The sequence below is a fragment of the Papaver somniferum genome, chromosome 7 (genome assembly GCF_003573695.1).
Source record: "Papaver somniferum cultivar HN1 chromosome 7, ASM357369v1, whole genome shotgun sequence".
NCBI classification, from domain to species: domain Eukaryota; kingdom Viridiplantae; phylum Streptophyta; class Magnoliopsida; order Ranunculales; family Papaveraceae; genus Papaver; species Papaver somniferum.
Genome location: NC_039364.1, coordinates 260,371,901 through 260,443,753, shown reverse-complemented (window position 1 = coordinate 260,443,753; position 71,853 = coordinate 260,371,901). Strand labels below are relative to the sequence as shown.

At 37.3% G+C, this 71,853-nt stretch overlaps 6 protein-coding genes across 7 annotated transcripts; 4 read left to right on the top strand and 2 right to left on the bottom strand.

The window, feature by feature from the left end:
- Positions 1 to 23,771: 23,771 nt before the first annotated feature.
- On the top strand, positions 23,772 to 25,984 carry LOC113296464. The gene is made up of 3 exons (XM_026544773.1): positions 23,772 to 24,618; positions 24,771 to 25,219; positions 25,658 to 25,984. Exons 1-3 carry the CDS (start codon positions 23,772 to 23,774, stop codon positions 25,982 to 25,984), a joined length of 1,623 nt encoding a protein of 540 aa, XP_026400558.1.
- Positions 25,985 to 27,391: 1,407 nt separating this feature from the next.
- On the top strand, positions 27,392 to 30,022 carry LOC113293707 (putative F-box protein At1g32420). 2 transcript variants are annotated; one of them, XM_026542260.1, is made up of 3 exons: positions 27,392 to 27,709; positions 27,936 to 28,762; positions 29,804 to 30,022. In XM_026542260.1, the coding sequence occupies exon 2, from the start codon at positions 27,946 to 27,948 to the stop codon at positions 28,735 to 28,737; it is 792 nt and encodes a 263-aa protein (XP_026398045.1). In that variant the 5' UTR covers positions 27,392 to 27,709; positions 27,936 to 27,945; the 3' UTR covers positions 28,738 to 28,762; positions 29,804 to 30,022. The 2 variants fall into 2 exon arrangements, with proteins under 2 accessions (XP_026398045.1, XP_026398044.1); XM_026542259.1 differs by having other exon boundaries at positions 27,392 to 28,762.
- A 1,123-nt stretch (positions 30,023 to 31,145) lies between these two features.
- Positions 31,146 to 35,585, top strand: LOC113300252 (isopentenyl phosphate kinase-like). Its single transcript, XM_026549463.1, has 11 exons — positions 31,146 to 31,567; positions 33,272 to 33,369; positions 33,580 to 33,622; positions 33,805 to 33,866; positions 33,953 to 34,009; positions 34,113 to 34,148; positions 34,239 to 34,316; positions 34,530 to 34,596; positions 34,773 to 34,829; positions 34,970 to 35,073; positions 35,147 to 35,585. The coding sequence occupies exons 1-11, from the start codon at positions 31,246 to 31,248 to the stop codon at positions 35,258 to 35,260; spliced, it is 1,038 nt and encodes a 345-aa protein (XP_026405248.1). The 5' UTR covers positions 31,146 to 31,245; the 3' UTR covers positions 35,261 to 35,585.
- A 15,237-nt stretch (positions 35,586 to 50,822) lies between these two features.
- On the top strand, positions 50,823 to 53,792 carry LOC113293706 (cytochrome P450 87A3-like). Its single transcript, XM_026542258.1, has 9 exons — positions 50,823 to 51,371; positions 51,470 to 51,797; positions 51,955 to 52,104; positions 52,223 to 52,480; positions 52,629 to 52,718; positions 52,825 to 52,903; positions 53,002 to 53,108; positions 53,246 to 53,373; positions 53,465 to 53,792. Exons 1-9 carry the CDS (start codon positions 51,139 to 51,141, stop codon positions 53,577 to 53,579), a joined length of 1,488 nt encoding a protein of 495 aa, XP_026398043.1. The 5' UTR covers positions 50,823 to 51,138; the 3' UTR covers positions 53,580 to 53,792.
- Positions 53,793 to 57,902: 4,110 nt separating this feature from the next.
- Positions 57,903 to 58,427, bottom strand: LOC113296463. The gene has a single exon (XM_026544772.1). The coding sequence runs from the start codon at positions 58,425 to 58,427 to the stop codon at positions 57,903 to 57,905; it is 525 nt and encodes a 174-aa protein (XP_026400557.1).
- A 945-nt stretch (positions 58,428 to 59,372) lies between these two features.
- On the bottom strand, positions 59,373 to 60,194 carry LOC113296462. The gene is made up of 3 exons (XM_026544771.1): positions 60,025 to 60,194; positions 59,836 to 59,968; positions 59,373 to 59,687 (listed from the first exon to the last, which is right to left on the bottom strand). Exons 1-3 carry the CDS (start codon positions 60,192 to 60,194, stop codon positions 59,373 to 59,375), a joined length of 618 nt encoding a protein of 205 aa, XP_026400556.1.
- Positions 60,195 to 71,853: the final 11,659 nt, after the last annotated feature.

Here is a 71,853-nt window from a genome sequence, read left to right as displayed (position 1 = left end):
GGAGCTCGAGATGAACTGGGATGGTCGGGGAAGATGGTGGCAGGGTAGAGCAGGTGGTGGTGGTTCTGGAAATGGTCGGGTGGAGAAGATGAGATCGATGTTTTGGGAAGAAGGGAGTGTTTGGGTGGTAGTATAGGGTTTGGTGCTAGGGTGTGAAGCGGGAGCATCTGGTTCGATGTTTGGCGAGCTGAGCCGCTGGATATGGAGATGGTAGGTAGGTCGGACGGCTAAGAGAGAAGAAGTTTGTAGCGACCGTTGGATGTGGAACACAACGAAGTCAACGGTGCTAGATTAGGTTAGGTGCTGTAGTGTTGGGCGGAATCATCGGGATTTGATGCACAATGATGAGGTGACCGTTGGATGACAAGATGGATCCAATCTGACGGCTCTCATGGAAATGGGTATGGATAAAGGAAATGGATTTGGGTAAGGGTTTTGGGCCTTGGGTATGCCAAGCCCATATCTTCTTTAAGAACAATTCTTCCTTCTTGAGCCCATTCCTAGCTTTTTGGTCTTGTGCGCAACATTCTTCGCGGCTTCCTTGCGTAATTCCTCCCGGCTTTTCACTACTTTTCTGCTCTTTTTGCTCCGCACTTCATCCAGATTTTATTTGTTACCTAAAAATGCAAAATTAAGTAAGAAAAATATTTATTCTTGAAAACAATGAAAATACAGAATATGGGATAAAATGTAGAATTAATGCACAAAAGATGAGTTAAATGCCAACAAAATATATATAAATATGCACTATTTAGCACTCATCAAATACCCCCAAACCTGAATTTTACTTGTCCTCAAGTAAAACAAACTAAGGAAATCCTACCTATACCACTGTCGCTGGTCTCTCGAATGCATTTAGCGTATGCACTAAGCCTTTTAAACCACTAAGTGTCCCTAGTGGACGAGTTGAAGTCTCGTGAAGGTTTACCAGAGGTGTGCCTACAAAACCTAAGGACAAAATATAAGCTCATATTCCATCAAACGTGACATGTGCAAAACAGTTAAGCTCACAGCAAAATGGAGATGTCAATCTAGCTATCGAAGGCACAATCCTAGCACTGATAACAAAAAAAGACATGTGATAAGAGTGTAAAGTGTATCTACACATGTGTAAAGAAAGATCTGAAGTTATGACTACTAATCACCAAGAGATAGTTTCTCAGGCTAAGAACTGAGGTCGAAATCTAGCTAGCTGTCCGGACTTTACGAGAATTGTGAATGAGTTGGAGGTATTTCACAATTACTCGCGTTGTACATCAATGGCATACACCCTTCCTTGCTTATTACAATGAAACAACAAAAGATGACTATTTACATGACTCTTATTTACATTGACTATTCTCTTTTATTTTTGGAACAAGAGATGATGGAATTGATAAATACTTGAATTTTTTTTTTTTATTTTTCTGATTTTTTTTCTCTTTTTTTTTTCTGAAATATACATCGTTTTTTTTTTTTTTTTTTTTGAACAAGGAAACACTTTTGATACATATACAAAAGGAAACAAAAGATTACATGACACTTTGCAAGAGGTAGCCCTTTTTGATGCACCCAGTTAAATTCGATGGTTGTCTTTCTTAATGTAACCTCCACCTTCTATCCCAACCAACCAAAGAACAAGCTAGTCAAGTTTCGTTCAGTATTCTAAAGTGATTGGCAATCGTAACTTCCTATCCAACACCTTGAAGATCGAGGCCATACATGTATTGGTAGATCGTGCGCGTGCAAATTTCTTATCACTATGTGAATTGTGCTAGAATCAGGGTGCCTAAATATCTAGACTAAGACTCCTAATAAAAATACATATTTGCACAAGAGTCAACATTTCAAGGTAAATGAGCTCCATTTTTATGATTTTTCATTTTTTTTTTTAATTAATTTTTTTTTTTTTTTTTTTTTTGAATTTTGAATTTTTCAGTTTTTTCAAAAAGAAGAAGGAGTTCGTTTTCAATTATAGCATATTATCACGGTATCTACTCTATACCCCCAAACCTAAACTAAACATTGTCCTCAATGTTTCAAAATATGGAAAGAATTAAAATGTAACATATGGAAAGGGACATGCTGAGTAGAGTAAAAGGAGAGAGAATACCCGATTTCGGCGAAAGCAGAATTAAAACTCCGTTATTCAGGGCAAAAATCCAACATATTTCAGCCGAGATCATATTGGATTAGCAAAATATATACAAAAGGAACAAAAGGTTTTTTTAAAATTTATCTACTTGATTATATACAAAAAATTCACCATATACCAAAAGTCTAAAGAGTTGAGGATCAACCCAAAAGAAAAAGTGTAGCGGTTTCAACAGCTTCACACATATATAACAGGAAAGAAACGCGAGTGAAACTGCGAAACAAAATGAGCTACCCCCAAACCTGGGTTTTACAGAAGATATAGTTTTGAAAACAAAATCGTGCAGTTTTGGGGGTTCATCATGTACAAGGTCTAGCTCGAAATGAACTGTGCTAGGGACGGGCAAACATGCTAATTCCAACTGTGGTTCCTCAAATGTATTATACTTAGAAGCAAAATAGTCCAAGAGGACTTGGGAAGCACACAGTTCCAAACCTAGGTTGGGAATTTTCAGAAAAATTGGTTTTACAATATTGGTACAAACCAAATCTAGGTTGGGTGGAAGGCCAATAGATTGTGACTCATGTAGGAGAATAGGTGCGTCATTATTAATCAAATCAAAATCTCCTAAGTCATCCACACATGTCACATCATGCTCACAATCATCAATCAAATTGGCAAGATCACAATCAGAATTATTAACATCATCAACAGATTTATTCTCGTGTATCGGCACATCAGGAGAAACATCACATGGAATACTAGAAGAAATATCATGCATTAAGGTCGGGGCAGAGAAGCCTAATGTATTTGAACCCAAAGGTTCCATAACATTTTCAGTATAGACATGTTCTTCTAACATAACATCATAATCATCATCATCATCATGATAGGGATTTTGCAATCTAGGATAATTTTCAATCCTAAGGTCGGAGCTATTACAAGAATAAAACTCTAATTCATGGGGGTGACTCATATCATGTGGTGTTGTTCCTGTTTCCCTAACGGATTCCCATTGATGGGTTTTCTCTGCAATCTCGGCTAAAAAATTCCATGCATCATCCACAGATTTATCAATAAACTCACCATTACACATAGACTCAACCATGGTTCGAGATTTAAAGTCTAGTCCCTCATAGAGGATGACGACAAGTCTCCACTTCTCAATTCCATGGTGCGGACATTCACTCAACAAATCATTAAAACGTTCAAAATAGTGAAAAACAGTTTCCTCATCCAATTGGACAAAACAATTGATACTTTGACGAATAGCGATGGTCCTATGATGTGGAAAGAATTTTTTGAAAAATAGATCTGTGAGTTGGTCCCAAGTGTTGATTGATTGTGGTCTCAAACCGTAAAACCATGTTTTGGCCCTTTCCTTTAAAGAAAATGTAAACAAACGCAATTTCAGAGAGTCTTCGGACATATGATCAGGTTGCATAGTCCGAAAAATTTGTTCAAACTCTCTTACATGAGTATAGGGGTTCTCAGAATCGAACCCTCGAAATATAGGAAGTATTTGTATCATGTTTGCATTTATTTTAAAAGGGTTATTGGTTTGAGGTAATACAATACATGATAATGGAATTTGTATTGATGGATACATGTATTCATGGAGAGCACGAGGTTGGTCCATTTTGAAATGACACTAAGCCCACTATTTGGTTTTAATGGGTTTGGATTTTTGGGAAAAATTTGGTTTTGGTGGGAGACATTTGAAAATTTGGTTTAAAATGGGAGTAAAATAAAAAATTTTGGTTTAAGATGGGAGCAAGTAAAAATTTGGTTTTAAAATTGGAAGCAAAAGAAAATTTTAGATTTTTTTTTTTTTTTTTTTTTTTTTTTTTTAAAAGAAAATAAAATTAATAAAATTTGGTTTTTTGAAATGGGAGCAAGCCCACTGTTGGTCCTCTAATGGAATGAAGGCTGCGGCCTACGAAAATCCAAGTTTTAATTTTGAAAGTTTAATTTGGCCCAGTTGGTTAAGGCCCGACGTTTGTTTTAAAACTTTGGTTTCGAGGTCCACTCTTGAGTGGCAGCAAGTCCACAATCAGTTATAAGCTCAGCTGGGTTTAAACCCAGAGTCCAAAATACAAGTCCAATGGAAGAATTTAAACAAGCCCACACAAAATAAATACAAGCCCACAAATTAAACAAACAAGCCCAAAAATAAATTATTACAAACCCACAATAGGAAAATAAAAAGCCCAAAAAAATTGGGTTAATTATTACAAGCCCACAATTAAAGAAATTTGGAAGCCCACAGGTTGGGTTCTCTCAATGAATGGGTTTAGGCTTACCTTTTTAGCACAGCCCAGCTGCTCTGATATTGTTGCAAAAACCCAGTTGGGTTTTGGTTCTTTTCCTTGGTGGCGTCCCAGCAGAGGAAAAACAGGTTCAGAACAGCAGGTCCAACAGCAAATGAAGTGAAGCAGATGCAGATGCAAATGCTATGCAATGAAATGCAAAAATAGCTAAGAAAAACACAGATAAAACACAGCACCAATCCCCGGCAGCGGCGCCAAAACTTGGTGGGCCCGGAGATATGTATAAAATTAAGCGCAATAAAAACGGGGGCCTACAGTAATACCGCAAGTGCACGGTCGTCAGTTATAGCTCGTGCAAGTACGGGTCGATCCACAGAGATCGGGTGTGTTTTGTAGTGTTCTAACTATTTTGGGTTCTAGTTGCTATTGGGCTATGAAGCCTTTTGGCTTAAATTGGGCTTTGAGTACTAATGGGTTTGATAACAATAAAATGAACTGAGCTTGGGCTCAGTTAGTCTTTGAAGTGTAAATGGGCTTTGGCCTTAAACTTAGGCTTGGGCTCAGTGGGATTGAGCTAACAGTGGACTGTGGTCTTTTGATTAGACCTGGGCTTTGGTTTGTAAAGGGCCAATGGTTAAAAACCCAGGCTTTGGACTTATGGGCTTCTGAGGCTTTTGGGCTCAATGCAGCAGCAGCAGCAGGGGAAGGAAAAGGCAACAGGAGAGTTGCAGGGCAGATGGGTTGCAGCAGCAGCTGCACAAGCAGTGCACAGCAGCTCAAGGCCAAGAAGACAGCAGCAACAGCAAGGGAAGCAACAGCAGCAGCAATACTGCACAGTAGCTGCTCAAGCAGTGCAAGTAGTAGCAGCAGGGGAAGAAAACAATGCAATGCAGCAGTGCAATGCAGCAAGGCAGTGGCCAAAGCACTGAGTAGCAGCAATCAGCAGGGGAAGCACAACAGTGGCCAATGGCCAAAGATGGAAGCAAAACAGAAAACAAAAGAACAGCAAAAACAGCAAAGATTAAACAGACTAAAAACTAAACAGCAAAAGAAAGATGACAATACAAGTGAACCAAGGCCTAAGCCAAGGGCAGGGATGTGGAGAAGCTAACAGAGCAAAGCTAAGGCATTCTTCTAGAGTGGGAAGAGAACTAGCTTGCTCATTGTCACTAGTGAGCACTAGTTTCTCCCCACTACTCAATCAAATCAGTGCAACCTAAGCATACAAAAGGAATGGCAAGATAATCAGCTTGCTATGAGCACTGATTTATTCCATTACACAATCAGTTCAATGCTTCAAAGCTCTAACCTAGCATTCCATCACTTCTTGACAATGAATTAAAAACAACAGTTGAGCTAAACATGGCACTAACATGATTCATTACCCTAAACAGTATACTAACAGACATTTAAACAACAAATATAAACATTAACAGTGATTCATTTGTAACTGAAATTGAACATTAAAATTAAACTAAACCCTAAAGATTTAAACCTAACCCAAATTGGGTGGTTACTTGGCTAGTCCAAGAACGAGTTTTAACAGTGATACCCAACCCTTAATTTATACCCAAACAATAAAATTAGGGTTTCCCCCAAATCCCAAAAATTAGGGTTTTGTAAATTAATAAAAATTAACCTACACACTGACCAAAATAGCTTCAACCCATACTTGTACGATGCTTTCTCTGCTTTCCATGTCGCTCCAAGTGAAACCCTAGCTCGAGATTTCTTATCAACTCCATACCTAGGATGCAGAGATATGAGTTTGATAAGAACTCTAGGCTAGGGGGAAAGGACTGATGGGTATGGGTTTCTGTGGTGTTGGGAGGTGATGGGAAGGAGCTCGAGACGAACTGGGATGGTCGGGGAAGATGGTGGCAGGGTAGAGAAGGTGGTGGTGGTTCTGGAAATGGTCGGGTGGAGAAGATGAGATCGATGTTTTGGGAAGAAGGGAGTGTTTGGGTGGTAGTATAGGGTTTGGTGCTAGGGTGTGAAGCGGGAGCATCTGGTTCGATGTTTGGCGAGCTGAGCCGCTGGATATGGAGATGGTAGGTAGGTCGGACGGCTAAGAGAGAAGAAGTTTGTAGCGACCGTTGGATGTGGAACACAACGAAGTCAACGGTGCTAGATTAGGTTAGGTGCTGTAGTGTTGGGCGGAATCATCGGGATTTGATGCACAATGATGAGGTGACCGTTGGATGACAAGATGGATCCAATCTGACGGCTCTCATGGAAATGGGTATGGATAAAGGAAATGGATTTGGGTAAGGGTTTTGGGCCTTGGGTATGCCAAGCCCATATCTTCTTTAAGAACAATTCTTCCTTCTTGAGCCCATTCCTAGCTTTTTGGTCTTGTGCGCAACATTCTTCGCGGCTTCCTTGCGTAATTCCTCCCGGCTTTTCACTACTTTTCTGCTCTTTTTGCTCCGCACTTCATCCAGATTTTATTTGTTACCTAAAAATGCAAAATTAAGTAAGAAAAATATTTATTCTTGAAAACAATGAAAATACAGAATATGGGATAAAATGTAGAATTAATGCACAAAAGATGAGTTAAATGCCAACAAAAATATATATAAATATGCACTATTTAGCACTCATCACTAGACAGTCAGACTCAATCTAGATAAAAGTATCTCAAGGAGTTAATATCTCTCTCTTGTTTTTGATATTACTCAAGCTAATATAAATCACCGAGTCCTAATCAAACACAAGGAATACTTGGACGGTACCAAAGACCAATGTCCAAGGATCAATCAATATCAATCAACAACCAAAGGTCGGATTTCCAATTAATGATCACAAACGCACAACCTGTATTATTTCAATTATAAAGATAAACAATATAATGCGGAAAATGAAATAAAACAGACACCAGAAATTTTGTTAACGAGGAAACCGCAAATGCAGAAAAACCTCGGGACCTAGTCCAGATTGAATATACACTGTATTAAGCCGCTACAGACACTAGCCTACTCCAAGATAACTTCGGACTGGACTATAGTTGAACCCCAATCAGTCTCCCACCGATCCAAGGTACAGTTGTACTCCCTACGCCTCTGCTCCCAGCAGGACACTGTGTACTTGATTCCCTTAGCTGATCTCACCCACAACTAAGAGTTGCTGCAACCCAAAATCGCAGACTTGATAATAAACAAATCTGTCTCACAAAGAAAAGTCTATCAAAGGATAAATCTGTCTCCCACAGAAGAACCCTAGGTTTTTGTTCCGTCTTATGATATGAAATCAAGGTGAACATGAACCAATTGATAATACGGTCTTATATTTCCGAAGAATAGCCTAGATTAATCAATCACCTCACAACAGTCTTACTTGTATAAACAAGAGGACGTCGAGGAATTACAAACAGTGAGACGAAGATGTTTGTGACTTCTTTATCTTGCCATCGGAGAACTCTCACGATCTTAAGCCAATCAATAAGACTGTTCTCGTACGATAGAAGATGTAATATCAGATCATACAACTACGATAAAAGTAGTATCGGTATGGCTTCACAATCCCAATGAAGTCTTTAAGTCGTTAATCTGGTTTTAGAGAAGAAAACCAAAGGTTAGAGGAGAATCGACTCTAGCGAGCGCACTAGTAGCACACAGACGTGTGGGGATTAGTTTTGCCCAATGCTAGATGTCTCCTTTATATAGTCTTCAAATCAGGGTTTTTCCTTAGGTACAAAACAATCAATATTCACCGTTAGATGAAACCTGATTTAGATTCAAGCTAATATTTCTCAACCGCTAGATCGAAAACTTAGCTTGTCACACACACTTGAGATATACGTTATTGGGTTTGTGAAAACCGTTCCCAAACGTGTACGTGTATGTTGGTTCAACATAGTAACCCAAAAGGTTAACCATATGAGCATTTCATATTAACCTTGTTCTTCTTCACCATAACTAGTTCAATTGACTCAAATGAACTAGTTAGAGAGTTGTTCAAATGCTATGAGATCTTATGTAACCACACAAGACACAATTGAAACAAAGATGATTCGATTCGAATCGGCTCATGAACTTTATAGCCACGGTTTGCATACTGCATTCCTTAGTAATTTAAGTTTCATGTTCAGAGAACATCTTTAGATCATAACCCACTCAAGTTCGCAAACAAGTTCGCGGACTTAAGGCAATCGTCAGAGTTTTCCAAACTCAGCAGAAAATCTCGACAAAGAGACTTCGTCAGTTCGCGGACTGAACACGCAAACGAGTTTTTGGAAATCCCAGCAGAAATTCTCGGTAAGAGAACTTCCATCAGCTCGCGGACTTGGCAAAGCCAATTCCTCAGGTTTCTCTCAATCAACAAAGTTCGCAAACTTCGGATTAAGGAATAGGACTTATGCACATATGTGTTACCACACAATGCTTATATCCATCATTGGTTATATAGACCTAAACTCTCATTCCAACTATTGAAACATTCTTAGAGGACGTTATATAGTTGTTACACTATTTCTCGTCAAAGCGATTTTCAAAGTGATTGAAACATTATGACTTTCGTCACTAGGTGAAGATAAACCTGATCAAAGCGAAACGCTTTACCAACACATGATTTCGAGATATAGATAGGCGAGATATACTTGGCTCGAAATATCAAATGTGTATGATCCAGTTTATATAGCATACGAATTTTGTCTCATAAGAAGTAGGAGATAGAATAGATAGACTTTTGAGTGATAGATAAGTTCAAGTCTCCACATACCTTTTTGTTGATGAAGTTTCACGGTTCCTTGAGTAGATCTTCATCGTTGTATGATGAATCGCCATGAAGTCCTTGAGCTCAACTACAATTTTCTATCCTAGTCCGAGACTTAGCTATGTAGACTAGAAATCAAGACTCATAGTTTTGGTCACTAACATTGACAAACATGCTTGATATAGCAACGCATGCGAGGTCGACCGATCTATGCTTTAACAATCTCCCCCTTTGTCAATTTTAGTGACAAAACTATTAATACATATGGAATACAAAAAACATAAACTTTAGTGGCTCCTATTCCATAGTCTAATCTTTAACGTTCCCTGAAATCTTCTTCCTTCCAAGTACTCCAATGATCCCAAAGGTTGTAAGTTTGGCATCACCATTGTTAAAGATCCGTAGTTATAACAATGAGAGAAATCGATATTCTCGATCATCATTATACAGTGACATAGTATTATTATGTAACATCAAAGTCCAGTTGCATCACGAGTTTATCAATAATACCACGGTGATATGTATCACTCCCCCTTAGTCAATATTCCATCTCACATTAAAACCACTCCCCCTTACACAATGATCCGAAAACCATATATATATGTAGTAGAACTACACATTAATTCTCCCCCTTTTTGTCAATAAAATTGGCAAAGGTACAAGAACGGGATCCTAATGAAATTTCCGAGATGAGACGTTTCATAGACTAAAAGAAAAAATACATACCAACTTAATTTATATGCAATCATAAAGCCGAAGCTAAATGCATTCATCAAGGAGTTTTAAGATACAAAATAACCCCTATAAAATTCCACAGCCGCACACCCCGCAAGATATTACCATTAAACACAAGTTCAAAAGAACTCTCCCCCATTTGATGTCATTCCCGAAAGAACAACAAGAGCGACCTTAATTTCGAAAGAAAAGAAGGATTTTTAATTGGACACCAAAAACCATAGGAATGATTTTCTATATCCAAAACTCAATCAAATTAATCACAAGTAAACCCATGATTAATTTAATTGGAATACACAACTAAATCAAACCACGAAAGTGATCAATTTAATTGATTGTGGTCAACATAAGTAAACTTACGGAGCTACGACTAAGGTAATCACACGGAGATGACTAACTTAATCGTTCACATGCTCAACATAAGGAAAACCTTACGGAATATACGACTACATTAACCAATAGAACATGATTAGTATAGCCGTTCATATACTCAACACAGGGACTTGTGGAATATATGAATACTCAACTAGACTAATTACAAGAGAACCTATGATTAATCTAATTAAAAAACACAACCAAACTAATCACAGAAGTAATCAATTTAATTGTCAATTGTTTTGCTCGAAAAAAGAAAACTTTCGGAGCAAATAACTAAATAACTAATCAAGATGATTAATTTTAGTTCAAAGATGCTCGACATAAAGTACCTTACGGAACAACCAACAAACTTAATCACAAAATAATCAACTTAGTTGTATCGTGCTCGACATAAGACTCATTACGGAGCCTCACAGTAATACATAAGATATGGATCAGTGATGATCATTACTGTAGAATACATACAAGGATCTATTATATTTTTCCATCACTATTTGCATAATGACATAATAGACTTTATCCTTGTCATACAAAATATTTTATCCTATTTTCCATCAAATAAATGACTACATAGACATAACTTTTGTATTTGTCAAAAGTCCATTCGTCCTTTCATCAATACGAATACCAATTTATGAACGACTTTTGTTTTGACAACATATGGGACCTTCAAGTTCACGGATGCAAAAAATACATACCCTATAAACAATTGCAATATCACAAAATCATAAAGATTAATACTGTAATAACATCATCCTCTAAATATTTTTAGAATTCAAAACCAATAAACCTAAAAAATAACATAAGAAGATGAAAACAAAAATAGCTATGTGTACTCACAATCTTCGCTATTCAAAACACTAGTTATTCTTCCAACTAATCCAAAAAGAAGACATACTAGGCAACAAACTAGAACCAAGATCAGACGAAAAACTAAATCCTGTCTGCAACCAGGGATTGAACATGAATGAGTTCCTCAGTTGCCTTTCTTAGATCGTCTTTTAGGTAGTCAAGGTTCCTCGTTGCAATACTGAGTTGTTCTCGTACGACCTTAAATTCTCCAAGAAGATTTCCTACCAGTTGTGAAGAAATCTGAACTGGTAGTTTATCTTTGTTTTCATGATCAAGAGCATGAAAGCACGAGATATTAATATGACATACCTCAACATCATCAAACTTGTTGCTTCCCTCCATTGTGCACCAAAAAGACTTTTAGAGAATCTTTTTGCACTTCTGGAACACATTATATATAAGGAATTCCATCAAACCCTAGGAAACATGACGTTCGTGAGGGTTGGTGCATGTACTAGAGAATCGGGCCTAAGATAGACCAAAGAAGCCCAAAAAGTAAAAAAGAAATAGATGTTGAGGAGCAAACGGAATAATGTAACATCGAATGCAGTACTATCCTGACAGCTTTCTCAAGATGAAAATCCTGAGAATCATGAGCATCCCTTTTTAACTAATCATAAATAAAAAGAGATGCAACATGAACATGTCAGGGGGTAATAAGATGAGCATCTTGCTCAATCATTATTTACTTCTCCTTTTTTCTTTTCATCGGTATTTATCAAACTACCTGGTATAGTTGAAGAAGCATTATCAAGAGAAGATTTAGAAGTACCTGTGTTAACATCATTCCATGTTTTCTTGATATTCCGTCTTAGTTTGTTTATACAGATCTTCAGATCAGACACCCTATTATTGACGTGTAGAAAATCTGAATTTGAAGTATTGGATCCATAGTCCTTTTTGAGAAGATTAGAACTTAACTCATATTTCTTCCTCCCGTTTCTTTTTCTCTTTTCAGACTGATTTACAAGATCCGTCACACTTTTGCCATTCTTTCTTCTCCCATTGTAGGTATCCTTCGAAAAGACATGATTAGAAACAACCTTATCACACTTTAACCCTTGATAACAAGAATCCTTAATTCTACCAATCTGTGATACAGGTTTAACAACTTCCTTAGACATCCATTTAAGAACGTTATGAAGTTTTTCATTCCTTTTCCGAAGACGACACCTTTGCTCAGAGTATCCTTTGTTTCCACAGAAATAGAAGTAAAAGGACTTACATTCAATGGTTCTCTTATAAGCAGATTTTGTCTGAGTAGAATCCTTGTTCTTGTAGGCTGACACAGGTTTTTCACATGAAGAATTATTAACGGCTCTAACAAAGTTAATCTTACCAGTGCTTGGAGCGTCTATTCCTTTATAGCCCAGACCACGTGTATCACGATGTTCTTTACATGCTCCAATCATAGATGATAGCTTTGTAGATATAGAATTGAATCTCTTCAGATTTTCCTCCAGTGATTTTATCTTCTTAAGAGCAGCAACAAGTTCAGTTTCCAAGGATTTTTCTTTGGCAAGAAACTAATGTTCTTTGTCATCAAAACACTTACGTTGAGATTCATATCTTGCTTCAGATTTTGCAAGCTTATCTTTCATTATGGAAAGATTTCGAAGGAGATTATCACATTCAGTTCTTTTTAGAAGAACATCTTCCTTGTGATCTTCAACAGTGGACTGTAAGAGTTTATATCTGCCATCTTATCCTTTAAAGAGTTTCCTCAACTTTCTGTTTTCTAGACAGAAAGGACCCATGTATTTTCTCAAACATGTTGTTGACCTCTTTTCTTTCAGGGAACGATCAAACATCATGATATATTGAGAGACTTCCTCATCAACGCTCTGTCCTTCTTCTGAATCACTGTCATCTGAAAGTTCATCCAACTGCTCATCAAGCGATTTTTCCCAGTTGAGTGCAGCTTCAGTTGAAGGACTTGGGTTGGACTTATTCTCAGTAGTTTTCGATTTTTGAATCCCAATCGAGTGACCCTGAACTGGTATTGCGTTTCTTGAGATAGCGGTTTGGTCCATAGAGTCAGATCGCTACAAACACAGACTTGTGAGGCCTTTAATGTGTCTGCATGCTCTGATACCAAATGAAAAAGCGGGGATCTAACAACACCACCCAATATTTCGCTTATCAATCGGTATGGACTAACTCCGAAATACTTTGCTAGAGAATCAACTAGACAGTCAGACTCAATCTAGATAAAAGTATCTCAAGGAGTTAATATCTCTCTCTTGTTTTTGATATTACTCAAGCTAATAAAAATCAGCGAGTCCTAATCAAGCACAAGGAATACTTGGACGGTACCAAATACCAATGTCCAAGGATCAATCAATATCAATCAACAACCAAAGGTAGGATTTCCAATTGATGATCACAAACGCACAACCTGTATTATTTCAATTATAAAGATAAACAATATAATGCGGAAAACGAAATAACACATACACCATAAATTTTGTTAACGAGGAAACCGCAAATGTAGAAAACCCCGGGGACCTAGTCCAGATTGAATACACACTGTATTAAGCCGCTACAGACACTAGCCTACTCCAAGCTAACTTCGGACTGGAATATAGTTGAACCCCAATCAGTCTCCCACTAATTCAAGGTATAGTTGTACTCCCTACGCCTCTGATACCAGTAGGACATTGCGCACTTGATTCCCTTAGCTGATCTCACCCACAACTAAGAGTTGCTGCAACCCAAAATCGCAGACTTGATAATAAACAAATCTGTCTCACACAGAAAAGTCTATCAAAGGATATCTATCTCCCACAGAAGACTCTAGGTTTTTGTTTCGCTTATGATATGAAATCAAGGTCAATATGAACCAATTGATAATCCGGTCTTATTTTCTTGAAGAACATCCTAGATTAATCAATCACCTCACAACAGTCTTACTTGTATAAACAAGAGGACGTCGAGGAATCACAAACAATGAGACTAAGATGTTTGTGACTTCTTTATCTTTCCTATTGGATAACTCTCACGATCTCAAGCCAATCAATAAGATTGTACTCGTACGATAGAAGATGCAAGATCAGATCAGACAACTACGATAAAAGTAGTATCGGTCTGGCTTCACAATCCCAATGAAGTATTTAAGTCGTTAACATGGTTTTAGATAAGAAAACCAAAGGTTAGAGGAGAATCGACTCTAGCGAGCGCACTAGTAGCACACAGACGTGTGGGTATTAGTTTTGCCTAATACTAGATGTCTCCTTTATATAGTCTTCAAATCAGGGTTTTGCCTTAGGTACAAAGCAATCAATATTCACCGTTAGATGAAAACCTGATTTAGATTCAAGCTAATATTTCTCAACCGTTAGATCGAAAACTTAGCTTGTCACACACACTTGAGATATGCGGTTACTGGGTTTGTGAAAACCGTGCCCAAACGTGTACGTGTATGTTGGTTCAACATAGTAACCCAAAAGGTTAGCCATATAAGCATTTCATATTAACCTTCTTCACCATAACTAGTTCAATTGACTCAAATGAACTAGTTAGAGAGTTGTTCAATTGCTATGAAATCTTATGTAACTACACAAGACACAACTGAAACAAAGATGATTCGATTCGTTTTGAATCGGCTCATGAAATTTATAGCCACGGTTTGCATACTGCATTCTTTAGTAATTTAAGTTTCATGTTCAGAGCACATCTTTAGATCATAACCCACTCAAGTTCACAAACAAGTTCGCGTACTTAAGGCAACAGGCAGAGTTTTCCAAACTCAGCAGAAAATCTCGGCAAAGAGACTTCTGCCAGTTCGCGGACTGAACACGCAAACGAGTTTTTGGAAATACCAGCAGAAATTCTCGGTAATAGAACTTCCGTCAGTTCGCGGACTGAGTTCGGAAACTGAATTCGCGGACTTGGAAAAGCAAATTTCTCCGGTTTCTCTCAATCAACAAAGTTCGCAAACTTCGGATTAAGGAATAGGACTTATGCACATATGTGTTACCACACAATGCTTATATCCATCGTTGCTTATATAGACCTAAACTCTCATTCCAACCATTGAAACATTCTTAGAGGACGTTATATAGTTGTTACACTATTTCTCGTCAAAGCGATTTTCAAAGTGATTGAAACATTATGACTTTCGTCACTAGGTGAAGATAAACCAGATCAAAGCGACGCTTTACCAACACATGATTTCGAGATATAGATAGGCGAAATATACTTGGCTCGAAATTTCAAATGTGTATGATCCAGTTTATATAGCGTACGACTTTTGTCTCATAAGAAGTAGGAGATAGAATAGATAGACTTTTGAGTGATAGATAAGTTCAAGTCTCCACATACCTTTTTGTTGATGAAGTTCCACAGTTCTTTGAGTAGATCTTCGTCGTTGTATGATGAATCTCCATGAAGTCCTTGAGCTCAACTACACTTTTCTATCCTAGTCGGAGACTTAGCTATGTAGACTAGAAATCAAGACTCATAGTTTTGATCAGTAACATTGACAAACACGCTTGATATAGCAACGCATGCAAGGTCGACCGAGCTATGCTCTAACACTTATAACCACTAATAGGGACGCTAGTATGGATGGATCTGCATCTTTTAGATTGTCTATGTTAGAGCATTGCTCGGTTGAACCCACCAAGCGTTGGAATGTCATTGGTTGTCATATTTTAGTATCAAAACTCAATTAGTGTCGCTTGATTAAAATTACTAGAGTTAACTTCGTTTAGGTTAGACTAGAAAGTCTAGGAATGTTTAGACATACAAGTATTACTCTGAAGAACATAAAGGCGCATCGACTACAACGAAGACATCATTATTCCACTTGAGGTTAGTGATATTGACTTGCTTTGTTTCCATTTATAACGTTTCTTTTAAGTTGTTTAAGATCGATAACATGGCATGCGAGGTTATATATATGATACTCTAGTATTATACTTGGTCATATTAGTATGATCAATGTGTCAAGGAAGTATATGAATTACGAAGTATAACATTTATATTTTGAACTTCGTAAAATGCGACATCGACATAATCTATGTAACTTGTTACTTGATTGTGTATTAGATACAAGTGTGATTTCATCCCAGGAAACCATGTTTTATTACATTGGTTTAAAGGAAGTACATATACGAACTTGCTTCATAATGGAAAAGAAATCAATAGGTATTTTGGTCCGGTTTTCTATAAAGGTCTTTTGGATGACTAATTTAAACCTATATTGGGAATTTTGGTAGAACCGATCCTGGCTATTGTTGGGAATCATGGTAGAACTGATCCCTACCTATATTGGGAGTCTTGGTAGTAACGATCCTAGCTATTTTTGAGAGTCATGGTGGAACCGATACCTATCTATATTTAGAGACTTGGTAAAACCGATCTTAACCTATATTAGGAGTCATGGTAGAACCGGTCCCAAGAGAAAAACCGATTTTCAATATTCACATATCACTTTAAGGTTTTATGTGAGTTTGGAATTAGGGTTTGCTAGATAGGAAAGTTCCATATGCCGACATAATGTGAATTTGTACATAATTCTTATCATTGATTGTTCAAAGATATTCCTTAATACTCAAGGTGATCTCAAACCGAAATATTGGAGAATCTTTTAGTTAAGGTTTTCGAATTATATGTTTTTGATTTTACAACAATCAAAACATATCTCTAGAAAAGAATATATTAGTTAAGTGCTAAACTAATATTAGATATTTTTTAAAGAGAGATTTCAGAATTACAAGTTGGATATTAGTTGGAAATACGAAAATATAAATTAGGTACTTTATTGCATATCTTGAGAATCTTTCAATTTTGGAATTTCCTTGTTGTCCAAACAACATTGGTTTATAAATAATGAAGTTTGTTTTTCTGACAAACTATCTTTAGCCAGGCGAACTTCATTGCTTCCGATGGAGACGACTGCTAGTATTACTTGTAATACTATACCAGAGAGTAAAGTATCCTAATTAGGCGAAATCTCTTATGTCCGCTGATTTAAAGCCTTCTTTGGGATCAATAAGCTCGAGTGTACCGTTGATGGGAAACTAGACAAGAGCATTATTATTTAGTTTCCGTTTATTGATTTGATTGACTAACGTTTGTTGAAACTTTGATTACACCTTGTGTGATTATTTTTGAGATCCTTCTCTTCTGACATAAGGTCACCAAAAGTAGAACAAAGTATCGACGGGATCTCCAGAACTGTTTTTTCATCTGAAGACAACTTGTGATCATCCATTGTTAACAGACTCCGTTTTGTGTCGTGATCATCATAAGTGGAATCAAGTTTTTGTATACAGTTACAAATTGAAGACAAGAAGATTTTTCTAATTGGTTTCGCATCTTGTGATATTATTTTAGGTACACATCTTGATTGGCAGGGATCCGACTAAGATCTAATTTATCTTTGGTAGATTTGATCAAGTAGTCGTATAGATCAACAACTATCATTTGGTGGTATTCTTCAATATCTGAATCTGATAGTTGTGAATCTGGATCTGATTATTTCGAATCTTGATTGGTCTTACCCGACAAATGAGTTCACCTGTTTAAACGGAAGAGCTTTTGTCAAAACTCAAGATATCTTTATTCTTAAAGATTGATAAAGTGGTTACCAAACAACTTTATTCCTTTACTATTTGGAATACGATCAAGGAGTTGAGTGCTTAAGACTTTACATGGGTAAAGTAACTTAAGGTAGTGATTTCTATCTTGGGATTCGCGTGCGTTGGCCAGATAGTTGTAGGCGCAGGGATACTGAGGGAACTAAGTAACTAGGGGTAGATTACTTGGTCTCAACTATACGAAGTTGGCTTTGTTCATTGTTTATCGGCTTAATTTTGAGAGTATTCAAAACTTGATCAGGTGCTGGGGTTTTTCTGCATTTGCGGTTTCCTCGTTAACAAAATTGTTGTGTTTGTGTGATTTTACTTTTCCCGCATTAAAAGTTATTTAATTGTAAAAGCATCTTATTACTCGTATACAGAAAAATATTGTGGTGTACTTGGATACCCTCGTCATTTCATTCTAGAACTTTTTTTAATATGAAACAAATTCTTAGAGATTGAAACTACATGCATTTTAGTAAAATTAATACTGAAATCAGTAAGGCTAAACTGCGGGGGTGCAACAAACTAGACCTAGGGGAAGCAAGGTTTTGTTAGGGGTAGTAGGAAAGCAATATTAGGATTGGAGGAAAAAATTGGCTTGAAAATTCAGGCTTGGAAGCCCATTGGGCAAGGGTAGCAAGTGCACAACGGATCCAAAAATCAGACTAAGGGGAAGCAAAGTTTTGTTAGAAAAATTCAGGCTTGGAATCCCATTGGGAAAGGGTAGCAAGTGCACAACGGATCCAAAAATCAGACTAAGGGGAAGCAAAGTTTTGTTAGATGTAGTAGGAAAGCAATATTAGGCTTGGAGGAAAAACATTGGCTTGAAAATTTAGGCTTGGAAGCCCACTGGGCAGGGTTAGCAAGTCACACCCTTGCTCTATATTGGATCCTCCCCCAGAGGATAAAGTTTATATTGAATTATTTATCTCCCATGATGCTAATCCTATTAATACTGGATTGCATAGATTGCAGGGTATTTAAATTATCTATATGATGTTGAAGCTGATTACTGGAAGCAGAGAGGTAAAGATTATGATCTTGGCTTACTTTCACCAAAAAACAAAATTTAGAAGAAGAAGAACTATAATCGACAATAAGTTTGGATTGTGGCTGACTGATAAATAAGACATTACTAATAATACCAAATCCCATTTCTTGAATATGAGAAAGACTTCCAACCCTCGTCCTTCCAACAATTATTTGGATTTCATTGAACCTTCTATAACTGCAGATGACAATGCTAGATTTATGGAGGCCCCAACTATAATAAAGGAAACTAAGAAAACTGTGTTTGCTATGAAACCCTGGACCACTCATGGTCCAAATTGGTTTCCACCTGGTTTCTGTGAAACTATGTGGGGAACTGTTGGTAATAATTTGGTTAAAATGGTCCAAACTTTTTTTTTCCATTTTAAGAATATTCTCAGACAGATGAATCATAATTTTATATTTCTAATTCCTAATAACAGTTGTCCTAAAAATAGACCCATTTGTTATGTAAAATTCTTGTAAGACGTAACTGGAAGAAAAACAATCGTTCTTTAAGAAATAACTTTTATCGCCGGCAGATGCAGTATAAATAACATAGTTATTGTTCACGAGTTAATCGTCTCTATGAAAAGGATTAAGGATAGAAATGGTGGGATGAACATCAAATTCGATATGTCAAAAGATTTTGACAGGATTGAATTTCCATTCCTGCTTACTACTCTTAGCAAACTTGGTTTCTGTAATGATTTTTGTACTTTATAAAAGTGGAATGAAGTAGCACAACCAAGATTCTTACGTGGTCGTAATATAAAACAATCTGATATAATGAATGCTTCTTTGCTAGCTAAACTAGATTGAAGATGCTCAATTTGCATGATACTCGGCCAGACTTTCGAGGGGTAAACATTTTCATAATGCTAACCCTCTCAATGATAACCTAACTGCTAATAGGTCTCGAATTTGGAATGGTATTTATAGGGGTCTAGAAATTGTCAAGAAATATGCTTGTTGGGAGGTAGGTGATGATAAGTCTATTTGTATTTGGAGAAATAGATGGATACCAGATATCAGTGCGAATGTTAATAACCAATATGCATCTTCTAATATGGTTCATGTATCTCAACTCATTGATTCCGAGAGTAAAAGCTTGAGTGTCCAAGTTTCAAATACTTTGATTGATCCTTGTACGTTGAGATAATATTGAATGCTCCTTTGTTATAAATTATGCCTACATGTCAACTAAATGTCATTCTAATCATGTAATTGGAACCCCCTCTTTTATTGTTGTAATCATTGCAGTAGATATAAGGACCAAAATCTAGTTTCTGGTTGTAAATACCTAGCTTCTTGTTTTGCTTCATGTGAAATTATGTATGTACAAAGGAAGTGTAATCGTGCTGCTGACACTTTAGCTAAAAAAGCTGTAGTATCTACTGCTCGCTCATAATATTGGTTTACCAACCACCAGATGCTAGGAAACCATACCTTGCTTGTTCCGCTTAGATAAAGTGAATTCTAGTTTTTCAATGATTAAATAATTAGAATGGATTCGGAAAAAAGTTTTGAAAGTTCTGGCGAATGGTCAAGCGATTGTCAATGCGATTTTGACCAAGTCAAAATCCCCAAATTTCTTTTATCTTAATCGCTTTCAGGTTTTGGTAAACCCCTTTTTAATGTGATCTTTATCTCGTTTTTGATTTCTGCAATCCTACAGCTTTATTGTTCGGTGTTATCTTTAATTTTTGATTTGTGATGCCTGTGTTCTGACGGTGATTGTGACTATTCATTAATTCAATTCAATTTTTTTTTCATCCTTATCTTCCTTTCTCCATTAATGTTTGCAGTTTCTTTTGAGTAATCACGTTGTTGCTAGCAGGTGGTGCTATGACGTTGGCACTTTGTGTTCGGTGGCTTTTCAGTTGGTGATGTCAATTTCTTAGTGGTTTTCATAATCTCAGTTGGGTTTATTTTCAGCGAAGGGGATTCGATTGGACCTGGATATCATCCAATTATATGCAGAAAGGAATGCTTATCAACTCACTGGTATTTGTCTTTTCAATTAAAAAATTTACTCTGCCTCTTTTCTGCTTACTCTTTCTTCTATAATAATCTAGGCTATATCGATTTTATCCCTTTTATTGCCACCTCTTGTTTACTTATCACACACAACTGCATCATTTTTATATATAGTAAGCACATTTCACATACAAATGTTCACACAACAACGAAGGCTAATCAACAACCTAGTGTCCATCATCTAGCTGATCAATTGGAATCTACTTCCATTGATGAGTCTCCAACTGTAAGAAGGGTTATTGTCCATTTTATTCATGCATTATCTAGAGGTATGGCAGAATGGGAATTTGCTGCTGTGGGTAAATTGTATGCAGATGGTGAATTAATTCCTAGAGCAGCAGAAAGGGAAGCCAGAGTTGCTTGGTCTCATCTCAGATCAAGAGAGGGTAATTGGAGATTTATACTCATTGGCTTAGAACCCAACATATACGCCATTAAGTTTGACAACGAAGATGATCAGAACTCTATCCTTTATGGAACGGCCTGGAAATTCTATAACAATTTAGTGGTGCTTCGGCAATGGACTACATCAACGAATTACAGAGATTTAGATTTCTCCTCTCAGAAGTTCTGGATGGATTTCAAACGTCTCCTTCCTGAATTTTTTAATGAAGAGATGATACAGTTGTTTGCGGAAATTGTAGGTCAAGTTCTGTATGTTGAAGTACCCGAATCTGGAACCAAATTTCGCGCATTGATTGAAATCTCTCTGGGAACTCCCCATCTTACTGGTATACATACAGCAAATGGGCTGGAGTAGCTCATTCGATAGGTTTTTTTTATGAAGGTCAGCCTCGTAATATATGTCCCGAATGTATGGTGATTGATCATGACTCGAATTTATGTTCGGACCGTCGGAACAATCGTATCGAAGCTGAAGGTCATCTAAGAGATTTTGATCGAGCTCTACAACTCCAGCAAGAGTGGCGCCAACCTAGAGATGAAATTCAACTGTTCCGTAAACATCGTCATCAGAGACGCGATGTGCTTCGTCCCATGCGTAATAGAGCTGTTCCATCTCCCCTGGACGGAATGCAATTATCATATTTTACTGCGACAGCTACACCTTCTCATATCAATGCACACAGAGTACCTTTAGATCAGCGGTTTGGGACGTGTAGTGAGATTGGAAGTTCAAGCTCTTCTCAGAGAAAGCGCACCAGAACTGGTACAAGTGATACGGAAACAAATGAGATCGCTAACATGGAGGATACCACTGAAAATCCACTGATGGGTTCGTGGGACCTAGCTTTACAAGCCAATAATGCCAACGTCCTCACCACTGTTTTGCAACAGGTGATATTTGCTTATTTTGTTTCTTTACATCCTTGCTCCGCTAGCTTTACATTTTATCTCTATCTCTTTTTTGCCATCTCTGTTTTCATGAAGATCTTTTCATGGAACTGTCAAGGTTGCGGTAAACCCGCAACTAGAGATTACTTAAAACATTGTCTTCAAACATATAACCCGGACATTGTTTTCTTATCTGAGACCAAAACCCATACACAAAAGATGAATGCTTACCTTCGCCACACAAATTATCCTAATTACTGGTGTGTATCATCTGTTGGTCTCTCCAACGGGATTGCTCTTGCCTGGAAAGATGGATTTTATTTTGAAATTATGCATGCTACGAGACATATGGTTAATATCATAGTTAAATCAGGGCCTAGAAATCAAGAATGGTTACTTACATGTATGTATGCATCTCATGAACATGATATAAAAAGTTCTCAATGGCTGTACTTGGTTGACATGAGCTCACATGTAGATATCCCCTGGATACTACTTGGAGACTTGAATTTCACACTAAATGATACTAAAACCACCAGTCACCATGTAGATAATCATCATTTGTTTGTTAGAGATTGCATTCATCAAATGGGTTTATTAGATCTTGGTGCCTCGGGTACTCCATATACTTGGTCGAATCACCGCCAAGGGGATGCACACACTCAAGTTCGCTTTGACAGAGCACTGTGTAATGCACAATGGTTTGACTTGTTTAGCTCGGCTCAACTGAAAAATTTGGTAGCTCATGCTTCTGACCACTCTCCTATTTTACTTGTTACAAATGTTGCTGAGCTTATGATTCCCCCCAATTATAAATTTTATAAGTGCTGGTTAGCTCATCCAACATGCAGAGTTGTTATTGAGTCTTCGTGGCAGCAAGAATACAGTGGTTCGCCTCAACTCCAACTGGTTCAGAAACTCAAGAACACCAAAAATCATCTGATATACTGGAAGAAGCATGATTTTGGTCATATAGAAACCAATATTCAGAGGGTTAAACAACAAATTCAGTTCCAAGAGCAACAAAACAAATCAGCAAGTAGTTCGACACTCACATGTCTTCATCAACAACTTCAGCACTGGCTTCAGGTAGAGCGAGAGTTTTGGTTACAAAAATCAAGGCAATATCATCTTCAGTATGCAGACAGAAATACAGGTTATTTTCACTCCTATGCTAACTTCCGCAAAAGGAGAAATCACATTGATGCTTTACAAGACAATCTGGGGTTGTGTCACAATGATACAGAGGATATAGCTAAATTGCTTCGATCTCATTTTAGCTCGGTTACCTGCACAACTCATCCTCAACGTAACCAGCATTTACTAAATCTTATCACCCCATGCATGACGGATCAAGAGAACAAGCAGTTACTCGAAATCCCATCAGTGGATGAAGTGAAAGAAGTAGTATTCATGATGAAACCGTGGACAACGCCTGGTAGTGATGGATTCCAAGCAGGGTTTATCAAGAAGCATGGTCAACAGTGGGGGATAATATAGTCTCTATGGTGCAGCACTTCTTTGAGTCAAAGTACATTCTTACAGAGATGAATCATACATCCAGGTTCTGAATAAGATTTCTTCACCGACACAACCTGCAGATTTTCGGCCAATCAGTTTATGTAACATTTCTTACAAAATAATCTCCAAGCTTCTGGCGAACCGTCTAAAGCAGTTGCTCAACAAGATCATCTCGCCTTCCCAAGCCGCTTACGTTCCAGGCAGGCATATACAAGATAACCTCATCATTGCCCATGAATTAATCCATTCTATGAAGAAAACCAAAGACCGTAAAGGATGGGTGGGATCAAACTTGACATGTCCAAATCATTTGATCGAATTGAATGGAGCTTCCTGAAAGATATATTATCACAACTGGGAATCCATAAAGATTGGATTCAGCTAATTGATCAATGCATCTCTACGGCTACAATTTCTATTTTGTTAAATGGTGTCTCGGGTGAGACTTTTAAACCAACTAGAAGCCTTCGACAAGGTGACCCTCTCTCACCTTACTTATTTATACTGTGTATGGAAGCTTTCTCCTGTATTCTTTATAATGCAGAATCACAAAGGAAGATTTATGGCATCAAAGCAACAAGATCCAGTCCAAGCATCAGCCACCTGTGTTTTGCGGATGACATACTACTATTTCTTAAGGCCAGACCAGCAGAACTCAGGTATCTTCAGTCCTTACTAGACCAATTCAGCAATGCTTCTGGGCAAGTAGTAAACCTTCAGAAATCTGCAATCTTCTTCAACAAAAAGCTCTCAAGGTCTGTATGCATCCAATATGCACAAATACTTCAGATGAAATCTATAGGATTAGGGGAGAAATATTTGGGTCTGCCACTACTCATGTCTCGCTCAAGAACGCAAAATTGTTCATTTCTTAGAGATAAAATGCAATCTAAGCTACAAGGATGGGAAGGGAAAATGCTTACTCAAGCAGCTAGGAGTACTCAACTTCAGAGTGTACTAGGGACCATGCCTCTTTATCTGATGCACTGCTTAAAGGTTCCCCAACAGACTATCAATAATTTGGATAAAGTCCAACGTAATTACTGGTGGAATCACAATGCTTCTACACGTCCCAGACATTACAAGAACTGGTCCAGCTTATGTCTTCCGAAACGATATGGAGGTTTGGGCTTTAAAAACTTATCCTTCTATAATTCCGCACTTCTAACTAAAATGGCATGGAAACTATTACATAATCAGAATTCTCTTTGGGGTAAGCTTCTTCGCAGTAAATCTTATCTTATCAAGACTTGTTAACATACACTCTCAAGCCAGGAACTTCATGGGTCTGGCAAAGTATTTGCCATGGATTGCAGCAGGTGCAAAGACTTTGTATCTGGCAAGTGGGTGACGGTAAAACTATAAATATCTGGAGACATCATTGGATTCCTAATTCAGGCGGCCCATTATTACATCCAGAAGAGCTGAATTTGAGTGATTACCAATATGTTGCCGAGCTTCTAGATGAAGATAACCAATCTTGGAAAGTGGAGCTTCTCCAGCAATTGTTTACTCCGGACCAGGTGCAACAAATTCTCACTATCCCACTGGATATGACGAGAAAAGACAAACTTGTCTGGCCTCTAACCTCCACTGGACACTTCACCACCAAATCAGTTTACAACCATTTGGTTAAGGAGTCCCAGCAAAATCAACCACAATATCTGCAAATGCCATCCAAAGTTTGGCTGCAACTATGGAAATTAAAGATTCCATATAAACTGGTACATTTTCTTTAGAAGTTGCTTCATAACATCATTCCGGTTAGAACGATAATTTTCAAAGTTCGCCCTCAGCAAGATCAACTTTGTCCATTGTGCCATCAATCTCCAGAAACCACAACTCATTTATTTCTGCAATGCTCGGTTGCTCGCGCAGTTTGGGGTGCTTTTTCTCCACACTTGCTCAACATCACCAGTGGGTACAACACGATTCAAGACTGGATTCGTAAATGGGCAGATAAAACAAGTTGCATACAGTTCGAGCACCATGAAACCATACATTGCATTGCATACATCATGTGGGCTTTATGGAAACATAGATGTGATAGTGTCTTCCAACATACTAACCCAAATGCACTTAGCATAACCAGGCATATAGAACAATATTTTCAGTGGCAGCATCTTCAATTTAAACATGTTACCACTAATGCTGATTTGCAGAGACGGGCTACTATATTTCCTCGTTGGCAAACGCCACCAGAGGGTTACTTTAAAATTAATATTGATGCTTCTATGTTGCCTAACTGTACAATTGCGGGAATTGCCATTCTAATTAGAGATCCTGCAGGGCGATTCGTGGAATCCATGGGACTCCTCCAGCATGCCAGAAATATAACTTATCAGATAATATCCGTTAGTAACAAAAAAATCTGTAAAGGTGAAATTATTCTCATACTGTCATACATAAAACTTGGAAACAGTACTCATAAGATGGCATCTGAATTGTCTTCATTTGAATGTAAGTCTCTTACTCACACACATACATGAAAAGAAGCACAAGCAAATGCTAAAGAAAGTAAAAACTTAACAGATATTCAAACAGGGTCTCTCTTGTCTTCATTCGTCTTCGGTTTCCAAAATTTCCATATCTGCATTATAACAATTAACAAGTCAACATTCAGATAGAATAAGATACACAACAATTGTCTAAGTAGTAATAATAGGAACTATGCACTGAGTTTAAGAAGAAAAAAATGTTTACCTTCATCACAAATGAAATCTGGCAACCAATCGCTTAAGCATAACAATGCTTCAACAACCTCTGGATCTAATGAAGCTCTGTGTGTTGTAAGCACTCTACCACCTGCACTGAACATTGATTCGGATGCCACACTGGTGACTGGGATAGCCAAGACATCTCTTGCCATCTTTGCAAGAGTTGGGTACTTAGGTGCATTTAGTCTAAGACACATGAAACTCTCAAGCATCAATGCTACAGAGCACTAATAATACCAGCTTAAAGAAAAGACACTGAAAGCTTAGTCTTTGTTCCCCAGTCCCTAGTTCATCCAATACTATCATGTGTATGATACAACATTACCAAATCATTTTCAAGAACAGTGGTCACATAATCACATTCCCCTAATTATTCTAAAAATCTCTATGATGCATTTGCTGAACCCCTAATTCACTTTTCTCAAATCAAAAAAAAAAAAGGAAAATCATACAATAATCGATCTAAACTACTAAAAACCCTATATCCATCCAACATCTAAAATTCAAAAACCAAAAATTAGAAGAAAACTCACATCAAAAGATATTCATCAGTTTCCCTATTTCCATAAAACTTTCATAAACTTTCATAATCTCAGATTGTTAGGCCTCATATTCTTATTTAAGAATAAACCAATCTCAAATCTTTCTCTAATTTCATCATACCCTAAATTTTTTTGCAAGACAGAAACCACAAATCCCTAATTTCATGAAAATCGAACACAAAAATCGAATATGGAAATAGAAGTACCTGATTGAGCGGGTGAGTGATTGTCTGATTGATAAGCAAAGCAACTGAGTGAGTGATTGATCGGGAGAGACAGAGAGTGATCGATTGAGAACTGAGAAGAGAAGAGAAGGAAAAAAAGAAAACGAAAAAAATGACTCGGTTCTCGACTGAATCCACTCATTCCAGGCAGTGATAATCGATTAATAGATGAAATTACAATTATACCCCTAATTCTATCGGATATCGGATGTTAACCAAACGGATATAGCCTAATCCGATATAGATAGGTTAAGGAAGAAATATCCGATAATTTCTTTTATCCGATATCCGATATCCGATAAAACGGATAAAATCCTATAGGATCTCGAATAATCGGAAACGGATTCCGGATATCGGACATATATTGACAGGCCTACTTTTTAGAACATCTGTCTCCCTCCTTGCATCAACCTTCCGCCAAAATAACACTTTTACGAACGATATCTGCGAAGCTAATTAGCAGGTCACATGGAGCCTCATCAGATACTTGCCAATGAAAATTTCTCTTTATAGTTTCTCTATAACAAAATTTCCCATTTCTTCAAACCCTAAAATTGGGAATTTCAGCAATCTCCCAACAGACATTGTCCTAGACATCATCACTCGCTTACCAACGGAATCCATACTAGATTGCAAGTTGGTTTGCGAGCCCTGGAAATATCTAGTTTCTCAGCACCCATCGTTCTATCAAACGTATTTAACTCATCTTAATCACTCTACTGCTGATTCTGGTAAGCTGAACTTTCTTGTTTTTTCTATGCATACCTGTAAACTTTACCATTTTGATCTTGATGAGAAACATGATGATGAGGAGACACCTACACATAGAACTAGAAGGATCAATTTTACACTTCCATTTGTATGTCATATTTGTAGGATTATTGGTTCGATTAATGGCTTAGTCTGTCTTTATGGAGGCAATGATGAGACTGTTTGTGTTTGTAACCCTTTTACCAGAGAATATGTTATGCTTCCAAAAATTTATCGCAAAGATCACTATGTTTATTGGTCTTGCGGATTTGGTTACCTTCCTGCAACTAATGAGTATAAAGTTGTTGTATTGAATACGTTAATGGGTGGATTTGATTTTATGGAGGTTGTGGTATACACTCTTGGCAGTGGCAATGGGTGGAGAACTGTTGAGACGCTGGATATTCATTTGGCCAAGGTTTATATTGAATTCGAACGTGGTGTCTTTGTGAATGGAGCTGTGCATTGGAGGGATAGACTAGGAGGAAAGGTTTTGGCATTTGATTTGACCAAGGAGAAGTTTAGTGGACTTCTTTCACCACCTCCTTGTCCATCAATCTTACGGGAGCCTTCTGGTATTGGTATAGGGGTGTTTGGCGGGGTTTTATATTATGCTACCAGTCAACGCAGATGGTGTGACATATGGCTGCTGAAAAAGAAGACGGATATTGGTGATATGGAAGAGCAGGTGGAACACGAGCCATTGGATTGGAGTAAAGAGTTCAGTCTTCCATGTTCTCCAAGAATCGATGAGCCATTAGCCTTTACCAAGACTGGCAGTGTTTTATATTTCAGTCCTAGGTCTATCCGCATTTACGATGCTGTAGCTTCAACGCCGAAAACACTTGTGGATTTTACTCGTTTAAGTTTATTTAATCGAATATTCCCTCACAAAGTCACCTTATTATCGTTGAAAGAACTAGGAGAAGAAAATGTGCAAGTAATGCAGCCAGCTGCAATTGAGGAGGCAGGAACCCTTGATTTGGCGTCAAAGCACCTAGCAAGATGAGATCCCTGGATACACTTATTAATTGGTAATCTTCTTTGAGCTTCTGAAGTAATATGATAGATATTTATATGGGTTTCAACTTTATTTTGCAGTTAACATTTTGATATTATCTTCATGAGTCACATCTGAAGCTTACTGTCAGTCTATTGCTATATTTTTCCATAGTTCAGCTATATTGCTTTGTCGATGTCCAGTTTATTGCAATTCAATAATGTGATGCATGGTTTAATGCTTTCCCTCCCCTTATACATTGACGCTGAACAAGTTTGTGGTAGCAAAACAACGGAAAGTGATTATGAGGGAGTCTATTTTATACTTACTTCTTAGCATAATCGTTAGATTATTTGGGAGGTCTATTTTGTTCTTACTTCATCTATGAATAATGTGGGGACCCAAGTTTGGACCTCTGCGTGTTATGTTAAGGTACAATCATTTTCATAGACAGAATTGGAAGCTTGAATAGGAAAAGTTTGTCGTCGTTCATCAATGAATTCCGTTAGAAAAATAGAGTCGAGCAAGTAGAGTTCTGTGATAGCAATTATGATTTAAGTTTCAGCTCTGCCGTTAACTACAACCAAGATAATTGTTTGTCTTCAAATAATGCTAAGTTTTCTTTTAGTTCATTGTCTCTCATTCTGACCCTTGGCTTTCTGAATTACTGCATTACCAAAGATCCTAGCTACAATTACTACATTTTCTAGGTGCGGTACCTTTTCTATAATCTCTAAGCAGACACATATAACAGTAAAATGTGATATGAAATGCTGCCTCGCAATTGCTTTTGCTTCTTTTTTGCAATGTCTGTCAGTACTATCTTTTTTAAAGTGCTTTGGTACCCATTGGCTTCTAGTACGGAAGGAATAAGCATCTGAAGACTTCAGGTGTAAACTGGATACTCAGTGCAGTTTAGGAATAAGCATCTGGATAAGTGTTCCCATTTTAGATGATGAGGCGTACTGATTATTGATAAAATAATCTCTTTCTTCATGATCTAATACGAATTTCTTGCTCTATTTGTAATCACTGAGTTCCTTACTAACGAGGTAGGTTAAATTGTTTTCTACAGCATTTCTGGTCATACCGACTCATTCTGGAAAGAAGTAGATACAGGAGCTGTAGGTCAAGGATGCCAGGATTGCCGCTTTCTGGAATGTTTCTGCTGGTTGTGGTTGCAAGATGCCAGGAAGAGGATTTACTTGTACTGCTTACTGTGTCTGATAATCACACCTTACCACCGAGTACTTTAAAACAACTTGCCGATCTTCAATAGATTTTTACGTTGATGTATAAATTTTAATGTTCGTGGTTATCAGAACCTCATTATTTTCTGGATTTATCTCTTCATTCTCTCGTAGAGATCTTACCACATATAAGTGTTCACTGCGTGTATCTACTTCTTTCCAGTGGGGTCAACTGACCCCACTTGACCCCATTTACATCCGTCACTGGCGGAAAGAGGCGTTGGAAAGTAAAGAAAAATGGTAGGGGGCAACTCTGAATATTTTTGAGGAATATTCTTTATTTCTTGCGAACCAATCCTTTGTGCTAAAATAAAATTTCAGCACCAAGCCGTTGCGCTCCATAATTGGTTCACCATTATGTTTAAGCGAATTGGTTGGCACGAGGGGAAAATAATATTGCTGATAAGGGTACCAGTTTACTGAAAATAATATTACTAATAGGGGAAAATAATATCGCTAGTGGCAACTTTTTTTTTTTTTTTTTTGGAATGTTAAGAGCAAGTCTTATGGTGGAATCCTAGTTATTCCAAGTGTGGAAAAACCATGGAATGTCAAGTCTAGCGGCTTCCAAGTTGGGGTCTTCTACAAAAAATCCAAGCAGGGTTCCATGATTTCGTGGAACGGTCCGTGAAGTCCATGAAAACGCTAATAAGAATAGCGTAAAACGCTATTAAGAATAGCGCGCTAAAAGACGAAAAACGCTAATAAGAATAGCGTTGAGCTCTATTCTTAATAACACTGAGCGCTATTAAGAACATAACTTTTTTTTTATCCGTAGATTTAAGATGAGCTGTTGAAAATCTAACCGCTCAGAAAAAAGTTCTATTCTTAATAGCACAAGGTAGCGCTATTCTTAATAGCTCTACTTAGCGCTATTAAGAATAGCGTTTCTACTATTCCACCACTACACTTGCACTTCCATCTACAATTTCAAGTGCTGAGGTGGCGTGGAAGATGAAAGATGTATGGATTCCACCATAAAACTTGCTCTAATAGCAACCTTCAAAGATAGATACAAGCGGTGAAAGAATTTGTTCAAATTGCAGTCAATCTCTAGTAAAAAACAATAGCATCAAAAGTAAAATTAAATAAAATAATAATTCAAATACCATCTTACCCTTGTTGAAGTTGAGTCAGATCGAAAAAATAAAAATAAAAAAGCCTAGCCAGATCTAAATCATTTCTCAGCAGTACAACTAAAATTCCAGACAGTTGAAAAGAAAAAATACTACTAGTTCATCTCCAAAGGAAGGAATTAGTAATAATAATGGAGGAAAACCAGAGTCGAACCAATTATTCAGACAAGCCCCTTCGCTGCATCGTTAAATTGGGTGGTGCTGCAATTACTTGTAAAAATGAATTGGAGAAAATCAATGAAGAGAATCTTGGGATTGTCTCTGAACAGCTTAGACAAGCAATGATGAACGGGGGTTCTTCAACTTCTTCTACTTCTGCTTCTATTAAGGTTCTTGGGATGGATCGGAGCAAAAGACCTGGTGGAGGTGTTTCAAAAATTTCTATCAATCCAGATGAATTTGAAGATCAGTCCGGGTTAGACCTCAGTAAATTCATCATTGTTCATGGGGCAGGTATTTTGAAATTCTTATTCTCCTTTTAAGACTTCAATTTTGAGCTTTTATCAGTTTTGTGTGCTGAAATTCAAATTTATGAACAGGTAGACAACCCCTTTCAAGTGTTCCATCTGATTAGTACAGTTATTTGTATCTGTTTTCAATGTAGAATTATAGTCGAAGCTTCCTTCGACATTTTCTAGTCGTCGTAAACCATTCGCATTAGTCTGACATATATAGAGAGTACGTATGAAAATTCACATTTGAAGCCTGATTGTTCCAATGAGATATGGTTTGTTCAGTAATAGTACCATGAACTGTTGAGGGTTTCTTTCTTTAGGATTTAGAGTGCGACGCAGAGCAAAATAATCCATCCTATGTGCTCTTTCCGTCTTTGTTGTTGTTGTTGTTGTTGTTTTAAGTGTGCAATGCGGGGCAAAAAATTCCATACTCTTTATGAACAGGTAGACTGATTAGTATAGTCATTTGTGTTTCCATTGTAGAACCATAGTCACAGCTTCCTAGACATTTTTTAGTCGTCATAAATTATTCGCAATAGACTGGCATACACAGAGAGTACATATGAAAATTGACATTTGAATCCTGATTGTTCCAATGAAATATGGTGTAGTAAGTGTTTCTTTCTTTGGGATTTAGTGTGCGATGCAGAGGAAAAAACATCCATCCTACGTGCTCTTTCCATCTTTGTTGTTGTTGTTTTAAGTGTGCGACGGGGAGCAAAAAAAACCGTACTCTTTATGAACAGGTAGACATCCCCTTTTAAGTGTTCCATTCTTTCATCCGTCTGATCGGTATAGTTAATCATATCTGTCTCCAATATAGAATCATAGTCATAGCTTTTTTTGACATTTGAAGCCTGATTGTACCAATGAGATTTGGTTTCTTTAGTAATACCATCAAGTGTTGAGTGTTCCTCTTATAAGGATCTAGTGTGCGATGCGGAGCAAGAGACTGGCATCCATAGAGTATATTAATTGATATTTGAAGCCTGGTTGTTCCAATGAGATTTGATTTGTTCAGCAATACCATTAAGTGTTGGATGTTTCTTTCTTTAGGATTTAGTGTGCAATGCGAAGCAAAATAATCTATCCTACGTACTCCCTCTGTTTGTCTTGTTTAGGAGAAGCTTATTTAACACTGGCTGAGATGGTTTGGACATCTCCAACGGACCCCTCTGCAGGCGCCAGTGCATACTGATATGGTAAGCCGTATCGTAAACACAAAGAGAGGCAGAGGCCAACCAAAATTATCATGGGAGGTGGCAGTGAATAGAGACTTGAAGGGATGGAATGTGTCCAAAGAGCTGGCTTTAAACAAAAATGTGTGGAGTTGGCGATCCACATACCAGAACCATGATCTAGGGAGTTTGGTTAAGGTTTGTTTAGGATAGCATTTAGAGGCTAGGAACCTGTTTGGCAACCCGAGATCAAGGACCTAGAGCTTAGGACTTTGGCCCTTAGAATTTGTTAGCATATATAGTTAGTTTATGGATTTTTACTAGCATTTTTGGTTTTATTTAACTTTATTTAAAAAATAAAAATGTTTGGTGACTTTGACATGGGTTTCATTTCTAGCCTACCCCATCTTGTTTGGGACTAAAAGCTTGGTTGTTGCTTCTTTTTGTGCCTCCTTGCGGCAGTCTTGAGTAAGTTTTTAACAATTCATCAATAAAGTAATTAACATTTTTCACTTATGGTGTAGGATCTTTTGGTCACTTCCAGGCTAGTAGGTCTGGTGTTCATAAAGGAGGACTGCATCATCCCCTTGTCAAGGCTGGATTTGTTGCAACACGTATCTCTGTAAGAGTCGTTGATATAACCCTTCTTTTCTGGGTAACTGGAGTTTACTTCATTGATGGGCTTATTCTTAAAACCAACCATTATTAACAACCGGATGAGATAAATCACAAGGAAGTCTTACAGGGGTACACTTTTATTTCGTTATCGACCTCGGAAGATATTGACACTAATTGTGACTTTGCTGTTGTTTAACTGTTTCTATTGTTCCAGGTGACATCACTTAACCTTGAAATTGTAAGAGCTCTAGCCAGAGGTGGGGACTTTTTTCTTCTAGTCTTTATAATTTGAACTCTAGTAGACTAATTTAAGAGAAAAAGTTATTAGCAATGTGCCTCTACTTTGTTTCTGAATTTTAAGAGCATAGACATTATTAAGTGTTACGTTACCCTTGCTCCTGTCTTACAAGATCATTTTTTTTCCCTTGCATTCTTACAGAGGGGATCCCATCTGTTGGAATGTCTCCATTTGCTGCTGGATGGTCTACATGCCAAAGGAATGTAAGAAACTTCAAATAAAGTTATACTTTATCTGATGTCTCTGCCATCTCCTTCTGTTTTACAGGAACTTTTATTTCTGATCACAGATATCAGCTGCTGATACATCTCAGGTTGCCAAGTCAATAGACTCTGGTTTTGTCCCTGTAAGTTGAGCGTTGCCCTTTATGTTTTCCTTGCCATTCAGGGGTTTTCTGGCTTAACTGAGTGTTGGTAATCGTAACACAGACAGTTTCTTTCCTGTTCTAGGTTCTGCATGGAGATGCGGTGTATGACGACTTACAGGTTCTGTTTCTCTAAGTAAAGTTGTCATATGAGATTTTGAAATTCAATGTTTAGTTGTTTACTAACACTGCAATTACTTAAATCGGTCAGGACTGCACTATATTAAGTGGTGATGTCATTATACGCCATCTTGCTGAGGTGCTGAAGCCTGAATATGTTGTTTTCCTTGTATCCTTCTGATATTTGAGTTCTTTTTCCATGTCTTTTATCTCATACACATGCATTTACCTTTGATGACAAACTGTTGAGATGTTTGACTTTAGTGTTTCCACGGATTCCTATCTGTTGCCACATGTTCATAGAATATATTAAACTTCAAAACCAGTAGTTATCTATATTGTACCCAAATCTTCTACATGTTTTTCCTATTGGTAAATATAGACAGACGTGTTGGGAGTATATGACCGTCCACCTACAGACTCCAATGCTGTACTTCTCAGGGAGATAGGTGATATATCCATTTAGAATCCCTCTTCATCACTTGGTTGAACCTCTACTTTGTTTTTTCCTTTACAAGATTGTTAAGTTGATTCAGGAATTTGTGATTGGAATTTCATATTGAGTATTATACTTTGACATTTTCATCATTTTGAGCCTAATACTGATTTTGTTTAACCTCGTCAGCTGTTGATGAGGATGGGAACTGGTCCATTGTAGCTGTAGAAAACATGAATAAGCAAGGTTAGTGAGAAATGTGCGACTTTAATTCCGTTTTCTGTGGGATTATCATGATTTCACTTTCCAAAGCCAACATGAAAATATTAGTGTAAATATCATTCATAGAGTCCAAATTTTGATATGTTTCTTCTATTAATGAATAGTTGAAATTACCGTCGCTGCCCATGATACAACCGGAGGAATGGTAACCAAAATAACAGAAGCTGCACTGATAGCAAAACTTGGAATTGATGTTTATATTGTAAAGGTAATTATCTCACTTCCAACTTACAGTTTTTCTGAACAATAAGTTTGTGAGTGAGCTTTTTTTCCTTTTCCAGGCTGCTACAGACCATTCATTTCGAGCTCTAAATGGAGAGATTCAAGGTGATATTCCCGACGATTGGCTTGGAACCGTCATCAGATCTTCGAAACAGAAGCAGAAATCATCCTGACCTGCCCACCAAGGACAAAGCATTTCTCATAGTATTACTATTAACGACCACGAAGTTGGTGATTTATGATTCCTATTCCTCTGACCGTTAGTCTGGAGTCTATCTCAGAGAGCTGAAACTGTTTTCTCGTATCTCACCTCATAGTGGAACTTATCTTTTGCATGTGTTCCTTGCTTCGTCTTCAGAGAACCTGTATATTTTCTTGATTAATTTTTCTGAACCTGTATATGAATGATGGCAAGTGCGGCCGCGGCAAACTTTTTGTGGTACGAGGATTTTCCTATAGTGTACACTAGATAGATAGACAGTGATTGGAGAAAAAAAATTATAGTTTATGGTAGAAAAATGAGAAAAAAAAATGAAGAAAATTCCAAATTATAAACAAGACAAGATCATGGGCTAACAGTTACTTGGGCTAAGATTAGATACAAGTGGGCTCAAAACTAATTTCAACAAAATTTAAACCGTTTTTTGAGCAGCACCCTTTTTTGGTGGGACCATCATGTGATACACTTATAAGGGGGTGTCTTAAAGTGTGGAAATGACTAACCTATCTTTGACCTAATTAAAATTAAAACTAATCTAATAACTATATAATTTAAATTATTAACAAAATAAAATCAAAACCAAAATCAAAATTATAACAAAAATCCATTATTTTTGATTTTTCACAAATCCGTTGTAGTAAAGGGTTCATTTTCTTTTCTTCGTTCCGCTTCCTCGTCTCGACTCAAAGAAATTTCCACAAACTCATTACTTGTGATTCGTTTTTGGTTAAAAAAAAAGAGTAGTAATCATCAAAATAAGTCGAAAATGGAAGTTGCAGAGAGAAGTTCGGCTAGGAATTATGTGAAACAGTTTGTCGAACTAGCCGAACTCAGTTTTAATGGAGTTTTTTCTTTCAGAAAAAAGTTCGGTTACGTCGCAATTTTTTTTCTAGCCAAACTTGTTCGGTTACGTTGCAAAAAAATTTTCCTGACCGAAATTTTCTCTGAAACCTATATATTGAGTTTTGTTACCGTTGATGGTGGATTTTCGACAAAGGTTAAAATAGTAAAATCATGATACTGCATGTTTCTGACCCGGCTTCAGGAACGCATGTGGCGATTCATGTTTTACGATCCGTAAATTGTTTCACGATCTCTGACTGAGTGAGCGTTCCTCTCAGAGCCATGATGAACATGTTTCTCGAAAGGCCTCCCTGGCTAAGCGTTCGATGTTGCACATTTCATCATGACCTATATGTAGAATCAAATAATTGGGCGATTCTCTAGACATAATTGTTTGTTAGAGAGCTTAACGCCTTCAGAACGTTGACGTTGCACGTTGTTCCCTGACTACATAGAGAGACCCACCTCTACATAGAATAACGATTGGGCGGTTCTCTAGACATAATTGTTTGTTAGAGGGCTTAACGCCTTCAAGACGTCGACGCTGCAGGTTGATCCCTGACTCTGTAGAGAGACCGTGTATAGATTCAGGCGGCTCTCTAGACATCATTGTTTTTTAGAGGCCTTAACGCCTTCAGGACGTCGACGCTGCACGTTGTTTCCTGACTATGCACCATTCAGAACGAGTATGATGCTGCATATCGATTCTGCAAATAGATTAATTATATAGTGACAATCATCCACTGAATTCCTAGAAAATAATCTATTATATCTCATTACTCCGTTCCCTCAATTCCCCGGCTGGATTCATGGATTAGTAACAGATGCAGAATTCATAATTATTACTCCGTTTCATGAATCATTCTCCGCTGAATTTCATGAATTGGTAATAATTACTCAACAATCGGGTGTCTGAACTATCATCGAGTAAGCCCCAAGAAAATGGTGCAAGTGTACTCAACAATGATGCACGAACGAGTACCTAAATGCACGAATGAGCATTCAAAAATATGGACAAACGAGGAACCCCACACAAAATAGGAGAGAGAAAATAATAATAAAAAATAAAAGAGGCGCCTAGGGACCGGGCCCACCGGCCAGACGGTCATGCCGCCGTGGCCGGTCCCCCACGTCTCTTCCTTTTTTTTTTTTTTTTTTTTTTTTTCATGATCTCATGAAGACTCCTTCATTCGAGCAACTTTCCTTGTGTGAGCAAAACTCACGGTTTCTCCATATTTTCCTTAAACGATGAAAAATAATAAAAATAGGGGCAAGTGTCACGGGACCCGGCTACCTAGCCGGCCGGTCATGCCCTAGCCATGGACGGTCCCACACTTTGCAATCCCTTGTTTTCCCAATTATTATTTCCCTCATCTCATGAAACTCCTCCGTTTGAGCAAAAACCCTAGTTTTTCCATATTTGCTCAAATATTGCTCAAACCATGAAAAAGCCAAAAAGTCAAATGGTCACATCACCGACTAGGCTATTCACGAAAAATATTAAAATTTTATTATTTTAATATTCTCAAAATATTGATCAAACGAGCAAAGTTTTACTTGCTCATTCGAGCAAAATCAAGAATTTCAGTCAAAGATCAAACTCTTATGAAAATCCAAAATATTGCTCAAACACACACCAGAAAATACCAAAACTCTCAGGACTGAGACACGGACATTATGATGACATGGACATGCTTCCTTGACCCGCCAAGTCCGGACCTAAGGCTTGCAAGGAGCCGGTCCCACACATCTTTACAATTCTAATTTGCTCAATTGCTCATATTGGGTCCAAACTCTTTCCAACCAACTTGGAATTTGCTTAATTGACCGTCAGCTGGTCCCACACCACCAAGGGCCAGTTCTATGCTCCCTTGGACGGTCCCTCACTTCTCCATAATTAGGTTTTATCACCTAAAGCTCAGACGATCACTATTCTAATAAGTGATTAAACCAGCATTTAATCATCCTTTCACCAACCAGTCAACAATGGACTTTGGTGCACGCTCACTCGAGCACTTGGGTGCTACATGGTCGTCCATCATCCCATGTATCCGGTCACTTGTTCACTCAGTGGCCTATTTTCAATAAATCATCAATTGATGAACAATTGATTAAAATTAGGGTTTTCGAACAAATGCTCTGCAAATCATGATTTTGAGCAATTTCAAACACTAATAAATTTATGTTGACCCAGTAATCAACATCTGGATTACTTATATAATATTTGGTGGGCTACCGATATGTTAATTAATATTTTATTGAGTCACGTTACCAATAATTCATCGAATTGAGCAATACTTGCTCAGTTGCTCGAATATTGATCCAACTATCAATATTCAGTAATCTATCGAATTGAGCAATACTTGCTCAGTTGCTCGAATATTGATCCAACTATCAATATTCAGTAATTTATCGAATTGAGCAATACTTGCTCAGTTGCTCGAATATTGATCCAACTATCAATATTCAGTAATTTTTTGAATGAGCAATACTTGCTCAAATGCGTATTGATCCAACTATCAATATTCCGCCAATATTGATTCAATTCAATATTCAACAATTCATCGAATTTACAATATTTTCTCAGACGAGCAATATCAACATAAGAACTATACATCTGACATGAATCACTGGTCATTCGTCAATCATGCTCAATTCAACAAAACTTAGACTCATTGTATAATCAAGTCAACGACTGACTAATCAAATACACGTCTGCTTTGTAGACTCCACGTTCGTGAGACATCAATCACGTTACATGGGGGATATCAATTAGGGTTTTGGTCTGGAGGACTATAACATGTGTGTTCATCCACGATGAGAAATGTGAGTAAGTCGTGCTAGCGGTTGAGGGAGTTATCAAAGTAGTGGGTGGATGATCAACCAAGTCTCCGCACGACATGGACATGATTTTACCACGATCTCCCACTTTCCCACTCTTTCACTCAAGAAACTGTCACACTTACTGGGATCAATGTGTTCACTATTCTGACAATATATATAAGTCCAAAATCGATGACTGAAGGACAGAACAATTCTCGATTGAAACTTATTTCCAGAACTCAGCAGTTCATCAATTTGCAGAAACCCAGAAACATCCACAATCATTGATCATCATTGATCCCACACAATTCTCAGCTTCCCTTCTACAGATCAACCCATCTCCCTCTTCGTGACCGAATTGACTCTGGAATGACCATTGACTTGGTTTAGGCTGGAGTCCTATAGATTGATATCTCGAACTCAAAGCACTCCTGTGCAGTGCATCATCTGTTTGAGGTTAAGCAGTTTGCTCGGTTGAGGAGTCTCGTCCGCATGGCCGTCTCTTCACTTTCCTAAAAAACCAGCAAATCGTTTTTCCCCATCAACAGTTACGTCTCAATTTTTTTCCCAGCCAAACTTTTAGTTCAGTTAGGTCGCTATTTTTTCTCCTAACCAAACTTTTCTCTGAAAGAAAAAACTCCAATAAAGCTGAGTTCGGCTATCTGTGTTTTCAGAAACATTAGCCGAACTACACTTACAGATGAGTTCGGCTACCTGTTCCTCAGATGCCGTAGCCGAATTTTATTTCCATGTCAGTTTATAAAATTTTCAATTTTTCGAAATTTTTGGCCAATTCAAACAACATTAACCAAATTTGAAGTACATCTAAATATCCGAAACCCTCATTTCGAAATCGACCATCTTAAAAAAATAAATAAAAAAAATAAACCAAAACCCTCTTCTTCTTCTCTAGAATTATTCTTCTAAAAACACTCGACTAATTAATCTAACCTCACTAATCACTAATTAATTTAACTTAATTCTTTAACTAATCCTTACACTAACTAATCACTACTTTGACTAATTTAACTACGAAGAGTAAATTTGATATTAACATAAATACTTAGATAAGGATGACTTAAAATTACTTTTAATATCCACCCAAAAATTAAATCACGGTCCCCACCAAAATAGGATGGTGCCCAAAAAACCGTTCCAAATTTTCTTACACAAATCTTTTTATGGGTTAAAAATAGGGACGGGCTATACTCTATAGCCGGTCCTTGGTATCATCGCCAGAGTTAAAACATGAACCTTCTAAAAGAGTTCCCTAGATTGGCAACAATCGAGGAGATGAAAATTGGGATTTCAAATTCAAAGTATGGTAGACAACTGCCATCCCATCCAAAACGAAAGTCCGATGTAGAAAAAGAAATCAAGGCTGTCGAGGCGTTTGCAGTAGAATAAACGCTCGCAGTTTGTGATGTTTCGAATGAACTATTTATAGGAGTGATGCTACGTTGACCGCGGGTTCCATCACTAAACATCCCGCGTGAGAGAGCTTCTGGGACCCGCTGGAATTAGCAGGGGTGGACATATGAGTCCCACAGAAGAGATGTGAGGTGCGGGGTTTTTGGCGGTTTCCACCCGCGGTGGAATAAGCATTGTTGATTTTATAGCAGTAATCTCCCCCGAAAAATTAGTAGGGTCCTCAAATTTTTTTATATATTTTTTTATTTGTTTGTTTGAAGAAAGGAGCCTCACTATTATCTGTCCGTCGGTTTTATTTGCGTTTTTTACTCGGTCTTGTTATGTAGACACTCTGTCTATGATGGCCCACCATGAAGACTATCCACATTGTTCCAATACAAGGCCTAAAGATAAACATACTTTGGGATAAGTATGACTACTGATAAACATAACCCATGGCATTCGGTGTGCTGCCATATGGGCTTACATGTGGAACTTTATGATTCATTTTAGTGCACACCGTACAGGCTATAAATAGCCCATCAGTCCTATGTAACGAGAGAATAAGAAGAGAAATAAAATTCTCATTTTTCTCCCACGTCCTTTATCTAGTACTAGTTTTAGTGCATACGTATAATAATATATGTCCTGGATAAGAAGTTAATTCTTGTTCTCTAATTTTCAGATACTAAATGAACAATATTCTGTTTACCAACAATGTTTGGTTATTAGTTGCTTAATATTCATTATGGGATAAAGAAATCACAACACGTTATCAGCACGAATAGCTCGATGCCGCCAATTGATAAACCAGTGTTCGACGATGTTTATGCCGAGCTGCCGGGGATGATATCCACAAACCATATAATCAACCTCACAATTTATATTTGTGTTTTGAGTTGAATTTGTGTTTTTGATTATATATGTGAATAGTAGTACTGTTGCTTCTATTGATCAGGGTAGTAACACTATTAATGGCGGCAAGTTGTTCTACAAGTATTGAAAACTTATACAGATGTTTTTGGGTAAATGCGGGAAGGTGAGAACCGCGACTCCGTAAACTTTAATAATTTTCTACTATATTATTTTTGTTATGGTACTTGCGGTTTTAATACCGGCGAAGCGAGAAATTGTTGTATCCCTAGAGGATAACATAAATTTAATTTCTCTTGCTCTAAATAATCTCCAGAGATTTTGAAATAATTCCACCAGAAGCTGGAATTTCGTCTAGCATAGTATGGATGCAAAAGGCACGGTCCCCTAGACGTTCGGTCCCAGAAGTGACCCGTTATAAAAGTGCTAGTCGTTCCTATTTGCGGTCCCTGAAGTGACCGAGTAGGAAAATTTTCCATAAAAGAGTGTATCCATTTGTACACTTGTAAATTAATATTTCGTTGACTCTGAAGGTGACGAAGTTGGAGATTTATTGTTATTGTATTAGTACCATATGTGTTTTGATGTTTATCCTTTGTTTTAAGTTTTGTTTGTTTTCTTTGCTTATTTTTTGTAAGTAATGGATTCCAGAAGCAATCCATGAGATGTTGCCGACTCCAGAAGCAGTCCAACATGTAATTTGTGGTTTTCCTGTAAAAATCATATTAGACTCCAGAAGTGGTCTTTGGGTTCCCGAAGTAGCCCATGGTTACGTAATGATATTGTTAATGACCTATTAATGTATGTCTCTCGTCCAAATGTGACATCGGATATGGATTCCTGAAGTAATCTATTCATTTTAAATAGACGATAGAGATATTTGTCTCTAAACAAGGGAACAACAAACACAAATTTTTTCGAACCATTTCTGTAACCTTGTAGAGGTTTGGGAAATGTGAAATGCCATTTCGGTTCGAATAATATGATAGACGACTCCGGAAGAGCGTGTATCATATTGGAGGTATAACAGTCATCTTTATTAACGCCTTACAATATTCCGGATTCTGAAGAATCTGTTGAGTTTTTGAATATTTGGCGTTACCACCTTGAAATGACAAACGAGCATTTTTATGGAGTATTTTGTTACTTCATTTGTTTTTGTGCCAGAAGCACATCGTAAAGAAACGTAAGACTTTTTTTATGGGGTGTACCATAGGAGAATTCGAACAGTCGAATTCCACATTGTCATTAGCCAGAAGTTTAATGACCCTTGAATTATTCATGCTCAGGCATGATCAGTATGGACACCAAAGTTCTACCAAGATGAGTAGACGATTAAAAATGCTCATGTACATCCTTTACAGAACCTGAAGCTTCTATTACAGAGGATGTAAATTGTGTTTGGTCCCAGAGACAATTATTATTAAATTCCATTAACATTAACATTATGGTAACCCGTTGCTGAAACACCAACTTTAATCCCTAGAAAGGATTCAAGGTGTCATATGCAGGACTTATTCACCCTGCATATGGAAATTACTCAATACTTTATGTATTGATAGACACGTCTACTAGATGGTCTCTTGTTATATTAACACGTGATGTTAGATTTTGCCAAACTGTTTGTGAAAATCTTGTGGTTGCGTATCCATTTTTGGACTTTCCACTTAAGTCCATTTATCTTGGTGGTAAATTGATAGGCTTTGATGCTTTGCCTTCAGTTGGTGTTGTATCGAGCATATATTAGCACATGTGCGCACTCGACATGTCTAGTTGAGTTCTTTGCTTAAGCATCTTTAGTTTATTGCTCGACCAACTATTTACCATCAATTATGTCTTGGGAAGCAACCTTACAATTTACGTGTTTGGTCCATACGTACCCAGCTATATATATTGGTTTCGATTCATAAGACATTTAAAATGTGTTGGTAATGTCTTATTGAAGATGAGACTGTATTCCCACCGTTAGGGGGAGGAAGTAAGCCGCCAAAAGGAACGTGATGAAATGTCTCATCTTTTGTCGAGCTCGCAGTTGTTTTTGGGATACCATTGTGTAGTTAAATTAAAACCCAAAACTATCATGAGCAGAATTGCCTTTGAAATAGGCAATTATGGAACCAGAAGTTTCCAGAAATGAGATAGTAATGTTCCGCCATGATCAGGAAAACTAAAATGCCACCAGAAGTTGGCATGACAACCCGCCACCAGAAGTTTGGCAAGATTAGGGTTGATAACCTTTAAGGTTCTCCCACTTTAGTCAGGGGGAAACGTCACCATAAAAGGATGGTGCAAATTATGATAACCTAAAAGGTTTTTCCCGCCTAAACCAGGGGAGAAAGACTGCCACCTGAAGATGGCACGAATTATGTCGACAAATTTAAGGAATTTTCCCTTGAAGTCATAAAGATGACAGACACCACCTAAAGGTTGTAGTAAGCAATGTCGACAATTCAACAGGTTATCTGATTAAGTTTATCCTGATCAAACAAAGTTTGGCTGCCGCTAATATTGGCGTGAAACTATCTCAGTTTGTTTTCTCACACCAAGATATTGGATGTAATTGAGGTGTTGGACATTACTCATGATTAAAACAAATAACTGCAGTAGCTCTTGGAAACTTTTGTTTGTCACTTGCTTGAGGATGCAGACAAGAAGTTGTCACAGCAGGTTAAATCATGCATCTCGCAATGACCAAGTCGTGTATTCAAACACGCTTGAGGCCTGAATAACTGCCTCATATATATGCCTCTCAAAAGAGAGTCCAATCACTTTTTCTAATATGTAGTATTCTTGAAGAGAGACTACAGACAGTGCTCGTGGAGACTATCAAAATATGATTCGCATTCTCTAAGTTTGAAACCCCTCATTGAAAATGAGGAGATGATAATGCCCCTGAAGTGGCGTTGGTACCAGTCTGTGAAACTTTTATTAAGTGTGCATGCACTAGAGAATGTGTTAGATTGTATATGATTGTCGATTATCTATTTACAATGGTGGTTATGTACCCCTCTGCAGAGGAACATCGACATTGTGATTGGTAGGCATATAGTCTATTCCCCTCAAAATAAGGTAGAGGATGGAATCTCTCGAAAAAGCGCAAAAGTTCGGATCCGACTCACACCGTAAAATTGTAAGGCCTGAAAATTACAGGTTGGTGTTTGAAATGAAGCGCAGAGAGAATAAAATAATCGCGTAAAATGCGATTTGAGGGTTTTTCCTGCTGAACCCCCAGGATTGGTTCTGTAAAACAAAAAAATATTCTCCTAATATAGATGCACTTTAGCGTGGTAGTCACTGAAGGACTCATATTGCATCTTGTTATGACTAGTAATTGTAATGAAACCCTGAAGTATTCGAGGTTCTCTGACTCAGGCAGCCAGCCACCCGACGTTGTGAATTATGTCAGGCTTGAAATTTAGTCATAATCACCATTTTGAATAGGAGAATCTTATGAACAATACTTTGTGTATTTTATGTTCTTGGTATAAGGTTAAAATCCGGATGAAATGATGATATCATTTTTGGCTTCTAGTAGCACTAAAATCCACGCTTGAACTAGATTTTTGAGATCTCGCTGAAATCGAAAGATTTGATCGACCTGAAGTTCGAGCTCATGCTAGCATAATAAAACTTTCCTGTATATACCAGAGTATCTAGTTTTGATACTCGTAATACTTATCGTGCTTCTAAATTAGCAACATTACTGGGAAATGATCGATCCATCTGATACGTACGTTAATTTTATGGTCCAGAAGTACCATACATGGATATAATGCATGCATTATCTTGTGTTTTCTTACTTTTATTTTGCAGGTTATACTTTTAGATGCTGAAATTGATTCTACAATATTTATGAGTTTACAAAAGACCTTTCATTGTTATGCCTGAAGTTAAAGCGGGAAATTGGTACGCAATGGACTGAGGATTTAAATGCAAGGTGAACAATGGCGATTGTGCAACCGACACAAGACCCGCAGTCAGTCCTCCACAAACTGCAAATGGTAAAGCGGTTTTCCGAAGACTATATAATGTTTGCACCACCAGCCGCTTTAAGAAGTCATGCTTCAGGGGGAGTAAACTCGTAGAATCTTTGGCTGAGCTTAAACGCGTTGTACTCTTTTTCCTTCATCAAGGTTTTGTCCCGAGGGGTTTTTCTTGTCAAGGTTTTAACGAGGCAGCATATGCGTATCCAACACTGTCATTGGGCGACGTCCGTTGTACTCTTTCCTTTGGTCTGGTTTTGTCCCACGTGGTTTTCCAGACGAGGTTTTTAACGAGGCAACATGCTCTTCGACGTCGGCATTATTCTGAACTTTGGTGGTCAGGTTTTGTCCCAAGCGGTTTTCCTGGCACAAGCGTTCAGGTTTTTCCCCAAATGTTTTTCCTAACGCAATTTTTTTATGGTGGAAGTATTTCTCGGCGCTAAGGTTTTATCCCAAGTGGTTTTCCTGGCGTAAATCTTGTCAAAGAAAATATTTTGTGGCGGCGACCACCCTCATTCTAAGCTCAGGTTTTGTCCTAAATGGTTTTCCTGGCGCAACTTTGACAGAGGAAGCATTTCATGACAGTGACCAATCTCACTCCAAGTTCAGGTTTTTCCTAAATGGTTTTCCTGACACGATTTCGGCAACGGGAGAAAATGTGTGACTACCGTCATCACTTTGAAGCTAGCGATGTTGTACTCTTTTTCCTTCGACTGGATTTTGTCCCACTGAGTTTTACCGACAAGATTTAATGAGGCAACATTCTTAGAAATGGTGGTCCAAGGGGGAGTGTTATGTAGACACTCTGTCTATGATGGCCCACCATGAAGACTATCCGCATTGTTCCTATACAAGGCCTAAAGATAAACATACTTTGGGATAAGTATGACTACTGATAAACATAACCCATGGCATTCGGTGTGCTGCCATATGGGCTTACACGTGGAACTTTATGATTCATTTTAGTGCACACCGTACAGGCTATAAATAGCCCATCAGTCCTATGTAACGAGAGAATAAGAAGAGAAATAAAATTCTCATTTTTCTCCCACGTCCTTTATCTAGTACTAGTTTTAGTGCATACGTATAATAATATATGTCCTGGATAAGAAGTTAATTCTTGTTCTCTAATTTTCGGATACTAAATGAACAATATCCTGTTTACCAACAATGTTTGGTTATTAGTTGCTTAATATTCATTATGGGATAAAGAAATCACAACAAAGAAATCACAACAGGTCTTAATTTTTAGAATTTCTGAACTTTATAGATGAGTGTATTCTATATTTCTATATTAGAAAGCAGACTATATATCTAATATCTAATATCTATTTCTTTTTATTACAAATACTCATCATAATAAATTCAACTTAAGTTGTCATGGATTTCTTCATCTTCTTCCTCTCCTCCATCTTAATTATTCTTCTACTACCCATCCTCTCCTTCAAGTTTCTCATCACATCTAAAACCACCAATACTCGTAATGCCTCAGATGGTAAGATTCCACTGGGAAGCACGGGTTGGCCGATCATCGGCGAAGGTCTTGCGCTTCTTAAATGCAGTCAAATTGGTATCCCAGAGAAATTCTTCTTTGATAGGATTATCAAGTATTCATCCCAAATCTTCACTACTTCATTTCTGGGTGAAAAATTTGTTTGTTTTTGTGGTGCTACTAGTAACAAATTTTTGTTTTCAAATCATTCCAAATACGTAGAGTTTTCGATGCCATCAACCATGGGGATGATCTTTCCTTTTACTGATCTAGAAAAAAGTGAACAAGTTAGGAAAATGATTTTATCACTGGAGTTGAAGAAACTCGTAGGTATCATAGATTCAATCACAAGGAAACATTTTGAGGTGAGTTGGGATAGCAAGAAAGACAACGAGGTGATCACCGTCTACCCTTTAGCGAAGAAACACAGCTTCACCATAGCATGTAAAGTGTTTTTAAGTATAGATGATCCAGCTAAAATCAACGAGTTGCTGAAAAAATTCATTCCTATTGTTAATGGGTTTTTCTCTCTACAAATAAATTTTCCTGGAACAGGACTCAACCGTGCAATTAAAGCTTCACGGGTCATACGAAAGGAAATCATGTCAATTGTCCATAAACGGAAAAACAATAATTTGCAGCAGCCTGCTAACAATATTCATGAGCAAGATGTATTATCACATATGATCCGTGACAATGATAATGACAACGCCGATGCCAAGAATGATGATGTAGAGACAATGGCTGATAAAATGGTTGCCATGCTAACAGCTGCCTATGACACAAACAGTGTCGTTATAACAAATATTACCAAGTATCTTGCGGAGCTTCCGGAAATCTATGATGCAGTCAGAATCGGTAAGTAAGGTCAACTGCTAAAGCAGCAGCTTGCTCTGATGAGTAGTTAGCCTAAGAGTATTATTATTATTATTTTGCAGCATGCTTGAGTTCTATATTAATCTTTCTTGGATTTTCAGAGCAAATCAATATCGCCAAGGCGAAAGGTCCAGGAGAGTTACTGAACTTGGCTGATATTCAAAACATGAAGTACTCGTGGGAACGTGGCTTGTGAAGTATTAAGACTCGCACCGCCAGCTACAGTTTCCATCAGGAAAGCCATTACTGACTTTACATACGCAGGATATTTCATTCCAAAGGGAAGAAAGGTACGTATGATGTATATATACAAATATTGGAGGGGACGTTGCTGCTTTTGTATTTGATCAGATGATCACTGTTAAACCTTTTGTAAATTGACAGATATGTTGGAGTGTAGTGTCGACACACAAGATCCTGAGTATTTCACAAATCCAGAAAAGTTTGATCCGTCAAGGTTCAAAGGCTCTGGACCGGCTCCGTATACATTTGTGCCTTTTGGAGGAGGACCTCATACCTGTCCTGGAAAAGAATATGCTAAATTGACAATACTAGTTTTCATGCACCATCTGGTGACAAGATATAAATGGAGGAACTTGTTTTCTAGTCCTGATGATGTTGGAAAGCTTATTTTCAACCTATATCCGTTGCCGAGGAATGGACTTCCTATTCTTCTTCAACCACATGCTGACGACATAAAATCCTAAATTGTTTAATTTTACTTCTAATGTGATCGCAGCTACGGACGTTGATCAGGCAGAAGCTTTACCTCTTTATTATGGTTTGGTTTGTATTCAGATTTTTTTTTTCTTTCGGTTTTGTATTCAGATTTGTAGTAATGGTGTGATTGATGCTGTCTGTTTACGTTTAAACTGCGGTAGCAGAGATGACTCGATTCACTGTAATCTTATTTACTATATCTGTTACTAGGGGCTGTAATCATCCGGCAGATAATCTAGCAAAGTTTCTATAATAGCGATTATGGAAAGAGTAAAATTTGAAATTTCGTAGAAAATCTAATATTTAGGAATACTATCACGATCGGTAGATAATCAATTTGGGGAAAAAAACAATTTATTTGTAGATAACATACCGGTCCGACTAGTATGGTTACGAGCTCCATAGTAAGAGTATGAAACCCTTCTATGAAGATAACACCTATCACTATTCAAAGTCTCCTTTATTAAAAACGGTTAATACATAATTAGTTTTAACAAACTCCTAATCTCTTACCTTTTTAAACGTGCTTCCTATTAGGATTTACTAGATTTTTTTTCACAAAATTAAATAAAAGATATTTTATGATAAGAAATAATTTTAGAAAATCTTTTAATGATTATTTGAAGAAAAAAAGAAGATAAAATATACTCCCTCCGTTACTTTTTAATAGACCAGTTTCTTTTTTTTTGAGAAAATTAAGGAAATTAAGAGGACTAATTATTGAAAGTGGTCCTCTAAACACTTGTCAATAAAAGAAAGTGAAATGGTCCCCATGATACTTGTCAGCCAAAGAAATAAGTGGAATGATCCACATAACACTCAAAAGAAGTTAAAAGAAAAATGGTCCCAAAAAATTAAAGTAACATTTGAATTTGACTTTCCCAATTAGGAAACTACCTATTTTTTTAAAATATTTATTTATAAAAACTGGCATATTAAAAAGTAACGTAGAGAGTATAAAAAAGGAATAAAATTATTTAATATAGCATAATGATTACTGATTCTCGAGTTTACTAAAATAGCCATTTCCAACAATTTCTTAATGATTATTTGAAGTTTACTAATTCTTGAGTTACGTTTCTTTTCTTTTGTGCAAATGTGGATTCATCATCATTCAAGAGCATACTGCTTTAGTACTTGACGGTGTGATAATTGGAATTACACTTTGCTATATTTAGTCAAAGTGCAGTAGACGGGCTAGCGAATCATGTAACCAATAAAAGTCAAGAGGGTTGCACAGATGCGGATACGACACGACACGGATACAGATACTACAAAATTCTCAAAAAAACTAGGACGTGGACACGTATATATAAGTATTTTATTTATATATACAATCATGTATTTATACAACAAAGTTAAGTGTTTCGATTCTAAAAATTAGAAAATAATGTTACATGTATATAAATTTTTTTAAAAAAATAAGAGATTGTTTGTTTATACACACTAAAGGTTAAGCAATCAATCACTATTAAACACATGACACAATCAAAATGCATTTTTGGAACAATACATGACCAACCGAGGGCATACGTGATGTCATTTTCAATTACAAAACCTTAATAAATACCTAAATGATTGATTTAAATGTTCGCCTTTCTTTATTTATTTAATAATAATAAAAATAATGGAAGAAATTTAAATGAAAATGAAAGAAAAATGCTTCAAACACAAATCATCAGTGCGTCCAAATCAGATACGCGCTGGACGCACACATTGGTACATCGGACATACGTCGTGTTAGCGTGCAACGCGCGTCTGACACAGACACGGCCCAAAAAATATAGCGTCCGTCCAACCCCAGAGGATACACAAGTACCAATTTGGAAATCCAAAAATCTGAACAAGCCGAGAAAAATGGATATTGCAGTTTATGGAAATTGTGCTAAATGACTCATTGATATAACTGTGTTTTGCTTGCCGATGTCACCCTATATTGCAGTTGCAGTAAAGTAGGTTGACATTTTGGTGGATAGCCTGAATATGTGGAAAGGCACATGTCCATCATCATTTCCCAATAACTTATCATTTACGTACTCAATGACGACGGGCAGCAAATGTGCCATAAAAACTGGAATACACGTGAACATCCTGGTAATTGGAATAGCCAATTTGGGAATGTAACCATTATGTCGGACTAATATTAATATTAATATTAAAATTTTCTTTTGCCCGATAAAAAAAAACAAAAATCCTAAAAAGATCACGTTGTTGGTTGTACTTGTCCCCTTGAACATGAATCCACGTACCTGTGGAGTAAATTGTTGACACATCGAGTATAATATATACACATTGAGATGAGATCTTTTGACTCACAATTTTGGTGCCAGCTTTTCTTATTCAAATTCAAATAATCATAATTTTAAAACTGATATTTATATCTTTCTTATGGTGCTGTGTATTCATATCGAAAACGAAAATACTAACATTACCGAGATGTTATCAATAAAAATTCCCGACTGAGATAAAGATCCGGCGCCACCTTAACCCTTTATAATCCCAGAGGCGCTCCGACAAGCCACACGATCCCCTCTCGGTAATTTTGTCAGTGTATCTAGCATCTCGGTAATGTAGAATTTTGTAAGAACAAAATTTTCTTAAAAAAATAAATCAAAATTTATTATAGTTGGGTTTTGTAAGAAACAATTAGCATCAAAATTAAGAGATATTGTGAGAATAATCGTCTCAATGGATACTTCTCCTACTAATTACTCGAAAAAAATAAAATATATATATATATATATATATATATATCGCTTGGGTGTCTACTAATTGCCTTTTGTCTTCACGAAAACCGTGTACGCAAGAACAATGCAATTTTACTACGGAGTTGTCATCGACATCTGGTGTGCTGTGCTAGTATTGATGGGTTTGGGAACAATCAGTTTTACTCATTATGCTTATAGATGGAGGAATCCAAAGTGCAGAGATGGAAAACTTCCACCAGGTTCGATGGGATTCCCTCTCATCGGAGAGACCATTCAGTTTCTGATCCCAAGTTACTCTTTGGATACTCCACCTTTCATTAAGAAGAGAGTCGCCAGGTAACATCTGCACATACATATAGTGATCCATCAATTAGTGATCGACTATTGTAGATATATACTTAGATTCTAATAAAAATTAAGCTGGGTTTTTGTAGGTATGGAAAACTGTTTAAAACTAGTTTGGCAGGGAAAAAGATGGTTATAACGACAGATCCCGAGATCAGCAACTACATATTCATGGAAGAAGGGAAGTCTGTTCATTTGTGGTACATGGACTCATTCGATAACTTTCTAGGAGAGGCTCTCATAAATTCAACAGCAACTGCTTACATTCACAAGTATCTTAAAAATCTATTTCTCAATCACGTCGGCAATGAAAGCTTAAAAGACAAGTTGCTCCCTAAAATTGAATTGATGGCCAACCAAGCCTTACATTCCTGGTCAACTCAACCTTCTGTCGAAGTTAAAGAATGCACCGCCAATGTACGTATAGAAAATAATATGTATATACGCACACTGCATATTGTAGCTTTATTTATTGATATATATATATATATCCATTGTGCATGGTTGTTCATATATTGTTCATATATATGCTTCAATATATATATATATATGTTTGATGGTTTTTTGTCAACAGATGGTAATTGAGTTGGTACTGAAGGAACTACTAGGCTACGATTCTACAAAGTCTACTCATAATTTGGTTAAGATGTTGTCTGAATTTATAAAAGGTATTATCAACATTCCCCTTAACGTACCCGGCACTACTTTCCACAGATGTATGAAGGTACGTACACGCACATAATTAATTAGTTATTGTGATATTAATACTATCATGCAACTAGATACAAATATCATACGTATACTATTTAACTTTTTATGTGCATGCATGTATGTTTAATCAGAACCAAAGGAAAGTGTTGAACCTAATGAAGGACATCCTACGCAAGAGACAAAACTCGACCGGAAAACGTGAAGGAGATTTTCTAGATCAACTCATCGATGATGTTAACAAGGAGGAATTCATGACTGAAGAGTTAGCTGCTGTTTTAATGATTGCACTTGTTTTTGCTAGCTTTGAGACAGTTTCTACAGCATTCAGAGTGGCAATGATGTTTTTAACAGACGAGCAGCCGCATAATTTGGTTCTGAAGAAACTACTGGTTTGTACATCGTACAATAGTACCCTTAACTGATCATGAAGAAATAGTTCAAATGTTTAGTATCAGCCTAGCTCGATATATATACCTCGTCAACCTTTTAAAATTTTCAGATTTTGCAACTCTACTTTTTGATTTTATTGTGTATCAGGAAGAGCAACAGGCCATTATTGACAGTAGAGAAAATGTTGATTCTCCACTTACATGGAAAGAATACAAATCAATGACCTTTACGCCTCACGTACGTACATTAACTCTTACATGCACGTACACCATCCTAGCTTATAATACGTACACAATATGTTCATATACAGGTAACGGGATAATTGATTATACTTATTGTGTAGGTTATTAATGAAACACTTAGGATGACAAATGGTATACCTGGGATAGTGAGAAAGGCCAACAAAGATGTACATATAAATGGTATCAAAACACGTCTCTATCTTTTGTGCTTTTAGATCTAATATTAATTATATATTCTCAACATTCCAACTAAATTAAGGTTATGATGTTTCTTGTAGGATATGTAATTCCCAAAGGCTGGATAATCATGGTTTCTCAAACAGCAATTCATATGAACCCAGACAAATTTAAGGATCCCCTCTCTTTTAATCCGTGGAGATGGAATGTACGTATGAGGTCGACAAGCAACTGATGCGAAAGGGTCCTTGGGTTGACAGTCGATAGAATTGACTCTCAAATTTTTCTTAGAATGGATCAAACTAACATCTTTGTTTTACCGTGTGTCCTTTTGAACATATATAGGACATCGGACCAAATATTATGGGCAAAAGTTTCATCCCTTTTGGAGGAGGGAAGAGGAATTGTGCTGGGACTGAGTTCACTAAGGTTTTAATGTCCGTATTTTTGCATGTTTTGGTCACCAAATTCAGGTATCTTACTCACTCCCATTAGTTACTACGTCTATCATCTTTAATGAAAACTTTGAATATATAGATCATTGATCCGTGGAACCTTTGTCAGTTGGACAAAAGTCAAAGGAGGACAAGCAGTTCGACGGCCTGGTTTATCGGTGAAAGATGGTTTTCATGTTAAAATCTCACCGAAGATTGAATATATATCAAGGAAACGGGTCTGAAAATTTAGTACAGATGATAGATGAAGACGAGTTTAGGATTGCGGTGAATTCAGAAAATTGTTTTTTTGTTATCCTGTCTTATGTGGTGGAAATGAAACAAGTTGCACTTTCGAGAAAAAAATATCTAGAGTATTAGTGTTAGTTATGTAGCTTGTGATGAAAAAAAAATATGTTTTAAAAATTATTTTTAAATGCAATCTTAAATTTCAAAGATCTCTGGTGAAGGATATATATTCAAAATATTTATTTTGTTCTTTACATGTGATATATATATGGAGATATGAACACAGAATATCTCAAAGATATGTTTCCTAAGCTAAAACAGACTCTGATTAGAATACAGGGAAGTTTGAACAACTACAGAAGACTCGGACTGTGAGGTGAAGACTCATTAAGGTGGTTGTGTTGCCACTGCCGTGGCACACAATGTGTACACGTCCAATACCCCCCCTCAAGTTGGAGCGGGAGGATCATGAGGCCGAACGCCCAACTTGCTGACAAGATGTCTAAAATGATCCACACCAAGCGGTTTAGTAAAGAGATCGGCTAACTGGGCTGCAGAAGGAATGTGAGTTGGTTTGATAAGTCCAGAGATGACTTTTTCGCGAACAAAATAACAATCGATTTCAATATGTTTAGTCCGTTCATGAAATACCGGATTTTCAGAGATGTGAATAGCAGCCTGATTGTCACAATAGACTGGAATTGGCTGCGGAATATTGACACGAAGATCAATGAATAAATAATTTAACCATTGTAACTCAGAAGTTACCCTAGCGAGAGCTCGATATTCTGCCTCAGCAGAAGAAAGGGAAATGGTGGGTTGCTTCTTGGATTTCCAAGAAAGAGGACTAGTACCCAACATAATGAAATAACCTGCCGTAGAGCGACGAGTGATTGGACAACCTGCCCAATCCGAATCAGTATAACCAGCAAGATAAAGTGAGCTAGTAGCAGAAAGAAAAATGCCGTGAGCAACCGTAACTTTTAGGTAACGAACAATGCGATAAGCAGCATCCAGGTGACCAGAACAAGGATGTTGCAAGAATTGACTTAAATAATTCACAGAATAAGTAATATCAAGACGAGTTACCTGAAGATATAGAAGACGACCAATTAAGCGACGATAAATACTTGGATCAGAGAGAGGAGTACCTGAGTTTGGTAATAATTTTAGGTGTTGCTCCATAGGAGAGGCCGCAGGTTTAGCACCTAAAAGACCAGAATCCTGAATAATGTCTAGAATATATTTACGTTGTCCAAGAAAAATGCCATTTGGAGAACGAGAAACTTCAATGCCCAGAAAATATTGCAAACGCCCTAGATTTTTGAGTGAAAATTTGGCTTCGAGTTTTTGTATGAGCTACTGGATAGCCAAATGATTATTTCCTGTAATAATGATATCGTCGACATAAACCAAAAGATAAATAGAGATGGCGTCGGAATGAAAAATAAAAAGTGAATAATCAGCACGAGACTGGATAAAACCTTCTTCCAGTAAAGCATTAGAAAATTTAGCAAACCATTGACGAGACGCTTGCTTAAGACCGTATAGAGATTTATTTAGTTTATAAACACGAGTATCACCCTTTGTTTGAAAACCAGGGGGAAGTTTCATATATATTTCCTCATGAAGATCCCCTTGTAAAAAGGCATTATTGACATCGAGTTGATGGAGAGGCCAATTGAAAATGGCAGCAACAGATAATAAAACACGAACAGTAACTAACTTAGCAACAGGCGCAAAAGTGTCATGATAGTCGATACCTTCCTGTTGTGTGTATCCTTTGGCAATGAGACGCGCCTTACGACGATCAATATCACCATTCGACTTATATTTAATCTTGAATACCCATTTACAACCAATAGTAGATTTTCCAGGTGGAAGAGTGGTCATAGTAAAAGTATCATTATTAAGTAAAGCAGTATGCTCTTTGACGATGGCATCACGCCAGTCTGGATGTTTAATGGCTTCCGTAAAAGAGCGCGGTTCATCATTAGAAATAACCGAAGATAGAAAGGCACGATGTTGCGGAGTAAATTTATCAAAAGAAATGTAATTTGTGAGAGGATACAGAGAATTAGACATACCTTTAGAAACAGAACAAACATAATCTTTCAAGTGAGATGGACGAGTATGTGTTCTAGTTGACCTGCGTAAATTAGTATCGATAGTAGAAGTCACTTCAGGAGAAGAGACGGCCGGAGAGGTAGATTCAAGAGGAGGTCCAGTTGTATGAGAAGTATGGTCATCCAGAATGTGCGTGGGAGAAGTCGAGTCAGCAACTTGCAAAGAAGGTAAATTAGATGAATGAATATCAAGGACAGAATTTGAAGGAGAAACAGACATGGAGTCCTCATATAAAAAATCAGTATCTGTAGAGAGTGGAAGCGCAGTGTCAGAAGTGAATTTAGCATCTTTGAAGGGAAACAAATGCTCATGAAAGACAACATCTCTAGAGACAAAAGTTGTTTCGGTGGAAATATCCAAAATGGTGTAACCCTTGTGGTTATGAGGATATCCTAAAAAAACACCAGGCTTAGCCCGCGGGTCAAATTTAGAATGAATCTTTGTGTTTCTAGCATAACAGAGACAACCAAAAACACGTAGATGACGATAATTAGGGACAGTACCAAGAAGAACTTCATGTGGAGTTTTATGTTTCAAAATAGGAGTTGACATTTTATTAATAAGATAACATGCCGTGAGTAAACATTCGCCCCAATAAGTAAGTGGTAAATGAGATTGAAAACGAAGAGCACGAACTACGCTGAGAAGATGACGATGTTTGCGTTCCACAACACCATTTTGTTGAGGGGTGGAAACACAACTTCGTTGGTGATGGATGCCATGGGCTTTGAACCAGGATTGCATGTCATGAGATAAAAACTCAGAACCATTATCAGATTGTACTCTTTGCAATATGGAAAGAAATGGAATGGAATTACCAGTTGATATTGTATCTATTTTGTGAGAATATTGGGTGATAACAAAATTAAGAAAATATTTGAGAAATTTAAAAGTTTCGCTCTTGATGTGCATGAGATAAACCCACGTACAACGGGAATAGTCATCGACTATTGTTAAGAAATACTTTGCACCAGTGAGTGAAGGTGTCATAAAAGGACCCCAGATATCACAATGAATAAGTTCAAAACAGCTTTTTGAAGACACTGAATTTTTATTAAAAGACAAACGACTTTGTTTAGCCAATGGACAGACATCACAAAAGGAAGTAGAACTAGATTTAATGTAATCAAAAGTACGACAAAGAAATTTAAAATGATCAAAACTAGGATGACCTAGTCTGCAGTGCCAAACATCGGCAGTTGTTTTATTACATAAGACTCTATTAAATGACTTGTGCGGATGGGCTTGGAGATGATACAAGCCAGAGATAAAATCAGCCTGACCAATCACTGCTTTCGTTACACGGTCCTGAAAGAAACAAACATGTTCGAAGAAATAAGCAATGCAATTAGTTTGGCGAGTTAATTGACTCACAAAGATGAGATTGAACTTGAAATTAGGAATGTGATGTACATTCGACAGTTTTAGTGTAGTCGAAAAAACAACCTCGCCAATATGCTTAACCATGGAGAACGAGCCATCCGGGAGTTGCATGAGAATGGAAGATTGAACAGGTATATAAGAAGTAAAGTAATGCAGTGAGTTGCAGATGTGCTGTGTTGTACCACTGTCTACAAACCATGGGTCAACAATGGAGGTGGATAGAATGTTACCTGCAAAATTGGCACGGGCATCAGGTTGTGCAGAGTCTGGTGCAGGGTTGATCAAGGCCAAAAGGCGAGAATACTGATCAGCAGACAGGGAGGGAAGAGCGTGTGGTGCAGCAGATGTGTCAGGTGACAGAGCTGCAGCAGCAGCAGTCATGTGCAGACTTGCATTAGCCAAAGGCTGCTGTGGAGAACTGTTGGCAGGGGGAAAACCATGGAGCCTGTAGCACTTGTCACGAACATGGCCTAGCCTGTTGCAATAGTGGCAAAAGGGACGCTGTCGCTTGTTCCGATTGGATGGCGGACGAGAGCTGGACTGAAAATTTTGAGCCGAAGCAAGAGCAGCAGCATCAACAGTTGGCAGAGGAGTATGAGTGATATGCTGTTGTTCCTCCTCATGCTGAACAAGATTGAAGATACGAAGTGCACTTGGGAAGGGATCCATAGTGAGTATCTGACTACGAAGGTTGGAAAACCTGTCGTGTAATCCCTGCAAAACTCCATGGCATGTTCTCTTTCGAGTCTTTCAAGCATGTGCTTGCCAGCACCACAGATACAGGCTTCCGTAGAAGCAACCAGGGAGTCTTATTGATCCCAAAGAGTTTTGATTTTGGTATAGTAAAGAGACACATGCATTGATTCCTGTTTGATTGAAGCAATTGAAGATTTTAAACGAAACAGAATAGGGGCATTGGAGACACAAAACCTGATTTGCAGATCTTTCCAGATAGCATGAGAGTTGGCAGCATACAGGCAGCTAGCCCTGATATCTGGTTGACAAGAGTTTAGAAGCCAACTGCCCACGAGATCATCACATCTCTTCCAGCATTGAAACTGCAATGGATCTGTTGGAGGAGGAAGGGAGCCATCAACGAAACCAAGCTTGCCCTTGGCATTCAGAGACTTGGTGATTCCCCTAACCCATGAACCGTAGTTGTCTCCTTGTAAAAGAGGAGAGGATATCACAGTTGCAGGATTATCACTGGGATGAATGATATAAGGGTCTAGAATTCTAGGAAGAGCTGAAGAATTGAGCAAAGATTCAGTGTTTTGGGAAGACATGTTGTCATGCACTGGAGAGTTGGGAGAAGATGGAGCAGAGCCAGACATGATGAAAAAAAAATGAAGGATAAAAGGAGACGGCGGCAGAGATGAAGCGGAAGGTAAGATATGTTTCCTAGGATCTACAAGGATACCATCTTAAATTTCAAAGATCTCTGGCGAAGGATATATATTCAGAATATTTATTTTGTTTTTTACATGTGATATATATATGGAGATATGAACACATAATATCTCAAAGATATGTTTCCTAAACTAAAACAGACTCTGACTAGAATACAGGGAAGTTTGAACAACTACAGAAGACTCGGACTGTGAGGTGAAGACTCATTCAGGTGGTTGTGTTGCCACTACCATGGCACACAATGTGTACACGTCCAATATGCAATCTAATAGTAGTTATAAAATGTATTTAATACCAAACGGCATCAAGGAGATACAGGCCGAGGTGAGGAGGGTTTCAATAACCCAAAACCTCCCTCTGAGCAGAGTTTTTTCCCTACTTGAGCATAAAATCTGAAGTGTAGAAATTTCAAGAAAGGCAACTTCTCTAGAACCGTCATGGGGTCTTCTGTGATCCATGACCACTCCAACTTTAGCTTACAAAGGTTTGGCGGAACTGAAATGTGTCTTGTCCAACCATGCATGGATGTATCCTTTTGCATGTAACTTATGGTTTGAGAATGTCTTGTTGGTTTAATGTTTTATGATTTGTCCAGATTGAAGTGTTATATATTAATATTAACAACTATCAATTTCTGCAGGCCGGTCCCTGTCTCTTCCGTTTTTAATAAGTACAGCTAGTGTTTTCTTTTCTGGACCAATTGAGTTGATTTTAATAGAATCAAATCATGTTGAATCATTGCAATATAGATCCTCAATTATTTTTTTTATTTTTTTTTATTTTTTTTTGAAGCATATCCTCCATTTGCTGATCATCGTGTTGAAATATTATACTATATCAACTTCAAATAATATTATACTATATCAACTTCAAAAATGAAATTCCAACTGATCAGTTACCTTGACAATCGAGCATTCATGAACTCCAACAACAGCCTCAGCAAGATCATGGACAAGATCACGGATCTTGAATGTCGAAACGTTACCTAACTCATTCGTTTTTACCCCATCGAAAAAAGAACTCCACATTAAGCTTTCAAAGTATTTGTCTCCAATGTCCTCAAACGAGCAGTCATTTCCCACATTAGAAGGCTGCAGAAATCCTTCGGCCATCCACAATTGAATAAGAGTTAGCTTGCTCAACTCCCAATCTTTAGGAAAGATTGAGCAATAAGAGAAACACCGCTGCAAATGAGGTGTCAAATTATCATAACTCAATTTTAATATGGGTGTGATTATGCTTTCAGGTGTGTTCTCACATATCATTTTCTCTAATGGATAACCAGTTGCTCTCTTCATTTCTTAAGTGCATCAGGCTACGTGAGTGGCTCACAATGGATGTGGTTTGTCGGCTTCGTTGCTCACTACTTTCCCCATAAGCAACAGTAGTACTGCTAATGTTCAACTGAAATTTGTCCATATCTTTGGTAATTTCATCTAATTTCTTGTTAACCCCTTTGATGTTTCTGGCCAGTTTGAAACGATAAACAAGTGGGTTGGTAGATGAAACGAAATCGAGTACCTTGTGCTTGAAGTTGCCCAGTCTTTGACGCCGCCGTATGGTTTCTTAAGAGACTCATCCATCACGTCGTCGACATCATATGCGACGTCCTTGAGCCTTCTCAACGAGAGTTTTACAAGTTCCTCCTTCTCTTGCCTCTTCTCTGCGTCCGAAATCACAGCGAGAATCATTTCTGAGGTACTTGGTAGCTTCTTCACCCAAAGCCGTACCGATGTCTTCGGAAACAACATTCACCAGCTTTCTTAAGATTCCTGTTGCACCGCTCATAAGAATCTCTGCCATAGTGATAAGGTATATCTGAAAGAAGAAACACGAGAGAAGAAAATTTGGTTGAATGAGAAAAAAGAAAGGGGTAATTTGCGTTACTTTCCCTGGCGAGATCATAATTTGAGTTACCTCCTCTACAGAACAAATATTAGTAAAATCTCCTCTCGTCACTTTTTCCATCCAAACCCGGTTAGCTGAGTCACCGGCTGTGTACAGGTGGACAAAATCAAACACGTGGTACTCAGCTTCCGAAAATACCCTCATCTTCAACAACACCATTTTTCAGGTCATTTTTCTTCTTCCCTGTAACAATTCTAACATACATCGAAGGTTTATCCAGTCCATCACAACAACAATACATCAGAAAACAACAACTCAGCCAAATTGAATAACAACAACAACAGAGAATAACAAATCAGCCCATAAGGGAGATTTAGACAGAGTTTCCTCTATTTCAGGCCATTTCCAGGCCAAATTCAGGCCTATTTTCAACTCCATACGTACACAAATCCTCCATCCTTACATACATCTATTAATCTTCTGTATTCAACTTGTTGTAGACTCAATTCAGTGACCTTAATCTCCATCAGAAACCCATCTTGCCTGAATTTCATCATCAAGCTCAAATTTGCAACCACCATCAGCTCCACTACAAGCCCTAACTGATTTCTATGCGTTCAATTTCTTCTCTATTCAGACTCGAACCCATCAATTCTTCACGGTTGAACTCAATTACACCTCATACCATGAAAATCATCAGCAACAATATCTTCAATTGCAGTTCCAGATCGAAACCCTAATTTGATTTACCTATTCAATCACCACCATCACAACTCAGAAAACTTGATTCAAAGTGAACCCATGTCTTGATTCACTCTCTGCAACGTCTCTATGTCAATTTCATATCTGAATCTGTCAATTGCCTTTGATTATCACCAACGCAATAACCATTCTTCAATTCCTTCCATATGCACTCTTACTGAAACCTACATCAAACCCAATCTTCTAATCCACTGTATTTCCTCTCATCAGTACCAGATTCATCATCGAACTTCAACAGAAAGAACGAGATCTGTTTCTTTCTTCGTCTGTTCAGGTAACGCAGATCATTTTTAGGGAAAAGAGAAAACATGTGTTATAATGAAATTTGGATTTTGATTTCTTCCTCTAATTGTTCAGATTCATCATCGCCCATCGATGGTAGCTACTGATGGTTAGGTTGATGGTTTGGGGAAGAAAACGATACAGTACTAATTTTTTTTTTCTGTTCACAAAGAAAGAGGACGGAGATATAAAAGACGAGGGTATTTTTAATAGATAAAGGCCACGTGTTTGTTTTTGTCCACCTGTATGAAGCAACTGACTCAGCTAACCGGGTTTGGATTAAAAAAGTGACGAGAGGAGATTTTACTAATATTTGTTCTGTAAGGAAGGTAATTCAAATTATGATAAAGCAAATTAAAAGAAAAAAAGAAAGACGAAAACTAGTTTAGACAACTCTGAGATACAGTAGGTGTTTGTTTAATTGTAAGATAGAGGTCGTAGGCCGTTTCCCAAGGCGACGACCCTGTCAGATCCAACTTAATGCTTGTGAACCTGTTTCAGCTATCAAAAGAATTTAAAAACAGTAAGTGGACTAAAAGTCCACAAACTAAGACACGGAGAGGCAGTTGCAAGTTGTTAAAACAATAAGCTAGATATAAACTTCACAGAACCCCATGCTTGGCTGGCTCTATCCATATATGACTTGTATGTAACAATCGGAAACGGATGATGGTACTTAAATCAACCTTGCCGCCACTCTCATCAAAATGGAACAATTAGGACTTGAGTTTAGTAGAGTGGTGAAATGGATAAGAAATTCTTTAAGAATCGTTATATCTCCATGTCTATTTTTTCTTATTTTTTATTTAATTATGTAAAATAAAATAAACTTTTTATTTAAGATGTTGGCAGCCAGCTTATTGCCTGGCTACCTACCGATTTAGTTATAAACTTTGGGGAAAATGATTTCTGATAAAAAATTTTAAATAATAATTACTTAAAATAAATAAATAACTCATAATCAATAACTAAAATTTGTCAGACTTACGAAATTCCAATCTCTATTGGGAGCTGGTACACTCACCGAGTTTTCCTACCGAAAAATCTCCCTAGAAGTAATCTGACGGTCCCTCCTAAGTGCTTAACATTTGGATTGGTGTGTGTAAAAATGGGGTCCGTATTTTTGTTTCGGTCGGTGATTTGTTCGGGATTTTTCTATCGGGTTGTCTAACATTTCCGATCCCGATCCGAGATAGCTTATTAGGTATAAGGTCTTATATATCTAAGCATTTACCACATATATAAACCATCTAGAATAAAGATCTAATAAATAAGAATTTTGCTTAGAATTTTTACACCAGCCAAAAAATAATCTATGTATTTTTTAATTAAATTTTTTGTTTATTATTTAATTAGGAAACAAATTTTGTTTTGGTTTCTTGCCAGGAGACAATAAATGACTGGTGAAAAGTTGTCATAAAATTCTTCTGTTGTAACATCTCATAGACTTCGCAATAGTGTCTGCAACCTGATTATCATCACGACTAATATTAAACTATAGTAATTAAAGCTCGAAACTAAATGCTTCATTTTTTTTCGAGAAAAGAACACAAAAACAATTTACATGTCTAAGTTCTAGTTTCTGCTAGTTTAAGTTTCTCCAAAACTATAGCGATTTGGAGGAATTTATTCTCCATCGTTCATTTTAAGTTTCTGCTAATTTCTTTTTGGTCATAGAGTCTTCCAATCTGTTAGAGCATAGATCGGTTGAACCCACCAAGCGTTGGTATGTCAAGTTTGGTTGTCATATTTTAGTGAACCAAAACTCATTTTAAGGAGTCGCTTGATTATATGCTAGATTCAACTTCGTATAAAGTGGAAATTTAAACTCAACAGGCAATTTTAAGATTGTTAGAGCATTGCTCGGTCGAACTCGCATGCGTTGCTATCTCAAGCATGTTTGTCAATGTTAGTGATCAAACTATAAGTCTTGATTTCTAGTCTACTATAGCTAAGGTCTCGGAATAGGATAGAAAGTGTAGTTGAGCTCAAGAACTCCATGTCAATCATCATACAAGACGAAGGACTACTCAAGGAACCGGTGGATCTTCATCGACTAAAAGGTATGTGGAGACTTGAACTTATCTATCACTCAAAAGTCTATTTATCTCCTATCTTGAGACAAAAGTCGTTTTGTTATATAGACTTAGATTATACACATTTGTTATTTCGAGCCGAGTTTATCTCGCCTATCTATTTCTCGAAATATGTATTGGTAAGCTTTCGCTTTAGCCAAGTTCATCTTTACCTAGTGACGAAAGTCATGACAAGTTTCAATCACTTTGAAAATTGCTTACTTTGACGAAAAATAGTTTGTGAATAACAATTATAGAATATCAACGTCCTCTAAGAATGTTTCAACGATTGAAATGAGAGTTTAGATATTATAACCATTGGAGGATATAAGCATTGTTGTGGAAACACATATATGTACAAGTCCTTATTCCTTGAACCGAAGTTTGTGAACTTTGTTGATCAAGAGAACTGGAATGGTGGCGTGAGCCAAGTCCGCGAATTCAGTCCGCGAACTGGCGGAAGTTCTCGACCCGAGAAATTTTGTTGGAGTTTGTGAATTCCGTCCGGGAACTTAAGTCCGCGAACCCAGTCCGCGAAATTGAGTAGGTTATATCTAAAAACGATGTTTGTGAACTTATTTTTATATAAACTAAGGAATGCAAATTGCAAACCGTGGCTATATAGTTCATGAACCGATTCGAGTGAATCAAATCGTTTTTGCTTTGATTGTGTATTGTGTAGTTACTTAAGATTTCCTTGCAGTTGAACAACTCTCTAACTAGTTCATTTGAGTCACTTGAACTAGTTATGGTAAAGAAGAATATGGTTGATATGAAAGTGATCATATGGCTAACCATTTGGTTGACTATAGTTGAACCAACAAATGTACAAGTTTGGGTACGGTTACACAAGCCTAGAAACGTGCATTTCATTTGTGTATAACAAGCTGGTTTTCGATCTAACAGTTGAAAGATATTATCTTGAATCTAATCAGGTTTTCATCTAACGGTGATATTGAATGTTTTGTTACCAAGCTAACATTGATTGCAAACCCTGATTTGAAAGACTATATAAGGGAGAACTCTAGCAACTGGGAAACCTAATCCCTACACCTTCTGTGTGATACTAGTTGTGCTAAGCTAGAGTCGATTCTTCTTTAACCTTTGGTTTCTTCTTCTAAACCAGGTTAACGACTTAAAGACTTTATTGGGATTGTGAAGCCAGACCGATACTACTTACTTGTAGTTGTGTGATCTGATCTTGTTGTTTCTATCGTACGAGTACAATTGTAATAATTGGCTTGAGATTGATATCTCCGATAGGCAAGATATAAAAGTAATCACAAACACTTCGTCTCATCGTTTGTGATTCCGCAATATCTTTTTTCGCTGCGTCGATTAAGATTATTGTGAGGTGATTGATAATACTAGGATGTTCTTCGGGAATATAAGTCCGGTTTATCAATTGGTTCATGTTCACCTTGATTTATCAAAAGACGGAACAAAACTCGTAGGTATATTCGTGGGAGACGGATTTATCTATTACCATAGACTTTTCTGTGTGATACAAATTTGTTTATTAAAGTCTTCGACTTAGGGTTGTAGCAACTCTTAGTTGTGGGTGAGATCAGCTAAGGGAATCAAGTACGTAGCATCCTGATGGGATCAGAGATGTACGTAGGAGCATAATTGTACCTTGGATCAGTGTGAGATTGTTTGGGGTTCAACTACAGTCCAGACCGAAGTTAATTTGGAGTAGGATAGTGTCTGTAGCGGCTTAATACAGTGTGTGTTCAAACTGGACTAGGTCCCGAGGGTTTTCTGCATTTGCGGTTTCCTCGTTAACAAAATTCAGGTATCTGTGTTATTTATTTTGTGCATTATATTTTGTTATATAATTGAAATATCACAGGTTGTGCGTTGTTCAATCAATTAGAATATCCGACCTTTTGGTTGTTAATTTAAATTGATTGACACTTGGATATTGGTCTTTGGTACTATCCAAGTTATCTCTCTAGTATTTGATAAAGACTCGCAGATTTCTATTTGCTTGAGTATACTTGAAGAATGTGAAGAATTAAGGAGCTACAACGATGACATCATCCTTCCTCCTGAGATTAGTAATATTTGACTTGAACTGTTTCATTCCCTAACGTATCTTTCAAGTCGTGCATATTGAAAACATAACCGCGAAGCATGAATGACTATACTCTAGTCAATCATAGTATTAAGGAATATAATACGAAGTATAACGTCTATCATTTGAACTTCATATATAAGACATCGACATAATTGTTTGAATGCTATTGTGATTATTGTATGGGTACGAGGTGAAGATTTCATCCTAGGAAACAATGTTATCGTTTAAAGGAAGTAAATTCATGAACTTGTTTTGTGAATCGAAAAGGAAATTGCTAGGCTTATTGGTATTTTTATTCATTGCATATTTTTTGAACTACCAATATGTGTGATTAGTATAACCGCTCATGACTTGCTTATGTTCTTGGTAAAACTATTCACAAGGCCTGAATTTTGTATTGGTATGACTTTTACTAGTGAAACCGATCTTAAGTAATCACCTAAGATGGTATGATCGATTTTAGTGTTATTGGTATGGCCAACTCTAGGCAAAGGGGAACCGATCCTAGTAAGAGGTGCAACCATTCACAAAGGGGAATCGATCCTTGTAAGAGGTACAACAAGTTTTTAGTTATTGGGAACCGATCCTATGAACATGTGCAACACGTTTTTAGATATTGGGAACCAATCCTATGGACATGTGCACCAAATACAAGTTAGATACCATATATATGTGGGAGCCGATCCTAGTACCTAGGCAACCAAGTTTTGGTAACTAGCGTGACTAATTCTAGTACCCACATGGAGGTAGGACCGAAACTTATTTTGGTAGAACCGTTAAACCCATGTTTGGTGATTTGATAGGATAATCAATCAAATAGTTCTTGGAAGTCAGATGAACCAATTCTAAACTTGTTTGGAAGTGTGGCAAGTCGATTCCAAGAGTGTAAGTATGAAAGAGGACTTACAAAGTAAAGATGTCGACATACTTTGAACATGTGTTGTAACTCTTATCTTTTATTGTTCAAAGATATTCCTTGATAACTAAAGGAGAATCCCGGATCGAAAATAAATTGAGAATCTTTTAATTAAGGTTTTTAATTTTATATTTGGAAAATAAAAATTAGTAATGTGCATTTACTAGTTGGAGATTTTCTAGTGTGATTTCGGTCAATATTTGGACAAAGCATTTCCAGGAATTATGGAAACCGAATTTGGATTATATTGCATATCTTGATAATATTTTTGGTTTTGGAAATTCCTTGGTGTTCAAACTTCCTTGTCTATAAATATCAAAGTTTGTGTTTGAGCATTGCTCGGTCAAACTCGCATGCGTTGCTATCTCAAGCATGTTTGTCAATGTTAGTGATAAAAACTATAAGTCTTGATTTCTAACCTATTTGTAGATGTCTAGGTCTTGGACATAGATAGTGTAGTTGAGCTTAAATCTCTCGACTTTCATCCCTTGAAGACGAAGAACTACTAACGGGAGCTTGTGGAACTTCTTCGAAAAAAGGTATGTGGAGACTTGAACTTATCTATCACTTGGAAAGTCTATTTATACTATATCCTATATTGAGACATAAGTCGTGTTACGATATATTTTTCTCTATACACATTTGAGATTTCGAGCTGAGTATATCTCGCTTACATATTTCTCGAAATATGTGTCGGTAAGCTTTCGTTTCGACCAAGTTCATCTTATATCATGAGAAAATTTCCGAGTAACATCTTACATGGTTTGTGTGATACAATCATTTGGTGTAAGACTTGGAAGTTTCAATAATGATTATTTCAATATCTTGAAAATTTCTTTGATGTTGATAGTGTGTGAAAACGGCTATTAACATTATAGAAGAACGTTTCAATGATTGAAATAAAGAGTTGATGATGTAACCATCTTTGGATATAAGCATATATAGTGTATTCACACATTAGTGTATAAGTCCATAAACCGGAAGCCAAGAGTATGCATATGTGTGTATACAGATTTGGAAGGAGACAGGTTAAGTATGCGTACTCGTACGCATACTGGCGGAAGTTCTCAAACCGAGAATTTATGCTGAGTTTGGTTTTTACAAAACTCACAAACCAGTCACCTTAAGTATGCGTACCCGTACGCATACTGGCAGAAGTTTTTGAACCGAAAATTTCTGCTGAGTTTGGAAACTTCACAAACTCAAAAACCGGTTGCTTAAGTACGCATACCCGTACGCATACTTAAGCTGGTTAATTTAGCAAATCGGTCAAGTTCATAAACTTAAACATTTAAATCATAAGGAATGCAATCTTTGCAAACCACGGCTATAATATTCATGATTGATTCAAGTGAATCAAACTGATTTGATTTGATTTCAATTATGATTAAACAATTATGAATCTTAGCAAATCAAACTGATTTGATTTCAATTATGTTTTCTAAACAATTGAACAACTCTTAACTAGTTTCATTTGAGTCATTTGAACTAGTTATGATTAAGATGAATAAGGTTGATATGAGAGTAATCATATGGCTAACCTCAGTCAACTATTTGTGAACCAACATGGTGTACACGTTTAGGTACAGCTGCATAAACCTAAATGAGGGTACATTTCATTTGTGTGTAACAAGCTAAGTTCGATCTAACAGTTGAAAGATATTAGCTTGGTTGAATCAGGTTTTTCATCTAACGGTGAATATTGAATGCTTTGTTACCAAGGTAACTTGGATTGCAAACCCCAATTTGAAAACTATATAAAGGAGAACTCTAGCAACTGGGAAAACTAATCCCCACACCTCATGTGTGTTACTAGTTGCATAACTAGAGTCGATTATCCTTTAGCCTTAGGTTTCTTCTCGATACCCTGTAGGTTAACGACTTGAACACTTCATTGGGATGTGAAGCCAGAACCAACTATTATCTTTGCAGTTGCGTGATCCGATCTTGATGTTTCTATCGTGTTGAGTGCAATTGGAATAATTGGCTCGAGCTTGTATATCTCCGACAGGAAAGATAAAAAAGTAATCACAAAAAAACTTCGTCTCATAGTTTGTGATTCTGCAATAACTTGTTTCGCCAGTCGATTAAGTTTATTGTGAGGTGATTGAAAATACTAGGATGTTCTTCGGGAATATAAGTCCGGTTTATCAATTGGTTCCTGTTCACCTTGATTTATCAAAAGACGGAACAAAAACTCTTGGGTATTTCTGTGGGAGACAGATTTATTCAATCCTATAGACTTTTCTGTGTGAGACAGATTTGTCTATCAAGTCTTCGACTTTGGGTCGTAGTAACTCTTAGTTGTGGGTGAGATCATCTAAGGGAATCAAGTGCGTAGTACACTGCTGGCATCAGAGATGTAAGGAGCGCAACTGTACCTTGAATCAACTACAGTCCAATCCGAAGTTAATTGGTAGTAGGCTAGTGTTTGTAGCGGCTTAATACAGTGTGGTGTTCAATCTGGACTAGGTCCCGGGGTTTTTATGCATTTGCGGTTTCCTCATTTACAAAATTCTAGTGTCTGTGTTATTTCTTTTCCGCATTATATTTTGTTATATAATTGAAATATCATAGGTTGTGCATTAAAATCAATCAATTAGCATATCCAACCTTTGGTTGTTGATTTACATTGATTGACACTTGAACATTGGTCTTTGGTACCGTTCAAGTAATTCCTCTTATATTCAATCAGGCTCGCAGATTTCTATTTGCTGATTGCGGATTGAATTAAGAGTTAGAGATAGTGAACTCTTTGATATACTTTAATCTAGATTGAGTCTGACTGTCTAGTTGATTCTCTAGAAAGTGTTTTGGAGTAAGTCCTCTCAGATTGCCAAACGAATTGTTGGGTGTGGTTGTTGTACCCTCGCATTTTCAGTTTGCATTTCAAGCAAACTAATCCTCAGAGCCAGCAAAACTACCTAGTTGTGTTGTTACTGGTGGAGCCGCCTATTCGGAGAGGAAAGTAACCTAATTAGGTGAAATCTCTTACGACCGCTCGGTTTAAATACTTCTTTAGGATTGAGAAGCTCTATTAGTACCGTTGGTGGGAAAATAGATAATTGCGGTTTGTTATTAGTTTTCGATTGATTTGATTGACTAACGGTTTTTGAACTTTGATTACACCTAGTTTGTTTATGCTTGAGAATATTCTCTTCTGATATAAGATTCACTCAAACTAGATCGAAGTTTCGACGAGGATCTTTAGACTGTTTGTAGATCTAAAGACGTCTCGTGATAATCCATTGTTAACAGACTTCGTTCTGTGCGTGATTGATTACAAGAGATTTAAGTTGATTGTGTGCAGGTGTTTATTGAAGATCTAAGAAGATTTGAAGACGAAGAAGATTTCTGATTTGGGTTCATAATCTTTGGTGTGCGCAATACTTGTTTCGGGTAAAGAGGATCCAACTATAATCGATTTATCCTTGTGGTAGATTTGATTGATTAGTTGAGTAGATCGGCATCAATATAATTCTTTGTGATTAAAAGTATTGATTGCAAAATCTTTAACAATTACTTTGGTAGTTTTTGATAGATAGATCTAAGGACCTGATAGAGGAGTTTATTGGGATAAACGGAAGAGACTTTTGTCAAACTCATATCACTAGTTTGAAAAGAGTGTTACCGAACAGATTTGTTGTTCCTTTACTGTTTTGAATACGAACCAAAGGAATTGTTCCAAGTGCGTGACTTATTTACAAGTTGGAGGCGCAGGGATACAAACGGAACGAGGTGAACTATAGGTTTAGTTTATTGGTCTCAACTATACGAAGTTGGTTTAATTTTGTATAGCGGCTTAATCCTGAGAGTATTCAATTCTGGACAAGGTCCCGGGGTTTTTCTGCATTTGCGGTTTCCTCGTTAACAAAATCTTGCTGTGTCTTTTACTTTTCTATTTCCGCAATTATAATTGTTTTATTATTATAATTAGAAGTAAAATATACAAACGTTAATTCCTATTTACTTGATAGTAACCCTATTGTATTTGGTTAAGCCCGAACCTATTATCAAGTAAACATACTTCGTTGTTGTATTATCTCGATCTCGTATCCATAGACAATCACATGAAGTGTGAACCGATTAGTTGTATTGTCTCGACTCAGTCCATAGACAATCACTTTCGGAGAAAGGACTTATAGGTGGAAAAGTTTTAGATTGAGGTTGTTGATGGTGGTTTTTAGTATAGGGAGAAAACTGTAAAACTTTATCTACCTGACCTGGCATCAGATGTAGTAGACATTGATATGTCTATATTCCGCAGGAAATTTGGAGAATATATCAAAATCTGATGAGTGCCTATATCTCTCTTCATATTATATTGAAACTCAAGCTCCTAGATGAATTGTTCACTAGTATAGATCCTAATGAGTATATAAGGTCCTAGCTGCATTACTCACTAATGCCGGAGCCTGCCGAGTATTTTCCTATGTTATGTTCCCTAACTGAATCCTTAATATTGATATGGCATGACAATTTGTGTTCACTCGCAGCAGAGTAGCAAGAATTTCCAAGTATCAAGGTTAAGGTCCTTGCATAAAAGTACTCAATCGGAAAGCATACTGCTCTCTCTGGCAATAAACTTAAAGAACTATGTGTCAACACATAGAATTCAATCAATTTTGTGATAATTCACCAGATTTGGATATTAACATAACTAATTTATAAAACTAGGGTTTTGCGCCCTGCGCAGTATATTAGACCTCGCCTGTCGAAACTAAGCCTAGGCAAACTAAGAAATTAATTCTCCATGAATTAGTAGGTGCAAAATCCTACCCTCAATCAGAAAACAAGGAATAAAAGGAGCCGCGGAATGGGAGCGGCAACAAAGGGAGGTGTGGCCATGCCATAGGCCAGCCGACGCCACTTGTAGGTGGCCACACCCCATGCTGCTCGAACCGGACCCTATTTCCCGTCGACTAATAAGGTCTCCTTATACCCGCCACACGCACATGAGTGGTGGCTGGTTCCATACTTGCAGGCCCTATTTCCCATCGACCAATCAGGTCGCTTTAGATCCGCCACACACACACTAGAAGTGTGGCCACACCCATGCTTGGCCGACCCCTCTTTTTAATCGACCAATCAGGTCGCTCTAATTAAACCTTCCATAGTATCAACAGAGACAAAGTTGCGCCAGATGGTCACATGGCAAAATTGGCTTTCCAAAGTCGCGCCAATACGCTAATTGGCATGCCAAACATGCCATACGTGCATGCCAAACGTGCCATTCTGCTCCGGCATGCTAGTGACATGCCAAACATGCCATGCCGCGCCAATACGCTAATTGACATGCCAAACACGCCAAACGTGCCACTTTGCCACAGAAGCATGTCGAACGTGGCAACATACCATAAATAGCGCGCCAATGTGCTAACCCACTT

What these genes read in the sequence shown, in the direction of transcription:
- LOC113293706 (XM_026542258.1), top strand. Translation starts at nt 51,139, where the DNA reads ATGCAATTTTACTACGGAGTTGTCATCGACATCTGGTGTGCTGTGCTA. An exon ending in CAAAGATGTACATATAAATG is followed by an intron (nt 52,904 to 53,001) that starts GTATCAAAACAC and finishes TGTTTCTTGTAG; the next exon opens with GATATGTAATTCCCAAAGGC. An exon ending in TTAATCCGTGGAGATGGAAT is followed by an intron (nt 53,109 to 53,245) that starts GTACGTATGAGG and finishes GAACATATATAG; the next exon opens with GACATCGGACCAAATATTAT.
- LOC113296463 (XM_026544772.1), bottom strand. Translation starts at nt 58,427, where the DNA reads ATGTCTGGCTCTGCTCCATCTTCTCCCAACTCTCCAGTGCATGACAAC.
- LOC113296462 (XM_026544771.1), bottom strand. Translation starts at nt 60,194, where the DNA reads ATGATTCTCGCTGTGATTTCGGACGCAGAGAAGAGGCAAGAGAAGGAG. An exon ending in TGGGCAACTTCAAGCACAAG is followed by an intron (nt 59,969 to 60,024) that starts GTACTCGATTTC and finishes CAAACTGGCCAG; the next exon opens with AAACATCAAAGGGGTTAACA. An exon ending in GCCGACAAACCACATCCATT is followed by an intron (nt 59,688 to 59,835) that starts GTGAGCCACTCA and finishes CCTCATTTGCAG; the next exon opens with CGGTGTTTCTCTTATTGCTC.
- LOC113296464 (XM_026544773.1), top strand. Translation starts at nt 23,772, where the DNA reads ATGGGTGGGATCAAACTTGACATGTCCAAATCATTTGATCGAATTGAA. An exon ending in TCTTCCGAAACGATATGGAG is followed by an intron (nt 24,619 to 24,770) that starts GTTTGGGCTTTA and finishes CTCTCAAGCCAG; the next exon opens with GAACTTCATGGGTCTGGCAA. An exon ending in TAAAGATTCCATATAAACTG is followed by an intron (nt 25,220 to 25,657) that starts GTACATTTTCTT and finishes GCTGATTTGCAG; the next exon opens with AGACGGGCTACTATATTTCC.
- LOC113300252 (XM_026549463.1), top strand. Translation starts at nt 31,246, where the DNA reads ATGGAGGAAAACCAGAGTCGAACCAATTATTCAGACAAGCCCCTTCGC. An exon ending in TAGACTCTGGTTTTGTCCCT is followed by an intron (nt 34,010 to 34,112) that starts GTAAGTTGAGCG and finishes TTCCTGTTCTAG; the next exon opens with GTTCTGCATGGAGATGCGGT. An exon ending in TGTACTTCTCAGGGAGATAG is followed by an intron (nt 34,597 to 34,772) that starts GTGATATATCCA and finishes TAACCTCGTCAG; the next exon opens with CTGTTGATGAGGATGGGAAC.
- LOC113293707 (XM_026542259.1), top strand. Translation starts at nt 27,472, where the DNA reads ATGAAAATTTCTCTTTATAGTTTCTCTATAACAAAATTTCCCATTTCT.